General features: G+C 48.4%; 1 protein-coding gene across 3 annotated transcripts; it reads right to left on the bottom strand.

Moving 5' to 3' along the window:
• Positions 1 to 16,051: 16,051 nt before the first annotated feature.
• Positions 16,052 to 64,920, bottom strand: BCL2L1 (BCL2 like 1). 3 transcript variants are annotated; one of them, XM_047068039.1, is made up of 3 exons: positions 64,842 to 64,920; positions 62,725 to 63,418; positions 16,052 to 17,711 (listed from the first exon to the last, which is right to left on the bottom strand). In XM_047068039.1, the coding sequence occupies exons 2-3, from the start codon at positions 63,286 to 63,288 to the stop codon at positions 17,574 to 17,576; spliced, it is 702 nt and encodes a 233-aa protein (XP_046923995.1). In that variant the 5' UTR covers positions 63,289 to 63,418; positions 64,842 to 64,920; the 3' UTR covers positions 16,052 to 17,573. The 3 variants fall into 3 exon arrangements, with proteins under 3 accessions (XP_046923995.1, XP_046923996.1, XP_046923994.1); XM_047068040.1 differs by lacking the exon at positions 64,842 to 64,920 and adding an exon at positions 63,711 to 64,622 and having other exon boundaries at positions 62,914 to 63,418; XM_047068038.1 differs by lacking the exon at positions 64,842 to 64,920 and adding an exon at positions 63,711 to 64,615.
• Between the last annotated feature and the right edge of the window lie 1,431 nt (positions 64,921 to 66,351).

Here is a 66,351-nt window from a genome sequence, read left to right as displayed (position 1 = left end):
AAATGAAGAAACAAAACAGAGTAGGGTAAAGGGACAGAGTTAAAAGGAGACTGGAGGTGGTAGGTGGAGGCCTTTTAGAGGAGATGGCATCTGAGAAGAGGTCTGAATGACATGAGGGAACAAACCTTGTATCAAAGGCAGAAAAGCGGAGCGCTTGACTGGCTCAGTCAGTGGAGCGTGCGACTCTTGATCTCGGGGTTGTGAGTTCGAGCCCCACATTGGGTGTAGAGATCACTTAAAATCTTGAAAAAAATTTTTTTAATGTTTGTTTATTTCTGAGAGAGAGAGAGAGAGAGAGAGAGAGTGGGGGAGGGGCAGAGAGAGAGGGAGACGCAGAATCCGAAGCAGGCTCCAGGCTCTGAGCTGTCAGCACAGAGCCCGACACGGGGCTCGAACCCACGAACTGTGAGATCGTGACCTGAGCTGAAGCTGGACGCTTAACCAACTGAGCCGCCCAAACGCCCCCAAAATAAAATCTTAAAAAAATAAAATAAAAAGACAGAAGAGCAAGGGCAAAGACTCCGAGGTGGGATTCTGGTCCGTGTGGGGGACCTCACAGAGGCCACAGGGGCTTTAGCGGAATGACTTGGAGAATAGCAGGAAGGTGTGTGCTGGGGAACAGGGTTGGACTTGGGGCAGAGAGCAGATTATATGGGGACTCACGGGGTTTTAGTCTTATTTATTTATTTATTTATTTATTTATTTCTCCGTGCCCACCATGGGGCTTGAACTCACGACCCTGAGATCAAGTCATGTGCTCTACTGACTTACCTGGGGGAAGCCAGCCAGGCGCCTCCGTGGGGTTTTATTCTAAGTGTGAAGACCTCCGAGAAGCAAATGCCAAGAAGGAATTAAACGTGGAGAGTTAAGGGGCTGATGTCTGTGAAGGAGAGAGAAGAGAGGGAGCGGGAGCAGGTGTCGAGAACCCTCAGACAGCGGCGCAGTGGTGCAGGTCTGAGCTCTGTGGGAGGAGGGGAGGGAGGAAGGAGGGCAGGGGAGGGAGAGCCTCAGACTCTACTGTGCTGTTGTAAATGGCGCTGTTTAATAGGAAGTCGTCAGCATAAGCAAGCAAGCGACTCTACAAAGATGTAAAGAGAGCAGTGACAGCTATCCTACGGAGAGCACCCAGGGAGGGTTGAACTTGGAAGTGGAGTGCCTTCCCCAAGCTGGTGTTTAGACCTCATTGGAGCAGGTGTGGTTGAAGCCCACGGCAGTGCAAGGAACTTTGCTGGGTCACCCGGACCAGAGCTGGTCCATAGTCAGGGGGTGGGCAAGAAGCAACCCTCGGAGGCCCGAGGGAGCCGAGGCTGGTGGGCAGGTGGGATTGGGGCACCTTTGCAGATGTGAGGCTTGGAGCGTGTGGTATCTGCATTAGGAGCGTTGCAAGAAGATGGTCCTTAGGCCCGAGGGCTGCAAGGTGCTGAGAGACTGTGAACACTGAGCTCATGGCTGTGGCAGATCATCGCCGGGCATCCTCACACACTGCTGACTAATCACACGGCCGTGCACGTGCACACACACACACACACACACACACATCCCAGAACCAGAAAGAGAAGCCTTTCCTCCTGAAATGTCCCCTCCAGCACCCTCTCCTGGCAAAAAGCTTAGCGTCTCACTGTAAAGGAGGAAATGCCGAGTCCAGATCATTATGGCAGAGCAAGTACTGAAGGGTGAATTTGGAGCCGAGAAGCGAGAGGTCGATAGCCGCGCAGCATCTTTGTGACAGTCTCGGCCAGGCCAGTGGGGAGCCCCAGAGCAAAAAATATCCATTAGGGGAGTCCTGTGTTGGCCGAAAGGGACTCCTCCCTAATAACACCCCTGTGCTCCGTCCTCAGCAGGGAGCAGCCCTGGGGGACAGTAGCCTCAGCGTGCGAGCACTGCAGCACTTCTGAAAGAGCAGTGGCAGGAAGTGGTCATACCACCCACCTTACAGCAGGTTCTCTCAAAGAGAGACCCGAACAGCACATCTCCATGGACACCCTCGATGCCATTGGAGGCATTTAACAGGGCAGTCAGGACAACAATATTTATTCAATCACCAAATAGTTATTTGCGTCCACTGTGTGCCAGGGGGGTACAGAGCGAATGAGACCTCATTCAAGTGTCATGAATTCCGGGTCCTTACGAATCTGACATGCTGCAATGGGGAGACAGACATTAGCCAGACGGCCACTTTAATAAGTTATAGTGCGAATGAATGCTAAGAAGAGGCGGTACCTGGTTGAACTGACCAACAGAGGGAAACTGCACTCATCTAGAGAAGTCGGAGGCGGCTTCCCTGAGGAAGTGTCCTCAGACTTGAGATATGGAAGGTGACTCACAACTAGGTAACAGGGGTGGTAGAACAGCATTCTAGGCAGAGAAAAGCATGTGCAAAGGCCCTGTGGTAGTGAGGACCACGGCATGATAGAGGAAATAAAGGAAGCCCGTTGGGCTATCACACAGAAGAGAAGGAAGATCTGGACTAGGACGGGTGGGGGAGTAGGAGACTCACACAGGGCTTTGTGGGCCCTGCTGCCCCTACCGAAGAGACACATGTGGGGGAAAGCAGGGAAAGATGGAGCTGGGGGAGTGTGTTGGGGCCAGAGTATGGGGAGTCTTGCACATCGATTTGGTTTTTATCTGAAAGGCAACTGCCTGGTCCTGGGCTCTGTGTGGTATGAGAGACCCATTGTATTAGCCACTGCCTTAGCATGAGCGATGCTAGGGATCCAGAGACGGAGCCGACAGGAGCCCTGCCCTCCAGATCCCCCAGCCAGCTGGGCAGGACTGATACGGACACAGCCAGCCGGAGGCTCATGGGGTGTTAGCTACAGAAATGGTCAGCAGTACATTTTGACCTCATTGTTCTGACCCAGCCCCTCGGCCAAGGCAAACAAATCAGATGTTAAACCCGTCAGTTTTTTCGCCTGCAGTAATGCTGTGTAACAACCCCCAAAACTTGGTGACTCACAACGTTGAGCATTTATTTCTACTTTCATGGGCTTGTGGGTTGGCTGAGGCTCTGCCGGGATCAGCTAGGTTTAGTTCCGGACTGCGGGTTAGTACTTTGGTTTTCTGGGGCGTCTTTTAGGTTCCTGGACCCACTAAACAATTCCCTGGACGCCAGGTGGCTGTATGAAAATTCAACTCAATTCGGACACTGTGTATTTGGAAATAGCGTCAGCTTCCACAGGTTAAGGGTTCGGTTCTGCGAGACTGCCCCGCCCCCTACTTTAAGACCCCCCCCCCCCCACAAGGCCAAGCCCAGGTTGTTACCTGCACTTTTGACGGACTGGCTGTAAGTCGGAGGATCCCACGACCCCCTCCTTGAGTTTGATTAATTTACCAGCACATCTCACGGAACTCGGGAAACCCACTTACTCACTGGATTACCAGTTTCTTATAAAAGGACATAACTCAGGAAGAGCCAGATGGAAGAGAGCATGGGGAAAGGCACAGAGCTGCCATGTCCTGTCTGGGTATTGCTGTCATCACATCTCCACGTGCTCACCAGTCCAGCAGCTCTCCGAACCCTGTCCTTCTGGGGGTTTATGGAGGCTTCATTACATAGCCATGATCGATGAAATCATTGGCCATTGGGGATTGATTCAACCTCCGGGGGGGCCCCCTCTCCCTCCCCAGGAGTGGGATGGGGTTGGGGGCGGGGTGTGTGGGAACTGAAAGTCCAACCCTCTAATCCTGTGGTTTGTTCTCTGGGCAACCCATCCCAAGATGGGGTCCAAAAAAAAAAAAAAAAATCACATCATTGACATAACAAGAGACACCTTTGTGGCTCTCACCACTTCAGGAAATTCCAAGGGTTTCAGAAGCTCTGTGCCAGGAGCCAAATAGGTAGATTTCTTAGTATAGATCACAACATCACAGGCTGCCGTGACAAAATACTACAGACTGAGTGGCTTAAACAACAGAAAACTGTATTTTCTCACAGTTCCGGAGGCTCCAAGTCCAAGATGTTGGCAGGATTGGTCTCTCCTGTTGCGTCTCTCTTTGGCTTGCAAAGCCACCTTCCTGCTACGTCCTCACATGTTCTTTCCTTTCTGCATGCACGTCCCTGGTGTCTCTTTGCATGTCCAGATTTCCTCTGCTTACAGACACGCCCGTCAGCTTGGGTTAAGGCCTTTCCTAATGACCTCATTTTAACTTCATTACCTCTTTAAAATTCCTATCTCCAAATACCCTCACATTCTGAAGTTAGGGCTTCAACATAACGAATTCAGAGGAGACGTGACTCAACCCACAAGAGTTGGGTTCAAAGTGATTCCATGTGTCTCCTTGTTCTGGGAGCTGCGGGCACTGAAGGCATTTTTGTCTCTTGGCAGAAGTCAGAGACTGCCGAGGGGGCAGGGGGATGGATTGGGACACGTGATGCTCTTAAAGCCCGGGCTCCACAGAATCAGCACCACCTTCCACTGGTCCAAGCAAGTCCTCTGGTGTTCCGGTTACCGTTGCTACCTTCCAAACCACCCGAAAACGTAGTGGCACAAAGCAGCCATTTTATTCTGCTCACCAATTCTGTGGGTCAGGAATTCAGGCAGGGCACAGCGGTTACTGTTTGCCTCTGTTCTAGAATGTTTGAGGTCTCGGCTGGGAACACTCCAGAGGCAGTGGCCAGAATGTTCTGGAAGTGTGTTCACTCTGGTGGTTGACGCTGGCTGTCAGCTGGCTGAGCCGGCCTGCTCTGTCAACCGGACATCCTTCTTCTGTGGCATGCCCGGGTGGTCTCTCTGTGTGGGCTAGTTTGGGCTCCCTCAGAGCCTGGTGGGCGGGTCCCAAGAGAGCACTCCAAGAGAACAAGAAGAAAGGGTATTGCACTCTCACGATCTAGCCTCGGAAGACACATAGCATCACTTCTGCCGAACCCTGTTGGTCAAGGCACTCACAAAGCTCCACCCGCGTTCAAGAGGGAGCGGACGTAGACTTCCCTACCCGATGGTCACAGTGTAAGATGCAAGATGCACGTGAGATGGGAAATATGGTTGTGGCCACCTTTGGACAATATAGTCTGCCACCCGCAGCCAAGCCCAACATCAACGGGCAGAGAAATAGCTTCCGTCGGAGTACACGTGGCAAGCGTGGGGTGGAGGGAAACTGTGAGCAAATACCACCCCCTCTCACAGATGGGGAGAAGTAACCAACACACAGTCATGTTGATAAAAGCTAAAACTGGGGCGCCTGGGTGGCTCAGTCGGTTAAGTGGCCGACTTCGGCCCAGGTCATGATCTCGCGGTCCGTGAGTTCGAGCCCCGCGTCGGGCTCTGTGCTGACAGCTCAGAGCCTGGAGCCTGTTTCAGATTCTGTGTCTCCCTCTCTTTGGCCCTCCCCTGTTCATGCTTTGTCTCTCTCTGTCTCAAAAATAAATAAACGTTAAAAAAAAATTAAAAAAAAAAAAAGCTAAAACTGACCCACAGTAACTTGGATGTCGACAAAACTTCAAACAGTAACATTTTGACATTTAGATTGTCAAATTTAGACCTGAGAATTTGGGCGAGGGGCGCCTGCGTGGCTCAGTGGGCTGAGCGTCCAACTTCGGATCAGGTCATGATCTCACGGTTCGTGGGTTCAAGCCCTGCATCGGGCTCTGTGCTGACGGCTCAGAGCCTGGAGCCTGCTTCGGATTCTGTGTCTCCCTCTCTCTCTGCCCCTCTCCTGCTCATGCTCTGTCTTTCTCTGTCTCTCAAATAATAAAATAAAACATTAAAAAAATTTTTTTTAAATCGGACCAAATAGAAATAATGGATACTAGCAGACAATGCATAATGGCAGAAAACCCTTGAAATCAGATGTGGATGGGGCGCCTGAGTGGCTCAGTTGGTTAAGATTCTGACTTCAGCTCAGGTCATGATCTCATGGTGCATGAGTTCGAGCCCCACATCGGGCTCTGTTCTGATAGCTCAGAGCTTGGAGCCTGCTTTGGATTCTGTGTGTCTCTCTCTCTCTGCCCCAGCCCCACTTGTGCTCTCTCTTTGTCTCTCAAAAATGAACAAATGTTAAAAAAAATTAAAAAAAAAAAAAGGAATGAAATGTGGGTAAAAATGACTGAGGAGAGAATCACATCTTGTTGGCAGCATTTACTCCACAAGGTCAAGTTGATTGCAATGAAAAAATAATTTTGTAAAATTAAATTTAAAATGGCAAACATTGGAAAGAATTTGACTTTGGTCATAAAATAACTGAGGAATAAAATTGACTTCAGGCAGCTTGCTCAAGAAAGCTCTCTCTTAAAAAAAAAAAAAAGCCCTTTCTTGATGTATTAGAATTAGTGTAATTCTGATAAAAATATTTGGAGTCAAAACTCATAGTCAAAATAGTCTTGGGATAAACACAACCATGAGGTCAAAATGTCCTGTAATAGTAAAATTATCAGTAAAAACAAAGAAAGAGAGAGACTGCAAAGACAGATAAGGAACTAACAAGTATTTATCTGTATGAGAGACAGAGGGCTGATTTCCTTAATATGTTAAAAAAAAAAAAAACACCTGGGGTGTGCCTGGGGGGCTAGTCAGTTAAATGTCATACTCTTGACTTCGGCTCCGGGACATCATCTCACGGTTTGTGAGTTCAAGCCCCGAGTCGGACTCCACACTGTCAGTGCAGATTCTCTGTCTGTCTCTCTCAAAATAAATAAGTAAATGTAAAAAAAAAAAAAAAAAAACCAAACCTGGGGTGCTGGGGTGGCTAAGTTCGTTGATCTCAGCTCAGGTCTTGATCTCAGGATTGTGAGTTCAAGACCCATATTGGGTGTGGAGCCTACTTAAAAAAAAAAAGTACCTGACCTGGATGGCTCAGTCAGTTGAGCATCCGACTCTTGATTTTGGCTCAGGTCAAGATCCCAAGGGCATGGGATTGAGCCCTGCTCTGGGCTTTGCAGTGAGTGTGGATTCTGTTTAAGATTCACTCTCTCTCTCAAATTAAAAAATATTGGGGCACCTCAGTAGAGCATCTGACTTCAGCTCAGATCATGATCTTGCCATTCCCGAGTTTGGGCCCCACATCAGGCTCTGTGCTGACAGGTCAGAGCCTGGAGCCTGTTTTGGATTCTGTGTCTCCCTCTGTCTCTCTCTCTCTGTCCCTCCCCCGCTCATGCTCTCTCTCTCAAAAATAAACATTGGGGCGCCTGGGTGGCTCAGTCGGTTGAGCGTCCAACTTCGGCTCAGGTCATGATCTCACGGTTTGTGAGTTCAAGCCCCGCATCAGGCTCTGTGCTGACGGCTTGGAGCCTGGAGCCTGGAGCCTGCTTCAGATTCTGTGTCTCCCTCTCTTCTGCCCCTCCCCCACTTGCACTCTGTCTCTCTGTCTCAAAAATAAAATAAACATTCAAATAAATAAATAAAATAAACATAAAAAAATAAAATAAGTTTATTGATACTTGTTTTGTGCTTGAACACACAGCCTACCCTGAAGCACATTTTCATGTGTATGGAAGAATATGTATTCTGCTGTTGTTGGGTGGGGTGTTCTATAGATGTCTGGTAGGGCTGGTTGGTTTCTAGTGATGCTTACATTGTCGATTTCTTCTCATTTCCTTTTGTGTATATTTTAAAAATATTCTCTTCACCGTCACCATGGGGATTTCAATTAACATAGGAAATTCAGAACAATCTCGCATTGATACCCATTTAATTTGAGTAACATATAAAAACCACTTCATGCTCCCCCTTTCCGTTATTCTAATTATTCTATCATTCTAATATTTTCTATTATTTTGTCACAAATTGTATCTTTATACATTGTGTGCCCATTAACATAGAGTTCTAAGTTTTTAGGCATTTGTATGTTATTTTTTAAATATTTATTTATTTAAGCAATCTCTATACCCAGCATGGGGTTTGAACTCACAGCCCTGAGATCAAGAGTTATCTGCTCCTCCTACTGAGCCAGCCAGATGCCCCCCCTTTTTTTATCCATTTGTGTTTCTTGTTTTTAAAATACACACTTTTTATTTTTTTATTTTTATTTATTTATTTATTTAAAAAAATTTTTTTAACGTTTATTTATTTTTGAGACAGAGACAGAGCATGAACGGGGGAGGGTCAGAGAGAGAGGGAGACACAGAATCTGAAACAGGCTCCGGGCTCCGAGCAGTCAGCACAGAGCCCGACGTGGGGCTCGGACTCACGGACCGCGAGATCATGACCTGAGCCGAAGTCGGACGCTTAACCGACCGAGCCACCCAGGCGCCCCAAATACACACTTTTTAAAATAATTTTTTAAAAGTTTATTTATTTAGAGAGACAGAGAGAGGGGAGGGGAGGGGCAGAGAGAGACAATCCCAAGCAGACTCCGAACTGCCAGCACAAAGCCTGACGTGGGGTTTGAACTTGCGAACCATGAGATCATGACCTGAGCTGAAATCAAGACTTGGACGCTTTCCTGACTGAGGCACCCAGGCACCCCTATCACTTTGCATTTTAAAATTTTTTTTTTTTTCAACGTTTATTTATTTTTGGGACAGCGAGAGACAGAGCATGAACGGGGGAGGGGCAGAGAGAGAGGGAGACACAGAATCGGAAACAGGCTCCAGGCTCTGAGCCATCAGCCCAGAGCCTGACGCGGGGCTCGAACTCCCGGACCGCGAGATCGTGACCTGGCTGAAGTCGGACGCTTAACCGACTGCGCCACCCAGGCGCCCCTATCACTTTGCATTTTAAATCATGTAGGAGACAAAGAAAGTTATAACCCCAAAATATAATAATGCTTCTTTTATATCTATGTAGTTACCTTTATCAGAGTTCTTTATTTCTTTATATGTCTTCAAATTTCACTGATTTGTACCCTTTATCATTTCCTTCCTCCTTCTTGCTTTGAGTTTACTTTGCTCTTTTTCTAGTTTCTTGAGGTGGGAGCTTAGATTGTTGAACTGAGACTTTTTCTCTGTTCTTTAAAAAAATTTTTTTTTAATATTTATTTATTTTTGACAGAGAGACAGAGCATGAGCGGGCGGGGGCGGGGGGGGGGGGGTTGTGGCACAGAGAGAGAGGGAGACACAGAATGTGAAGCAGGCTCCAGGCTCTGAGCTGTCAGCACAGAGCCCGACGTGGGGCTCGAACTCATGAACCGTGAGATCATGACCCGAGCCGAAGTCGGACGCTCAACCGACTGAGCCACCCAGGCGCCCCGACTTTTTCTCTGTTCTGATGTGTGCATTTCTGGTACACACTTCCCTCTCAGCACTGCCCTTGCCGTGTCCTGCAAGTTTTGATATGTCATGCGCTCATCTCATTCAATTCAATGTATTTTTTAAATTTCCCTAGAGTCTTCTTCTTTGACTCGTGCATGATTTAGAAATGCGTTGTTTAGCTTTCTGAGTGTTTGGAGATTTCGTCTCATCTTCCTGTTGTTAATTTCCAGTTTGAGTCTCCTGAGGTCAGAGAACACATCGTGTGATTCCCATTCTTTTAAATTTGTTGGGGTTTGTTTTTTGTTTTATGTCCAGAATATGGTCTATACTGAGATATATTCAGCGGGCACTTGGAAAGAGTGAGTATTCTGCTGTTGAATGCCACGTTCTCTGAATGTCAACTGGATTCCATTGTTGATGGTGCTGTAGAGAGTTCTTCTATATTGTTGGTGACTTTCTGTCTAGTCGTTCTGTCAGTTGTTGAGAGAAGTGTATTGTTAATTGTGGATTTGTCTGTTTCTCTTTTCCATCAGTTTTTGCTGCTTGCGTGATCTTTTTTATCCTTTTTTCCTCCATCTGCCTATACATTTGAAGTGAGGTTTTTTGTTTTGTTTTGTTTTGTTTTAAGTTTATTTACTTACTTTGGAGACAGTGTGAGCAGGGGAAGAGCAGAGAGAGAGAGAGAGGGAGAGCGGAGCCTGCCAGACGCAGGGCTCGAACCCACAAACCGTGATGGTGGTTGCCGTAGGTATAACATCACGTGCACATAACACAGTCTACCGGCGCCCTCATTTTGCAATTTGAGTGAAGTGTAGAAACTTTACCCTCTTCACATCCTTTTACCCACTTTCGTTGTTGCCAGGTGGGAGTGGAATCGTGGGCTCCCAGTTTGTCTGCATCGACGTGTGGGAAGGAGGAGGCAGGCGAGGAGGCTCGTTACTGGCCAGCAGACATGAAAGTCCTGGCTCCTTACGACATCCCACACTGGTGGGAGTGTCTGGGCACCTTGACTCATGAGGTTGGACGGAGTCACCAAATCCCCACTTGGCCTTCGCTGATGTGGATAAGGCCACTGTTTTTCCCATGGTGTTTGGCTGGAGTGGAGCTCTTACTGTCTAGAAATGTTCTACCCTGCTGGCTTGTTCCTTTCCTAATCCCTTGACTAGACAAAGTAGGCTTTTGTTGGGGCTGTGTTGTCTTTTCTGTGCCCACTGGCTTTTTTTGGGTAGCCAAAAAAGCCAGCTCCAGCTTCTTTGGCTCCAAGTCTGGGATCTCTGAGGCAAAAAGAAAACCCATAGGACTTGCCACTGGGTCATTTTATATGCAATGTCCAGGGCTTTTAGCTTAATTAGGTGAAAAAGGAAAAAGCGGATCTGCTTCATTTTCCTAAAAGTGCGAGTATAGATAGAAGCAGGGTCACTTGTCCGGAGGAGTTTCTGCCAGGCTGCATTTTACCGATTGCGTTCCGTGTGGCACTTCTTGTGCCCCTGTATTTTCCATCCATGGTGGTTACATTTAGAAGCTTTGGTCACACGCAGAGCCGACTTTCGACAAGAACATTTCAGGGGCGTGCTGTGTTCTCTGACCAGGAGGCGCACGATGGCAGCGTCCTTGGGTGCCATTTGCAGCCCCTGCCGGTCATTGTGTGGATTCATTAACTAATCAGGGACACAGATGGCTTTCAAATTATTAAAAGACGCCAACCTCAATTAGAGTTTTGAAAATGAAATTTTAAAGTATAGGGTACTATTTTTTTTTCCTCAGCCAGATTGACAAAAGATCAAAGAGTGTTCACGCGGATGTTGGCAAGGGTGCAGGGGACACGCAGTTCCACGGGATGACAGCTTTGGCTGTCTCCATCAAAATAACACATGCATATATCCTTTGGCCCAGTGATTCTACTTCTATGAATATCCCGTGGGTGTACATGTGTATGTGCAAAATGACGGATACACCAGGCTGTTGATTGCAGTACTGTTTGGATTAGCAAGAGTTGAGAACTACCAAATTGTTCCTCCCTCCAGGAGAGTTTCCCAGCTGGTGTGCTACATAGTTTCGTGAGCTGTGGCAGACATGTTTTTGCCCCGGCCATGTGCCCTTAAGCCCGTCCTCAGAAGTCATGTGTAAATTTGGTGGACAGTTCTCATTCAAGGAACAGGCGCCTTGCCTTGTCCTTTTGACCATAGGTTGATGCCGGGCCCAAGCCTGGGGCAGGCAGGAAGTGCCAAATGCTGGGGAGAAATACACGGGAGCAGCCCTCAGCCAATGAGGGATGGGAGTCGTTCAATGAATACATTGAGGTTCTTGTCCCTAGAACGTTCTACAAGTTTTTCAAAGGATGCCCTGGAAAAGAGCCCCATTGTCTCAAGTGGCAATTTACGTGCCATTGTACCCTGTGTTGGCCTGCCCTGCCTCGCTGTCCCTGCTGTCCTAGGATCACCACTTAAACTGCTTTTACACCTGAATCCTTACTTTAGACTTCGCGTTTAGTGGATATCCATAAGACACAGAGCTTGGGCAGCTGGAGTCCCAAGACTAGTCCCCTCAGGGGTCCTTAGAGCAGTGGTAGGGGATGATGGAAGGGGGTGGTCTGACAGCTTAGCCTAAAAGCACGTACATTTATGGTGCCAGATGCCATTCTTAAGCACTTCACAAGCATAAAACCTGCACTAAATCTGCATAACCACCCATTATTATCATCTCCATTTTACAGGTGAAGAAACTGAGGCACAGGGAGGTTAAGGGCACCGGGCTATCCTAGGAAGTATGGTTTCAGAGCCCTGCTCCTAACTGCTACACAGCCTGTGTCTCCTCTGGCCCTCACTGCTCCACCAGGATGCGTTGAGCATGGCAAAGGTTGGGCTCTTTCTTCCTGGATGTCTACTGCAGGGATCAGCCACGGGGCACGTGGCCACCCATCCTCCACAAGGACCTTCACACAAAGTCTGCGGAGCCACCGGAGAAATTTGTTTTCCAGGTGCCCCAGCAGCTTGGCATGAAGTCCAGGTGAGACTGATGTGTCGAGAAGGGATGGTCAACCAGCTGCAGAGAGATGTCCTGCCACATAAATGGTTTGTAAATAAGGGCCTTATCATTACTTTTATTTATTGCTATTATTTTTACAAGGCAATTAGGACAGCGAACAGGTGTTTTGTTTTGTGTTGTTTTGTTTTGCAGGGGGCGGGGTGGGGGGCACTGAACAGTTGTTCTGCTTTGCAGGGGTGGGGTAGGGGGCACTGTTTTTTACATCAGTGCAATTTGAGCCGAGCCTTCCTGACAAGGCACTGGTCATTTCCCCACTCAGCAGCAAATTTACAAACTATCTTGTTGGCTAGCCACTGCATTGTTTATATTCCTTTTTATTTTATTTTCAGAACTTTTTCTTTCTTATGCTTATATTCTTGGTACCTCAGTGTTTTGTTTTTTAATATTTTATCTTTAATTTCTACACCCAATGTGGGGCTTGAACTCACAACCCCGAGATCAAGATCAAGAGCCAGCCAGACACCTTGATACTTTTAAGTATCAATGTTTTAACAATGACTTCCTCAAATTTTAAGATTGGCAAATATTATCCCGATAGATTTGTCTTATTTGATTTTTTCAAATGTTTATTTTGAGAGACAGAAAGAGCAAGTGGGGGAGGGGCAGAGAAAGGAACAGAGAGAATCCCAAGCAGGCTCTGCACTGTCAACACTGAGCCCAACACAGGGCTCAATCCCACGAACTGGACCATGAGATCGTGACCTGAGCTAAAATCAAGACTCAGACGTTTAACCAACTAAGTCACCCAGGTGTCCTTGTCTTATTTGATTTTTAATAAATATCCATGCTCTAAGGTTAGAATTCTAGTCATATGAAGTATTAATTCCCTCCTAAATTATTGAAACTGCCCCATTCCTGAGGGCTCATACATGAACACTTAGCTTGAACAATTCCGTGCAAACAGCCCATGAGTTCTTATGAAATTTAAATGGTTTTACCACAAAGTCTGTCCCTGCCTTCTTTCCTTCCTTTCTCCCTCTTTCCCTGCCTCCTTTCCTCTCTTCCTGTGTGCTGTGCAGCCTTGCCTAGTGTTAATAAGTCACAATCTTCTCAAAAAAAAAAAAAGACTGGAAAGCTTTATGTCATTTCCTGTGTTCTGGAACTCATCATTACTTTAAAATACCTGAATGAGGAGCACCTGGGTGGCTCAGTCGGTTAAGCGGCCGGCTTCGGCTCAGGTCATGATCTCACAGTCCGTGAGTTCGAGCCCCGTGTCGGGTTCTGTGCTGACAGCTCAGGGCCTGGAGTCTGTTTCAGATTCTGTGTCTCCCTCTCTCTCTGACCTTCCCCTGTTCATGCTCTTGTCTCTCCCTGTCTCAAAAATAAATAAAACGTTAAAAAATATATATTTTTAAATACCTGAAATGAAAAAGTTCATTTGGATTTGAAATCCACTTGAATTATATTTGTCAATTAAATAAAGGGAAGAGCTGTTGGAATGTTTAAATATAATTTCAATTGTAAGCTTTGGGATGGTTAAATTTTTTCTTTTAGCACCTACTTGCAGCTATGAAGTCTCTTGTTGATGTCAACTACCAAGAATTTGAAGGGATCATCATTAATAAGCCTTGATTGGAAATTGTGTGAACCATTTTGATTATAAAAGCTCATATAAAATATTTGTGTCTCTTAAGAAATAAGTTTTAAAATAGGTATATTGCTGTTTCAAAGTTCATTATGAAATATATTTCATTTTTCTCATTATAAATATAGTATATAGAAATGAATTCCGTCCCCTTCCCCGGACCCACATGGACAGTCTGAAACTCCTTCCAACTTTTCCTCAGTGTGCAATTTCAGTATTTTATGCACATGCCATAGCATGTATAAAGTTGGAAATCACTGAGTTAGATAGAGGTCTGGTTAAAATACTACACAGCTAGAATAAATCATGAAGCTGTCATGAGTATTGATAACTGTTGAACCTGTATGATGAGTACACGGAGATTCCTGTATGAGTATGTAAACGTGTATAAGACATTACTTAGGGAGAAAATGCAAGGCAGTGTAGGTCTGTTACCATTTGTGTAAAAAAAGGCAGGGAGGATAAAAGTATATTTATATCCATGTATTTGTCTGTATGTGAAAAGATGTTTCCAGAAGGATCAAAAATCTGAAGAGGGGCCTGAGTGGCTAAGGTTTGGGCAAGGGACACATTGTGGGGATAGGGGTGGGGGAAATGCTGGAGACTTTGGTGTTGAACTAAAGAGAATGATGACCCTGAGCACAGGGACAGCAGTGGCAAGCTCTGAATCTAACACCCAACGATTGGAAGTGTAGAGGTCCTTCTGGTGAGCCGGATGGAGGACGGAGGACACCGGGGAAAGCTGGCCAGGTGGGAGACAGAGGTCATGGGCGCTACGGAAGGGCAGAGGCAGTGGGCGTGGCTTCAGGTCTCACCAGCCTCGACCACCAGGGGGCAGCCAAGCCTGCTCCTGAAGGCGTGAGGGGCGGAGCGTCCGAGGCAGGTTCCCGCCTCCAGCTCCGTCCCCGGCTGGAGCGCCCGCCCATAGAGTCCCCGTTTTCCCAGACCCTTTCGGGACCTCGGCTGCTACAGGTGGAACTGTATAGGAAGCCCGCCCCATGGTGGGGTCATCGCTGCCGCACCCTCCCCACTCCCTCAACCAGCCTCCCCCAAGCTCTTTTGGGTTATTTCATTCAATCTGGACCACAGTCGTGTGAGATGGGTACTGCCATCAATCCCATTTACGGAGGTGCAAGTTGGAGCACAGAGAAGGTAGGTAGCTTGCCCAAAGTCACAAGCCCAGGAAGGGTGATACAGGAAACACACCTGACTTGCCCACCCTGAGAACCAGAACCTTAATCAAACCATGGCTCCTTCACTGGTCTCCAGGTTTCTACTCTGCTCCCCTCCAGAACCTTCTCCACACAGCTGCCAGAGGGTGTTTTGGGGCCCTACGGGGGCATATCATTCCCTGACAACTTCCCTCTGGCTCTCACTGCCCTCAGGATCAAGTGCAGCCCCCACATCCCACCGCTCTGGCATCACCTTGACCCAGGAGGCCTTCTCAACTCGACACACCCATTTTCCTTCAGCCTGAAGAAAACTTATTCACCCTGTGCACTTGCTTCTTCTTCACCAGGACCACTCTTCTTGCTTCCCCCATTCTTTTAGTTAACTCCTACATTCTTCCAGCCCTAGATCTCATTACCTCGTCTTCTAGGGAGCCTTCCCTGACTCCTGACTCCCAGACAAGCTCAGGCTCCACATTAAATACTGTTGGGGCACTCACTATGAGCCTCTTAAGTTGCACTGGCCTCAGAAATGTGCTTCACTTTTGTAATTATAATGGTGTCACCATTCCAAAAACTCCCCAATCACCCTTGATTCCTCTTTCTTGACCGATTTCTAATCCATCAGTAAATCCTGTGGGATCTACCATTAAAATGTTACCTCAAGTCTGACTCCTTCCTACCTCCTTCCCCACTAGGTCCTTCATTAGTCTTGCCATTCTTCCTCATGGTCACCCAGATTCCACCTTTGCCCTCCAGCAGCCAGATCCATCCTTGTATTTGTCTGTTTTCCCAAGAATGGGAGTTCCATAAAGGAAGGGCCTTGTTCACTGCAGAATCCCCAGGGCTCTAGGACTGTGCCTGTGCCAGGCAGGCCTCAGTAAATACTTGCCAAGTGGCTGTTTCTTCCCCTAGAATGTCAGTTCCTGGGGGCAGGGACTGTGTCCATCCTGTTCACGCACAGCCCCAGTGGCTCGGCACACAGCAGGCACTCAATAAAAACTCCATCAATGGCAGGTGGAGAGATTCAAGCCCAGAGGGAGCTCCCCTGCAGCACCCCTGCCCAGCAGCCAGCCGCACAGCCCCTCCTTCCCCAGCCCAGGGCACACAAGAGCCCAGGTCCTTTGCTCACTGAGTCAACACAGTTTATTACTGAACTGCACTTTCACCTTCACACAGACTATTTCAAAGAGCTGGAACAAGTGTGGGGTGGGGGCTGAGTTGGGGGGGGGGGGAACAGTTGCCCCTAAGGAGCCAGGACCCCCAGCTGGCTTCCCCAGACCAGGGGAGGGGAGGGAGCATCAGGCCGTTCAGTCTCCGGGCACCAGCTCTCCACGTGCACACGCACAGCAAGCCAGCAGCTCCTCACACATAAATACAGACACGCTTAACAAAAATAGTATATCATCTTCACAAGGAATAAAAACTAGTCTTGAATATGTACAGCAGAGAGCCCGGGATGGCTAGGGGTAGGCCGGGACCCCCGGGGATGAGACAGGCCATGGGTGGAGTAGAGGGAGGCCTGAAGGACTCCTGGCCAGGCCACTCTGACCTTGGCAGCCTGGTGACCCAGGCTGAATGGGGGTGGGGCACACACCTGTTTGACCAGGTAGGACTGGCCCTTCCAGCCACCCCCACCTACACCTCGTGCATCAGGGTCTCCTTCCTGCCCTTCCTGCCTGAGGTAGGGAAGACTCTAGGGCTCCCACAGCTGCTCCCTGTAGCTCCCCTTCACGTCTGGGCCGAGGCCCCCGAACCCCTGAACTCTGTGGGCAGCAGCCCAAGGCAAAGATGCCACAGGCTGATCTCGCAGGAAGTGAGGCAGCTGAGGCCATAAACAGCTCTGGGGCACCTGCCTCGGGCCCAGTTGGTCCCTTAGTAATGGTCATGGGAGCCAAGGGAAAGGAAGGGGAAAGGAACTAGGGTGGTGCTAAACTGCAAGGGCCACCCTAGCTTTGGCATGGGGTGCTTCCTGCAGCTACAGCCCCCCACCCTGGGTGGGGCTGGCCTCTAGCCAGAGGCCTCTGGAGGACACTGGGATTGGGGTCAGGGACTTTGGCCAGGCCAGAGGTGGAGAGGGGGTCCTGGTCCTTGTTTCTTTATCCCAAGCAGCTTGAATCCCTAATTAGTCAAAAGTGGCCCCTAAGTGGCTCTTGGGAAGGTGGGGATGATAGGAAGGGGACCTAGATCCTGGAAGGGATAGGGAATGATCAATTCTGAGGCCACAAACATCAAAACGAAGGCAATCTAGTCTCTCCTGGGGAAAAGGGTCAGAAAACTTTCCAGCTCCCTGGCAAGAAAGCATTCTCAGGGAGGCTAAGGGGTTGGGGGGTTCCACCAAACAGGCAGGGCCCTCCAGCCCCCAACCACATACACCCCCACACCTGCCAGCTTCCATGGGGCAGATTTTGGGGAAACTCTGTGGGTTCTGAGGCCAGGAGAACAGAGGTGTGGGGAAGGCGGCTTTCACAGAAGCATGGTAGATTTCTAGAAAACTAATTGCAGGGGACCAGGTCTAGGCCCAACCCTGTGATGGGTAGGTGGCCACAGGCTGCATGTAGTGGTTCTCCTGGTGGCAATGGTTGCTGGATAAAGGGATGTGGTGGGGGCAGGGTAGGGCAGGGAGGGTAAGTGGGTGGTCAGTGTCTGGTCATTTCCGACTGAAGAGTGAGCCCAGCAGAACCACGCCAGCCACAGTCATGCCTGTCAGGAACCAGCGGTTGAAGCGCTCCTGGCCCTTCCGGCTCTCGGCCGCTGCATTGTTCCCGTAGAGTTCCACAAAAGTGTCCTGCAGGGAGAAGAAGAGAAGGTGCTATTTGAGTCCTTTGACAGTAACATGGAGGGTAGGAGAAGGGGACCATCTGCTGCAATGGTGATTTGAAAAACTATAGCCATCCGTGCCTCCTCTGGGCCAGATACAGGGTTAAAGGCAGCCCTTCTGGGGCGCGTCCGACTTCAGCCAGGTCACGATCTTGCGGTGCGTGAGTTCGAGCCCCGCGTCAGGCTCTGGGCTGATGGCTCAGAGCCTGGAGCCTGTTTCCGATTCTGTGTCTCCCTCTCTCTCTGCCCCTCCCCCGTTCATGCTCTGTCTCTCTCTGTCCCACAAATAAATAAACGTTGAAAAAAATTTAAAAAAAAAAAATAAAGGCAGCCCTTCTTCCTGATGCCCAGCTGGGGATGACCAACACACATTATTGTTGAGATAACAGGTGCAAAGCTGGGAAGGAGCTTTGTCCAAGGTGAGCTGGCTAAAAAGTGGTACTGGAGAAGCTGCGGGAAAGAGATAGGCAGGGGCAGGGAGGTGACAGGAGGCTAGGTGGCTGGAGCAGAGGGCAGGAAAGAAGGGGACAGGGGAGAAGAGGGTAAAGTGGTGATCGAGAGCTGGCCCATGTGTGGTCTGGAAGCAGAGGAGGAGCATGGAGTTGAGTCTGTGAGTAGCCTTCCCACTGCTGTGACACAGGGAGGGGACAGGGAGAGAGAGGAGATGGGGCTAAATTCCCAGTGATTCAGGGGCAGGTCAAGTCTGGGGATTATGAGCCAAAGGCTCCTTCTCCCTCTGGAGGGAGCCTCTGGCCAGGATGAGTGATGGGTAGACAGAACGGGGCAGAGTAGAGGGGCAGCAATGATGATGCAGGACTGGGACAGGATCTAGGAGGCCCTGTCCATGTCTTTCGGCCTGCCTCCAGGGGGCGTGACTCTGGGCCCAGGAGGAGGTGAGCAACAGCCTTCAGCCCTGAGGCCAGTCAGGAGGGAAGCACATGATATGGGGAAGGTAGGGCTGTGGGTTAAATTACCCAGCCCAGGGCGGAGCCAGCCTGTGGGGCAGGGAGAGGGGGTTTGCAGTACCCTTTAGTGAGTCAGCTTTGCTCCCTATTTGTCCTCTAATCCTCCCAACAATGCTGCAGTACAGACCCTCTCTTCCCATTTACAGACCAGAAGCCTCTGGGCCTAGGGAGGTGTGTATCTAGAGTGTGAATGGATCACCTGCTGGTCCCAGGGCCCATGTTCCTCCTCTCCACCAAGAAGGTGGGCCCTCATTTCCACCTGGTCCCAACTGGCTGAGTGGTGGCTGCTCCCTCAGACCAGTTGGTTCCAAGTTCCACCAGGCCAGTTTGCTCACTGTGATGTGTGCCTGGCCTTCCTTCTGGTCTTGACAAGCCCCCTCAGTCCATGCTCCACACAGAGGATTTTTAAAAACACAGATCAGATCACGGCACGCCTGGGTTTAAAGTCCTCCAACAGCTTTCCCTTGCACTTAGAAAGCCAGTGTCATTTTTGCTCACATCCTGGTACCTAGCAGAGTGCCCTGTGCACCAAACTGCCCAGATGACTCAAAGACTCCTGAGTGTTTATTAAGCCATCAGGGAAACAGCAGAGACACCGAAGCTGCAGCCCCTACCAGATAGTTTACGATGTATGGGGGGAAAACCACTAGAAAAAGTCCCTCCATTCAGGCCATGTCACTCCTTCCCATCTCATCCCAAGCTCTCAGCCTTCACAAGGCTTCCTATCACACCTGGAATAAAGCCCTCACTCCTCACCACGGCCAGCGAGGTCTCGCGGAACCTGCTCCTCCCTCCCGGCTGCACACTCACCACACGGGTCTCCTTGCTTTTCCTCCAACATCTGCTTGGGAGCTTGCTGTTCTCACTGCCTGGAGCACTTGACCCCAGATCACCACCCACCTCACTGCCGACTCTGCTCAAATGTCATCTCCTCAGAGAGGCCTGCCTTGGCCACCTCGTCTAAAATGGTACCCATCCTCCTCTCTACCTGTCCTCTTACCCTGTTTTATTTTTCTCCCCAGCACTTCATAACGGTGCATAATGAACAGATTCAACACTTTGTTTCGTCTCTTGCACTAGGTGTGGCTTGACGAGGGCAGAGCTCCTGTCTTGTCTCTATATACCCAGTGCCTGGAACAGTGTCTGGCACGTGTTGGTGCTCAATAAACACATGAGTAGAATGAAGGTACTACAAGTCTACTAAGTGCCACGTAGTTACCCATTTCACCTTCATCAGCTAGATTTGAGCCCCATTTCACACTGGAGAGGGAAGACCTTGCCTGGGGTCAGCCGGCTAACAGGTGGCAGAGCCAGGATCAGGACGCAGGGACACTCAGCTCCAAAGGAAGCATGGCTATAGCAGGACACTTCCCTATGTGGGGGGCTGGGATGACGTGTCCTGTCAGTAGCGCTAAAATGGGATTCTAGAAAGAGGGGGTGGAGTTGAGGAGGAGCCCTGGGTCTGGAGAGAGAAGGGCAGTGGTGTGGCAGCAGCCAGCCTCCTAATTCTCTGGCCTTGTCGCTGCCCAGGCATCGCCGTGTGGATATGCTTCCGTCTCTCCCCCCTCATCCCGGCTAGCCTCATGGGTTGTTGGCGGACAAAGAAATTCTTACAGGAGTTGTAATTTTTCTGGTCCTAAGTGTCCTAAGTGAAGTAGGCCCAAGTGGAGTCACAAAAAAAGATGGATCTGTGATGGGGGAAGACTACTGGGCTATCGGGGGCATGGGAGAAGTGAGGCCAAGGCCAGAAGGAACTGGCTCTCCCAAGGGGCCCAATGTCTCTTAAGAAACCAGGGACACTGGGGTTGCAGCCAAAGTGGGAGAGGCCTGGCTCTCTCGATGGGAACTTTCCTAAAGTAGAGGGCTGGCAGCCACGGGAAACTTTCCTCTCTGGGGCTGGGTTGGAGTAAACAGGCCCTGTCCCTGCAAGGGCACAAAGCACTCACTGTCCAGGAACAGTCATTCCAGGGTGGAGGGAACATTCTCGTTTCGGTGCCATAGAGAACAAGACTCTGACCTGCCCAACCCCCCAACTCATGCATTCCTGGCCAGGACAACCTTCATTAGGAGCTCCTTCTCCTGGGGAGGGGGAGTAGGATTTCCAGGGGTCACGGATTCTGGGGACTGCTTTTGCAGACAGAGCATGAGCAAAATGGGGTGTGCCATTGCAGGGCGGGTGCTGGGGAGACAGTGGTGTGGGTATATTTAGCTCAAGGTTCACACGACACACTTGGAAACAAACACAGCCATTTTCTCAGTGGGCGGTTGCCCTGGATAAACAAGCAGCATTGCAGAGCAGCCTGGTTCTGGAAAAGCAGAGATAAGCCCTGGTGCTCCTCAATGGCTCCCACTAGTTTCAGCCAGAGCTGGCATGGTGGGCAGGAGGGTGAGATGCAAGGGTGAGTGGCAGGGAAGTCTCTGATGTCACACAGGCTTTCAAGAGACCCGGGCATGAGGCTGTCTGCATTCTCAGCTGAGGTGACAGCAACGTGGGGGAAGTTTTCTCTTTGTAGCTGTGACCGCTGCCATGGGATTCGTAAAGGAGTTTTCAGGGCCACCGGGGATAGGCAATGGCTAATGACTTCCATGGGAGGATCATGGACTCCCCCGCCAGCCAGATCCCCCACAAGTTAGTAAGACCAATGCACCTGCCCATTCTATAGTTTCACACGGCTAGTTTGTGGTAGAGCCTGGACTAGGAACTGGTGTCTCCCGACTTGGCATCAGGGCCCTTTAGAGCAGTGAGCCAAGAACCAGGGTCCCCAGGAGAAGCCAAAGCTGGGACCACTTTCAAGATCCTGCCTCCAACAGTCCTGGCCACATACATGGAAGGGCTCCACCCAACATACTCCAGGGTGCTTTTCACCCCTGTGTGTCCTCTTAACTGGTCACCCTCCCCGTATCATCTTCCTCAGTTAGCCAACCGCTACTCAGCTTACGAGACTCCATGACAAAGGTCTCCTTTGTGCTTCCAGGGTTTTTGGACTTTCATTTACACCATAAATATGTCTTTCTTTTTTTTTTTTAATTTTTTTTAACGTTTATTTATTTTTTGAGACAGAGAGAGACAGAGCATGAGTGGGGGAGGGTCAGAGAGAGAGGGAGACACAGAATCCGAAGCAGGCTCCAGGCTCCGAGCTGTCAGCACAGAGCCCGACGCGGGGCTCAAACTCACGGACCGCGAGATCATGACCTGAGCCGAAGTCGGACGCTTAACCGACTGAGCCACCCAGGCGCCCCTTTCTTTTTTTTTTTTTAAAGTAAGCTCTACACTCAATGTGGGTCTTGAACTCCCGATCCTGAGATCAAGAGTGCATGCTCTCTCTACCCACTGAGCCAGCCAGGCGCCCCACACCGTAACTATTTCTTGTGTGCTAACCATGCTCCAAGCCCAGTACTGGAGACACAGCAGTGAACAAGACAAAGAAGATCTCTGCTTTTATGGAGCTTCTGTTCTAGTCTGTGTGTTCTCAACGGGAGGGCTATCACTCCCAGTGGAGCAAAGCAAAAAATTCTTGGATATTACAGTGGTTTGTGGCTTTCCACGGGGCCACAGCACATAAAGAGATACGGAGTACAGCTGTGGTATTCAAATGTCACGGGAAGGCAACAAGGACAAGAATGTTGAAAAAGATGCCTGAGGTGGATGGCAATAGGAAAAAAGGTTGAGAAACACTGTCCTGGTGGAAAGCAGACAGGGTAAGAAGCAAGACAATTTCAGAGACAATGGGGTTTTGAAGATAGTAAGTCATGGGGTGGTGACAGAGAATAGCTGGGGGACTGATATAGGTGGAGTGGTCAGAGAAGGTCTCCCTGGGGAAGTGAGGTTTGAGCTGAGAGCCGAATGGCAAGGTGGAAGTAGCCAAGAGAGGATAGAAAACCTGGGGTAAAAAAAGAGCCTGTTTCAGCAGAAGCAACAAGTGCAAAGGCCCTGAGGCAAGAATGAGAGGCAAGGTGTCCCTAGGCTGAGCCCCATTTGTGTGTCAGTTCCCCCCTCAGTCAGCGGGCTCAAGTCTGACATATGTCTGAAGCCAGGCCCATCCAGACAGGCACAGACGGACTAAAGCTAGATCTCTGCCCAGAGGCCAACTGAACAATGCAGGTTACCCTGCAGCCATCTGCAACCCTGGTGAAGTGAGGAAAAAGGCTGGCACAATGCCCCTCAGGCAGTGGCCCATCCACCCTGCCAGGGGCTGAAGTGCAGCACCCACCTGAGACTGATCAATCCTCTGATGCCCACCCTTCTCTCTCACCTCCCACGTTTCCATCCTTCTTCACAGCGGTGTGACTTTGAGCAGCCCAGTCCTCACTTGTTAAATAACAATAAAATAATAACAACTGCTAATATGGCAGCTGACCTTTATTACACATTTGAATGTTAGCTGTACCAGGCACTGAGCTAAAGCACTTCACCCAGACTGGGGCATACTCCCTGATTACACGCACAATCACATACAGTTGAGTGACTATGTTTTCTCCTGTCTCTTCCACTAGATTGTGTGTGGTTTTATCCCTTGTACCTCTAGAACCTGATGCTGTACCTGGAACACAGCAGGTGCCATTCTAAATGAATCTATTATATATATACACATAGATTATATATATATACACACATACATATACACATGATGTACACATCATTAGATGAACAAATGATTACTTTTGTTTAATCCTCGTACTATTTATCAATAGCCACATCTACGGATGTGAAAATGGAGGCTTCAGAGTTCACCTGGGACTTGTCAGAGTTCTGGCCTCTTGCTCATTCTGATATCTGATTCTGCCTTCTTCAGTCCCTGCTGCCCCTGCCCACAGAGAACCTGACCTACACAGTGGCAGTGGTGGGAGATGATTCCTGAGCACTTACCCTGCAAGAAGGCACTCCTCCTGGTCCTTTTTGTGGATCAGTTCACTGAATTGTCCCCACACTGTCAGGCAGTGGGTACTGTTGTTAATTCATCATACAGCTGATGGCCCTGTGGCCCTCACATGATCTGTGACTTGCCCAAGGTCACACAGTGGCTGGGTTGCCTGCACTAGCAGTCTGGCTCCAGTATCTTTGCTCCCAACCTCCATACAAGACTATGCTTACTTTCAAAAGGACAATACTTTTCAAGTCCCATCATGGTCCAGGTGCATGCACTTGTATTACTGAAGGAGGACGTCAATCTACAGCCAGGTAAACCGAGGCTTAGAGACACCGAGAGACCTGCCCAAAGTGGGTATGTGGGGAAGTTGGTTGCAAGTTCCAGCATGTGCAGCAGCAACCCCATTTCTGGGCCAGGGCTATAGTCCTGAGTCCCTCTCGGAGGGGGAAGGTTGCCCGAGGCCACCAGCTGAATGAATGAGCTCTGGCCCCCAGCCAGCTGAGGGGAACTGGGTGCCACAGGAAAAGGATGTGACGAAGACCAGGAGGGAAAGTGAAACCCTTCCGTCCTGGCTTCAGTGGGGAACAAGTGCTTGTGCCAGACGGGCCCTTCCTTCCTCTAGGGTGACTCTGGAAGGCCCAGGCCCACCACTTCCTTCCTGCTTGGTTATTTTGGGAAAGAGGTAGGTGGAGAAGAGGAAGGGGCTCCTAGCAGCCCAGAGAAAGTGCCAGAGACATCAGCACTGTACCTTCCCTTGGCCTCATCACGGCCCAGCATGGGCAGGCCAGGGATCCCTTGCAGAGTCACTTTCTGCTGCTAGCCTCAGTTTCCCTGAAGGAGAGGCTGATACATGCCTGCTGAATAGATAAATGAGGCCTTGTTAGGAGATCCCAGGGAGATGGCAGGAAGGGGGGATGGGGCAAAAGGAGAGGCCTTATCACTCTCTTGGCAGGGAGTTGCAGGCGGAGACTCGGAAGAAGTGAGGTTTGTGGTTGGAATCCACTTCCCTTGGCTTTCCCGGGGGAGCCGTTGGGGTCAGCAATGTGAAAGAAACACGGCCTTTCTCCTCTACTGGGAGTGGGCAATTCAGAGAGGCAGCTCAGGGCAGAGGCAGAGACGGGTGACCAGATTATGCTAGGGTGACCCCAGTCTAGCCAGCCCAGTTGTGGGCACCATAGCAAACCTCTGTACTTCAGAGCCTCAGTTTCTCCTGTTTTGACCTCCCAAGACAGTGGTGGTGAGATAAGGGGATGAAAGCACTTAGCACTTACTAAAAAGCAAGGTGACCTCGGTGTTACTGGCACAACAGTGTGTCATGGGGGGGGGGAGGAGAGGGGGCTCAAGCCATCTGGGCTTCAGGGAATATCCGGAGGCATCCTTGCAGCAAACTTCACGTTAATCTTTCTCCAGTTCTGCCCCTGTCAGCTGCCAGCCTCTCCTCCCCCGCCTCCTCCCTCACCATTAGTTCTCAGAAGCTAAGCCTGACAGATGTGCTCATTTCTCAGAAAAGGAAGTGGTTGTGCCGGGAGGAGATAACACCTCCGCTGGGGAATTGAGAAAGCTATCGGGCCTAGCAGTGCAAGCGTGGGCTCTCCACCTCCTCAGCTCAGAACCAGGATGCTAGTCTTAGAGGCAGAGACGTTTACTGGGGGCACAGATGCTCATTTAGAGGCTTACAACCTCCTTCCCTGGGATGACTGATATTTAACTGAGAACTTACTGTGTACCAGGCATGGTGCTAAGAGCTTCATCATGTATATGAATTCACTTAATCCTAGCAATAACCCCATGAAGTGCTATTGTTACTTTCCATGTTACAGATGAGGAAATGGGCTCAGAGGTCAAGGGACCCTGCCAAGGACGTACGGCTCATATGGCAGAGTTAGGGCTTGTATGCGGCAGTCTGGCTCTAGAGCCCAAGCACTGAATGGCTCCTGGGAGGCTGCTGCATGTTCATATGCATTCGTTCCCTGGAAATCCAAGACCTCCCTCACTTTGCTGTCTCTCATCCCACCCCTGCTAACCCCCTACTGTCTCATGAGTGGATGGCTATAGCTTTTCATTCTTCTTCCAGTGTTCTGGGAGATAAGGTTCACCCTTGAAAAAGAGTTGGAGACTCAAAAGTGACCTCATAACATACCTACCCAACCTCTCATGTGATGCTGAAGCTCATCCCTAACATCCTGATTTCCCAGACAGGTTCAGAAAGGTGGAACATCAAGGTCATGTGGTAGGTGTGTTTCACTCCCGATGGCCCATCCTCGTGGGAGTTCGCAGTCATCTCTAGGGCATCTCTGCTTATATACTCATGGAGCACTTCACTTTTGGAAAGCTCTCTTTGCCTCTTTTCCTCTATCTCCCCCCACTGGCTGGCATCAGATATGGTCCTCTCTCCTCTAGCTCTGTCCCGAGGGCTGCCCAAGAAACCACCAGGGGCTGGCAGAGGAAGCTTTGCTGGCCTTGTTCTGGGTCCTGGACCAGGTTGTGCTCCTCTCTGAGTAGAATTTCCTCATTGGTAAAGTGGCAGTGCTATCTGGATGAGGCCAAGGCTCTATTTCTATTTCTTCTATTTTTCCACCAAGTTGGGCTGCCAGCACCTTACCCACTAAGTCTTGCAACTAGACTTGAGAGGTGTTAGCTTTGGACATTGTCTATAAAATGGAGATTAAAGATGTGCTTATTTCACAAGAACACTGTGAAGATTTAACAGTAATACACATATGGCTCTTAGAATTCTGCATGGTGCAGAGCAAACTTTGAGTACATGTTGGCTATTACTACTGGTCTTATTATTAGACCAGGGCTCAGCTTGAGTGTTAGAGCCTTCTCTGTGGTCTGCAAGACCCTGCAGGATTTCCTCAGCTTTGTCCAGGGCTAGGCTGCTTCATTCTTCACATACCATGTTCTCTTCAGCCTCAGGACCTGTGCCTATGCTGGTCTCTCTGCCAAGGTCTCTCCTACCTATCTCTTAAGTCTTCACCTACAGGTTCCTTATTCAAGGAGGCCTCCTGCTTTCTGACTCTAAGTCTCCTTCAGCTCTCTTACCAATTTGTTGTGCTGTTCATTTTTTAATTTAAATTCCAGTTAGTTTACAGTGCAATATTAGTTTCAGCTATACAATTTAGTGATTCAATGCCTATATACAATACCCAGCGCTCATTACAAGTGCACTCCTTAACCCCCATCACCCAGTTCCCCCCCCCCCCAACCATCAGTGTATTCTCTATAGTTAAGAGTCTGATTCTTGGTTTGCTTCTTTTCCCCCTCTGATTGCTTGTTTCTTAAATTCCACATATGAGTGAAATCATACAGTATTTGTCTCTCTCTGACTGACTTATTTTGCTTTGAGCTGTTCATTTTTTACCATGAGTTCTTTCAGGCCTAGCCCAGCCTGGTCCCAGAGAAGGTGCTGATGAGTATAGTATGGCTGACTGGTGGACACTGAAGAGGGTAGGGAAGAAAAGGCCAGCTCCCTCTCTCTCTATCCCCATCCTCACTGCCTGGTGAAACTAGAAGGAAGCCCCGAGACACCAGGTGATTGGGCAGGGTGACCAGAACTCCCTAGATAACCAAGTTCTTCCAGGCTCAGGGAGGATGATGGAAGTTTATGGGAAGGTTCTGGAAAAGACATCATCTGAATTGTGTTGAGGCAACAGGCAGGAGGGACCAGGGTTAGCAACCTACAAAGAATAGGGGCTTGGTCTCTGGGGCCAACCCTTTCCCTAAAACTCCTTCTTCTGGGATCTATGCCTCAAAGTACTCCACGGTCCAAAGCAGCCACCCCCCTCTTATTTCCACCCAAAGCTATCCCCACTACCTTGTCTGGTGCTGATCAACGCTGTGTGCTGTGAAGAGACACCAGGCCAAGAGTCAGTAGGTGTGGGTTTTGTGTTCCAGCTCTATCTATGGTTCGCTTGGGTTGAGTCTCTTCCCCTGTCTGGGATACTGGGAAAGTCTGGGACTTTCCCCATCTGTAAAATGAAGGGGGGGTCATCCTCAAGGGCTCCTACTGGTGCTACAGCATGAAGAGGATGAAAGTAGCTCACACACGGATGGATTAGTAACTATCTGAGTTCTCTCTGACAGGTATTCAGACGACCCAATAATTAGTGTGGAAGGTGAGAGGCAACATTCTGGAGTAGAAGGACTTGTTGCCATAAATGAGTCTGATCTTCCTCCACCTCAGAGCCTGCTCAGTCTTGCCCTCTAACCTGTAGGATTCTAGGGGAAAAGGGCAATGGGCACATGTGTGACCCAGGGCAAGCTCCTCAGAGAGGCCAGATCTTGCCGGGCTTTGTCCCTGTGGCCTCAACCTCTTTCTTCACCCTAGCACTACCTCTGACTAGTCCAAACAAGTCAGGGTATTTTCAGCCACCTTTATCTGATCGGAAATGTTTGGAATTCCACAGCAGAAGGCCAACAGCTCCGGAGGATTTGAGGATGGGAGAAATCCCAGCAACACCCTTCCCTACCCCCTATACATATGAATGCTCACATATACACTGCTTGAAACCAAAAACTCAGAGCTGAAGGCTCCCGCTGAGTTGCATTTCCTACATTCTGGTTCCTTCTGGTCTTCTCCTCAGTTCATTCTCACCCCAGTCCATGGGTTGCCTCAAGGTACAGAATAGCAAGATGCCTGAAATAGTGCCAGGAGAGCCGGACTACTGCCTCTGCAGCGGGGTGACACGGGGTGGGGGCTACCAGGAGGTTTACTGTTCACAGTCAACACCCAGAGCACCCATAAACTGCAGAAGAGCACCACCACCAGGAGGCCCCAAAGCAACTTGCTGTCCCACCTGATGTGACATGTGGATCACTCAAGAATTCATGTGTCATGATCTGTGGCTTACAGAGCTGTATACTTCAACTCCCTCCCTAAACAGATGGACGACCGAGACCCAGAGGAGGTAAAGGGACTCCCCTGCAAGGCCTCCTGACCCTTGGAGTTGGACAGTGTGGGTTTTGGCTTCAGCTCTCTGACTGCCTACTTGCGGGACCTAAGGCAAGACCCATTACCTTCCCAAACCAGGGTTCCTCCCTGAGAGCACTGTACTTAACATCACAGGCTTGGCAGCAAGAAGTAAATGGTCCATAGAACTCAATGAAAGTTAGCTGTTTCAAAAGAGGGGCCTCATTTGTGTTTCTCATGGTCCATCTCATTATTTTTTTTCAACTTTTTTTTTTTTTTTTTTGGGACAGAAAGAGACAGAGCATGAATGGGGGAGGGGCAGAGAGAGAGGGAGACACAGAATCGGAAGCAGGCTCCAGGCTCCGAGCCATCAGCCCAGAGCCTGACGCGGGGCTTGAACTCACGGACCGCGAGATCGTGACCTGGCTGAAGTCGGACGCTTAACCGACGCGCCACCCAGGCGCCCCCATCTCATTATTTACGGCTACAAACAAATACACAAAAACAGCAAATATTTACCGAGTTCCTGCCTGAATTCTCAAAATCTTGCAAAGTAGGTGTTGTCCTTATTTTACTAACGAAGCAGCTAAGACTCGGAGAGGTGACAAGGCTTTGTCTGAGATCACCAGCTGCTGAACGAGGGGGTCTGACTCCAGGGCATATTAAATTTGCAAGTGCAATGGGGCAGATGCACAGGGATGTTACTAAGCTCTTCCTTCCTTCCCCCTTTAACCCCACATAGCTGCCTGCTATTTAGTGAAGATCTGCTACTCTTAGGCCATATGAATCAGAAATTATTTTGAGGACACGGAAGAGAAGTGGCATGCTCCCTGGTGCCTCGTGGATGGGAAAGGGAGAGGTGTGCTGTGGCTGCTTAGAGCCCCCGCCCCCCCCAACCATCAACCCATCCCCTGCAAGGCCAGTCCCTCCCTTTATCTGGCCACTATCTTGGAAACAAAAGTGATGCCAAGTATCTCTGGCAGCACTCTTATATGAGTTTTCTTTTCTTTTTTAACGTTTATTTATTTTTTTTGAGAGAAAGACAGAGAGAGAGAGAGAGAGAGGGAGGGAGAGTGCGCGAGCACGACCACGAACAGGGGAGGGGTAGAGAGCGGGAGACAGAGGATCTGAAGCAGACTCCACACTCTGAGTGCAGAGCCCACAGAGCCCGATGCAGGGCTTGAGATCCTAACCTGAGTCGAAATCAAGAATCGGCCTCTTAACCAACTAAGCCATCCAGGCGCCCCTTATCTGAGTTTTCTAAGACAGATCATGACCCCTTTGTGGGTTGAGCTGTGAGGTTGCAGGAAGGACCAGACAAGCTGTCCTGCTGGCTCTGGACATTCATTCACTCCATAAATCTTTATTAAGTGCCCACTAAATGCCAGGCACTATGCTAAGTACTGGGGATAAAGCAGTGACTAAACCAGATGAAAATTCCTACCTGCGTGAGTTTACAATTTAATGGGAAGAGACAGGCAATAAATAAATGTGTCAGATGGTAGCAAGTGCTAAAAAGAAAAATAAATGAGAAAAAAGGGTTAGACAGAAACATGGAAGACAGGAGAATTAGAACCCATAGTCAGGGAAAGCTTCTTGAGGAGGTAACAGTTGATCAGAGCCCTGAATGAAGTGAGGGTACAGGCATCACAAGGATGTGAGTAAAGCAATGGGAACAGCAAACGCAAAGGCCCTGAGGCAGGAACATACCTGGGCACTCTTGAAACAGGAGACACCAGTATGGCTAAAGGAAAATGAATGAGGGAGAATGGTAACAATGGTGTCTGGCAGTAGGCAAGGGTCAGACTGTGCAGGGCCTTGAATGCAATTCAAGAACGTGGTCTTGTCCTTTGAGTGACAAGGGAACACTGCAGGGACACAACCTAACTTTGGTTTTAATGGAGTCCCTCTGGCTGCTGGGTAAAGACCTCCAGGGGCAAGGGTGGAAGCAAGAGGTCTGGTGAGAAGGTGATGTAGTCATCCAAGAGAAATATGATAGTGGTTTGGCCAGCATGATGCCAGGGAAGCCGGTGAGAAGCAGTCAGATTCAGAGTTTATTTTTAAAAGTAGATAGAACTGATGGGCACTTGGCTGGCTTAGTTGGTAGAGCATGCGACTCTTGATCTCAAGGTCATGAGTTCAAGCCCCAACTGGATGTAGAGCTTACTTAAAAAACAACAACAGGGGCGCCTGGGTGGCGCAGTCGGTTAAGCGTCCGACTTCAGCCAGGTCACGATCTCGCGGTCCGTGAGTTCGAGCCCCGCGTCAGGCTCTGGGCTGATGGCTCGGAGCCTGGAGCCTGTTTCCGATTCTGTGTCTCCCTCTCTCTCTGCCCCTCCCCCGTTCATGCTCTGTCTCTCTCTGTCCCAAAAATAAATAAACGTTGAAAAAAAAAATTAAAAAAAAAAAAAAAAAAAAACAACAAACTAAAAAAAAAAAAAAAAAACAAAAAAAACAAAGCAGAGCTGAAAGGATTTGCTGATGGATTTTGTGGGCTAGGGGAGTTGCTAGTCTCTCTGGCCTTGTTTCTCACCTACAACAGGCAGGGAAAGAGGCCTTTGAGGATGTTTTTCCAGTTTGATAACTCTGGGAACCCTACGGGATGAAGAAAGAGACAAAATCATTTCTGCTCTCATGGAGGCAAAGCAGTTTGCTCTCCAGGCCCTGAGGGCTGGATGGCAATGACAGGAGGAAGGCAGGGGCTGGACAGAGACAAAGGAAGGACAGGGTCTGCCTACACTGTGGCTGCCCACTTTCAGCAGACACATCAATCACCCAGCTACTACGGACCTGCAGGGCCATGGAGTAGCCAGGCCCAGGCTGGGGTGGAGGTAAAGGGAGCTCGCTTTACATTAGGAGAGCAGGGGCAGCAGACCTGTGCTGGGTCCAGGGCGTACTAGACAGAAGGTGCTCAGTAGGTGAGTGAGTGAATGGGCAGTGCCTCGGGCCAGGATGTGTGTGAGAACTTCCCAAGTCGTTCCAAGGGGTGAGCCTGACCCAAGGGATTCATCTCCTGTCATTCCTTCTGCATTGATGACATTCTAGACGGAGTCTCAAGTTCCCATTCTTCATGAATGGCAGACCGTGAGGTCTGAAATCACCAAAGCAGCATTTTAGAGCTGAAAGGGCAGACACATCTGGTCCAGTCTACCCACAATTTCGCCATCACTGTTTTGGCCTTCTCCGTGTATCATTGTTATTATTGACATTCCTATCAATTGACTCACTTTTAAAAACTTTAAATAAATGTATTGAAAACTCTCAATCCCTACTCTTCCCCCTCAAAAAGCCGTCCTTTCTGTAATCTTTTCCCTTTTTATTTATTTACTTATTACTTATTTTTTAAAAAGATTTTTTTTAAGTCATCTCTACACCCAACGTCCCCCCCAAACTCACAGTCCTGAGATCAAGAGCTGCATGCTCCACCGACTGAGCCAGCCAGGCGCCCCTGCAATCTTTCTCCTTTTTAGTAAACGGTAGCTGTTTCACTCTTCCAGGTGCTGAAGCGTGGGACACCTTGGAGTCATTCCTAAATATCCTCCCTAGTACTGATCTGTCAGCAAATTCCTTTGAAACTATATTCAGAATTTATCCAGAATCCTACCATTTCTCATTAACTCCACCACTGTCATTTGGTCCAGACCAACACCATTTTCTGCCTGTACTGTTGTAACAACCTCCTTACTGGTCTCCCAGCTTCTTACCCCCTGGCTATGGTCCTTTACCAGAGCGTCCACAGTCTGTCTGGTCAAAACACTCCACTGCCTTCCCATGTCACCTAGAGGAAGAGCCAGAGTGTCCCGTGGTGGCTCGCACAAACCGTTACCTTCTACCTCTGCTCACTCCGTTCTAGCCACACTTACCTCCTCTGCTCTTCCTCAAACACGCCAAGCACACCCTTCTCAACTTGGGGCCTCTGTACTTGTTCCCTCTGTCTGGAATGTTCTTACCACAGACTGAAAGCAATTCAATGTATCACAGATTGATACATGGTTTATTCCCTCAAATCATGTAGATCTCTGTCCATGTGTCTCCTCCTCAGAAAAGTCCTTCCCAATCACTCTTTATTTAAAAGAAACAGAAACCAAAAGAAAAAAAACAAACAAACCAAACAACCCCCCAAACTCCAAATGCTGCCTCGCCACCCTCCATTCCCTACCACCACTCTATCTTTTTAGAATATAAACTCCATGAAGGCAGATATTCCCAGTAGCTAGAATGGTGCTTGGCACAGAATAGACACTCAGTAAATATTTGCTAAGTGAATAAATGAAAAGGCAACTTAAGTTATTACTACTATAACTAGAACACCAATATCATTTGCCGCACTGGAGATCAACATAAAATAAAAACATTGAAAGAATGTCCATCTGCTTATCACCTATAAGTTACCTTGAAGGTCAATGATACATGTATCTATCCATCTTGGGCTCACACCTTTACAAAAGAGACACAGGAGGTCCAGAGCAGGAGAAAGCTCAGGACAGAAGCAGCCAGCCAGTTGGAGATCAGTCCAGAAGAACCACACAGGTAAACCCCTTAGTGCCTTAAAACCACAGCCCCACCCCCCGAGAATGTACACAAAGCAACTGAGTCTTGGGAAAGGTACAGCTAGGTTGAAGCAACAGAGCCTGTGTGAGGGGCCGGAAAAGTTCTCCTCTGGACCAGGCACAGAACTGGAGGCTCTGCTGGAGAGAACAAAGACCAAGGAGAAGTGTGCCAGGCTACAGCAATCTCATGGGGCTGCATTGTGGGGGACGGGCACGCACAAACCTGTAGGTGAGGTCCATGGAGACCAGACAGCTGAGAGCAAGAAATGAAAACAGGCTGGGTCCCAAAGGGTGGCAGCTTCAATCCTGTAAACACCAGACAGGCGTGGGGGTTCAGGTGCAGGCCTGGGGCCCAGCTGAGCTCAGGGAGTTGGATGGGACCTTCCCAGCCTCCTCTATCCCTGATGATAAGCTGAGCGGAGAAGAGGCACTGCCAATCCTGCCACTAGGCACACACAGCAGACGTTCAGGGGGAAAGAGACAGAGAGCTACCCTCCTAGTCCCCACATTCCAGATGGTCTTCTCCAGCACCCTCCTAAGTCCCAGCCGGCTCCACCCACACAGGCCCTTGAGGATTCACTATCTGTGTGGAGGGGAATATCCTTTTCCCATCCTCATGGGGCTTAGCAAACATGGCTGCAGCTGCAGGGAGCAAAGCTATTGCTGTTGTAACTGCCAGGCCAGCAATGCTTGACCTACATCTCCATGGTTGGTTGCATGCAAAGAAAAATACCAGGGATTTCCGTTGGTGTTCACCAGATGCAGCTGCCAAGGGAAGGCTGGGCCTTCTGAAGGCCTGTTGTGAGGAGGGCAGGGCAAGTGGTAAGCTGGCTGGGGAAGATGATGGGGCTGGCCTCTAAATTATTTCCTGGCTTTGAGGACCTCCCTAGATTTCGGAGACTCTATCAAATGTTCATCTTTTTTCTACCAAATCTTCCACTGAAGCTTTTTTTCCCTCCTATTCTAGTATATTACCCTAAGAATTGAGAGAAAGAGAGACACAGATAGAGAGAGGGAATGAGATTCTATTTGGAAAAGAACTCCCCAAACTAAACAGTTGTTCCAACTGTCAATTATTGGCATTGGAGGGAGGCTTTTCGATCTGCACAGAAAAGAAGCAATTTGGAAGTTTTGCATGGTAATGTAAAACGGGTCTGGGACTTTAAAGTCAGGACACATGGGTTTACTCCTGCTCTGCGGTGGTTCCATCTGGCTGCAGACATGTCAACTGAGCACCCTGGGCCTCACTTCTGTCATCTATCAAGTGTAGACAATGGACCAGATGATCTCTCTGGCTCTAGTAGTTTCAAGGCCGTGATTCTATTCCTAGGCCTTCCCTGTGGGCCCCCTCAGAGGTTGGGTGGCACATAAGGGAAAAGCTCTCTTAGGAGACAAGAGACCTGAGTTCTAATCCCCAGGTTGCCTTTCATTAACTCACTGTGATCTTGGGCAAGTCACTTCACTTTCTTCATATGTAAACCAAATACTTGCAAGTGCACTGAGAAAAAGCACTACAAGAACTTTAGCATTATTGTGTCTCCCTTGTGTCATTCATCCCTTAGCCATCTGCCTGCCTCCCTCGGGGCTTGTTCTTTACTTGGAATTGCCCCAATTTGCAAACCTTAGGATCCTAGAGACAGAATGGAGGAGGTAGGGATTCAAACCCAGGTGTGTCTGATTGCTGAGGCTATGTTCTCTCACTATAGAAATGTGGAGGTGGCATGGATGGTGGAAAGGACTTGGGATTTAAAGTCAGAAGACCCCAGTTCTCTCCATGGTAAGACCTTCTCTGCTTCCTAGCATAGTCAGAGAGAGGCTCAATGAGATAATGTATGGACACAAAGAAACACTAGACAAACCTTAGTTAATGATCCTGCTCCGTTACTTTATGACCCAAGCCTGGGTTTCCCCACATTCAAAAGGAGAGCTTAAAGTGCAAGCCATAATATCTTAGGAATATAACAGACCTATTTCTCAGCCTTCATCCTCCATCTTGACCTCCCTTCTCATCCACATCAGGCCCATCCTTCCAGACTTCCATTACCTGGCCACCCAGCACAGAGCCCACAATGCCCTCCCCTCAGAGGCCGTGGAGGGTTCAGAGTCCTAGCTCTGACACTTATTTGCTGTGCGACTCTGGGCTTATCACTCAAACTCTGAGTGTTTATAAAATGGGCAGAAGCCCTACCCCCGATAGTCTTCCGTGACTGTTTGCTATTATTATAATTATGTTATGCTTCCTCTTTCCTGTGAACCCTTCTGATCCTTTTAGTCTGTTCCATTTACTTTGGTATTTGCAGTCTTATGATTTAAGTTATTGAGAACTAGGCCTGTACTTTATACTTCTCTCCCACTGGAGCAGTACATGACAGGTGTTCAAAGAACACCTGCTACACAATTGGGAGATGGGTCCTTTCTAAGCAAGTATCGGGGCGGGGGGGGGGCATCATCAAACCTCAGGCATCACGTGGCAGCCTGCTCTTTGGCTACCCTATGCTAAGTACCCTATACTGGGGTAGGAGTTGGGTGGGGGGGAGAGGGTGAATGGAAGCTAAAGGGCCCTCTTCTCTAAAGCATTCAGTGTGAGCCAGACTCACCCTCCCGAGAGAGCACCAAATGATATGGACAAGTGGAAGAGGAAGAGAGAGCCAAGGGAAGACCATGGACATGAGTGATTGTGAGTCTAACGGATTGGATCTGCATTCTGTTCTTATTAGCATTTGACCTTGGGATTATTACTTAACTTGTCTTATTCTCAGTTTTCCAATCTGGACAATGGGGACAATAATGTTTCCCAAGCAAGATTATTGTGAGAGTTAAAAATACAACACAGGGTACCTTATATATAGCATATTACACACAATAGGTACTCAATAAACAGCAGCAACTATATTGTCATTAGTATATTAATCATAGATGGGTTTTGTCTATAGGTACCTCTAATGGTCAACACATGCACATAGAGAACTGGTGATTTATGGCTCTCTATAGCAACTGGATGGAGAACGTTCTCTTCATGGAATCCTAATGAGACTGGACATTCTTTCCATGGAAGGAAGGGAGGCAGCTCAGTACAGACAGACCATAGGCCTCAAATGGACATATGGGGGTTCCCCCTTGGGGACTCCATAGTTTCCTGGCTGTGTGTTCTTTTGGCCAGTTATTCTCTCTGAGCCCAATTTCTCACCTGTGTTAGACTCTAAGACCGTATGTTATTCCTCCTGAGAGGCAGTCAAGGGTGTTCTTTAAGAGCATAGGTGTTAGAGGATTTAAACCTGGGGTTAAACTCTGCTCTCCTACTTACTAGCTTGGGCCAGTGACCATGGCACATTATTTAACCTTTCTGAGCTTTATTTAGTTTTCTCATTTAAAAACCTTCCTTGTTGGCTTCCTTGTGGCTGTATTTGCCTGTGCTTGACACATAGTAACCATTTTACTTGATACATGAAAGTGTTATCTTTGTATCCAGGACCCAGCACTGTAAGGCACTCAATAAACGTGCTGAATCAAACCCAGCCTCAGTGGAAGGGGTGCATAGAGAAAAGATGCTCCTGTAAACTGGCACCACTGCCATATTCCCACGTTGGCAATATCTATCAAATCATAGGTGCACCTATCCTTTGACCTTGCAATTCCACTTCTTAGGAATTTATCCCCCACAGATAACCCCATATTCATACATGGATGGGCCAAATGACAAATATGACAGGACTATTCACTGAGTATCGCTATTATAACTGCAAGAGACTGCAAAAAAGTGCCCACTAATGGGAACTAGTTAAATAGAGTAAGAGGGGCACCTGTGTGGCTCAGTCGAGCCACTGACTTTGGCTCAGGTCATCATCTCTAAGGTTCGTGAGTTCGACCCCCTCATTGTGCTTGCTGCTGTCAGTGAGGATCTGCTGCCCACCCCCCTCCGAACCTCCCGTGCTCAAGTGCATGGATTTGCTGTCTCAAAAATAAATAAACATTAAATAAATAAAGTTGAAGATAGTATCATGTACAGAATACTATGCAGCTATTAAAAAGAATGAGAAAGCTCTCGATAGACTGATATGGAATGACCTCTGAGACACTGCTAAGTGAGAAAATCAAGGCACTGTGTGCATAGCACACGACTATCTGTGTAAAAACTGGGTGAAACATATGGGCATTTGCTTGTGTCTACTGAGTCTATTCTCCTAGCAAGGGAACTGGGCAGCTAGGAGACAGGGGTGGGAGGGAGGCATTTGTTCCTTTTGAATTTTGAAACACTTGAATATATTACCCATTCCAAGAAAATACATCAAAATTAAAGAGTGGGAGAGAAAAAATTTGATTCTCCCACGACATGCATTTGGGGCTCCCCAGAGAATGACGCTTTGGCCAGTTATTACACTATGAGAAGAAAAATGACAACTCAGGTATTTGCATCCTAGGATGCCAAAACAGCATTGCTACTATGTGATTAGCTGCACTAGGGTTGCCACCATCTCTGACCCTTTGTCTCAGGGTCCTGTTAAGATGGGGGAGGACCAGCATCTGTGAGGATGCTCCTTTATCCCCCAGGGTTAAGGCTATCCAGGTAGAATAACAGGGAAAGAAGGCTCTGGTTAAAATAAAAATTATCCCTAATAGCTCTGGAAGAAAAAAAGGAAGGGAGGGAAACTAGTCCTGGAGGGAGTGGGGGTGGTCAGGCTCTTGGTGCATCCCACCTTTATTCCCAGTCCCTCCTGTTTTTCTTAACAACTAATCTCCTGCTTTCCTGCTGAGAACACTACTGGGGACTCCTGGTAGTATATGGGAGACCCAACTGGCTCTGGAAGAAATACAAATGGCTGATAAAGTATAAGAAAAGATGCTTTACTCCATAAGTAACTCTGAAAATAGTCCTTGGATATTTCATTATGAGAATATTCATACACGTACAAAAGTAGACAGAATGATAAAACGAACCACCATGTACCCAACATGCTTCAACAATGATCAACTCAGCTTCAACACTCAATACCAATGTGATTTCATCTGCTCCCAAACACTCTCTTTCACCCTGGTATTATTTTGTAGCAAAGTCCAGACATAGGTCAGTATGTATTTCTAAAAAAGAAGGAATATTAAAAAGAAAAAAAAACCGCAATACCATTATATCTAAGATCTGAAAAATCAAAAAAATCTTGGAAGGGCTTTAAATGTGATCAAAACTCTTTTCCAAAGAGGGCACCTTTGTTCAATATGAAATTTTAATGCAGTGTACATAATAAGCTCCAGGTACAACTCAAGTTATAAATAATTCAGACCTGTAGACGTTTAAAACCCACAGAAATAAAGGTATCCCGCCAGCAAAAACTTTAAGGTGACAAAAGAGTCAATTCTAGATCTATTAAGGACTTAAATGTGAAAAGCAAAACTTTACAACTTTTAGAAGAAAATATAAGCACATGTCTTTAGGACCACAGGTTAAGGGAAGATTTCTTCAACCAAACATAAAAGTATAAATCATAGAAGACTAAGCTGCATTAAATTAAGAAAGTCTAACAATCAAAAGACACATATAGAAACTGAAAAGACAAACTATAAACTGAGAGCCTACACATGTAGGCAAAAGATTAGTATTTAGAATATATAGAGAGTTCCTACAAATCCCTAAAAAAGCCAATCACAAGAAACAGAGCAAAGACTTAAGCAGGTTTTATACAAAAAAAGGAAACATGAATGGTCAGTAGAAGTAAGGAAAGCTTCTCCACCCCACTTGTAATCTGAGAAATGCAAATTAAAACCACAAGATACCATCTCATACCCACCAGCTCTACAAAAATTTTAAAGTCTGACCATATCAAGTATTAACAAAGATGTAAAGCAATGGAAACTCACATGCTGCTGGTGGCACCGTAAACTCTCACCAACACAGAGCTAGGAAAGCAATCCAGGCATGACCTTCCATCAAGCAATTCCACTGCTGGGTGCATTCCCTACAGCAATGATTCTCAAAGTGTGGTCCAGGATCCCAACCCAGACACACGGAACCAAACACTGGGGCGGGGGAGGGGGGTGGGGCCCAGCAACTTGTGTTTTAACAAGGCCTCCAGGTGATTCTGATGGGAAGTCTAGTCTCTGAACCACCGCACTGGAGAACATGTGCATGTGGAGGAGACATACACAGGGCATTCAAAACCGCATTTGAAATAGCGAAAACAAGGGAACAGCCCAAATAACCACTGACGGTAGAATGGATACACAGACACATAATCATTCAAGGGGATATGAAAGCGAACCAACTGCAGCTGTACACTTAACACTGATGGATCTCACAACGTTGAATAAAAAAAAGCGAACTACAGATGAATACACACATAGTATGTTTAAATGAAACTTAATAGCATGCAAAATACTCTCTATATAGTAAAACTTTTTTTTTTTTTTTAAACGCAAGGGAATGGTAAATACAACTCTCAGGAGAATGGGAGGAGATGGCTGTGACTAGAGACAGCAACACAAGGGAGCTCCAAGGTGTTCATGAATGTTTGAGTTCTTTTTTTCCATTATTTAAAAATATTTAAAAATTTTTTAAGTTTATTTTTTGAGAGAGAGACAGCACGTGCATGTGACGGGGGGAGGGGCAGAGAGAGAGAGAATCCCAAGCAGACTCTGCACTGTGAGTGCAGAGTCCGACACAGGGCTCGAACTCAAGAACCATGAGATCATGACCTGAGCCACAATCAGGAGATGCTTAACCGACAGAGCCACACAGGTGCCCCAACGTTTGAGTTCTGAAACTGGGTGATGAGTTTACAGGTGATCATTTTTCCTATTCTTGAAACCTTATATACACATTACATACACTGTTGTGTTTACAATAACTTTCTTAAACAAACAAAAATGGTGTGCTGGAAAATAATGCAATTCTCAATCAGAACTGCAACCACTAATTCTCACTACATGTGTGGTGTCCAAAGGGTTAAGCTTATTTCTTGGCCTGTTGGTAGGAGGGCAGGCAGCAGCTGGGGCACAATGGGAGTCCCCGGCTCCAGCTGGCTCCAGGCTGAATCCGCCTGGATCAAGCACCACGCCCAGGAACTGGCACCTGGGGAGGGAGGCGGATGGGGCTCTGGACAGGTGGCACCTGAAGCCCTTGGTGACCTGATACATGTCAGGGACTCGGTTCAGTCAGATAGATGGCAGTTTCCTCCTACTGGAGCCTCTCCATCTGGTAAGGAAGTGTGTTGGTGGCAGTTGGGGCTGGTGAGAAGGGGAAGAGGGTCTGGGACTCACGGTGGGGGTGGAAAAGGAACTGGGTGGGCTGGGCTCAGATACCAAGGGAGGCTGCTGGGATTAGCACCTGCTGAGAATGAGATTAAGTTTCTTGGGAAGGGCTCATCTATCTAATGCCCCCTGAAAAGCTGTCTCCCTGTGGCTTTTCTCTGCTGGACAGATGGTGTCTGAGCTGCCTCTTGGAGGGTGGGCTCCTCGAGGGGGTGGCAGAGGTGGGGTGGGACCTGCTGCCTGCTCGGTCACGGGATTCCCTGCCCTGCACAATAATAATAATCAGAGCTAAATCTTACTGAGGACTTAGTGTATGCCAGCACTGTCCTAAACCCTTTAGAAACATGAAGTTTTCGCAGCATCCAACTGCCTAAAGCCGAAACAGGTTTACATTTGAGGAAACTGAGGCTTGGTGAAGTCAAACACTTGCCAAAAGTCAAACAGCAAGCAACCTAGGACTTGAATGCAGGCAGTCTAACTCCACTGGCCATGACATCTTCCCCTTCTCATTAAATGGCAGCAAGCTCCTTCCAGTTGCTCAGGCCAAAAACCTGGGACTCCTCTCTCACACCTCTTATCCAATCATCAACAAACCCAGTTGGCCCGACCTTCAAATTATACTGAAGCTCTGACTTCCCTACTCACTACTTTTGCCACACCTCCATCCTGATACAAACTCCCACTGTCACCCAGCCAGCTTCTTACTGGTCTCTTGCTGCTGTCCATGCTCACCTGCCCAATTTCTTATTAGTCTCTTGCTTCTGCCGTTGCTTGTACAGTGAAAACAGAGGCTTTGGTTTGTTCACTCTGTGTACTGAACCTATAGCTCAGTGCCTAATGCATGGCAGGCATTCACTAAATACTTGTTAATGAACAAATGAATGAATGACCAACATCTCTCAGGAAATGACTCAGATTCAGAGGGGAGGAGTGCCCTTAGCTTTCTCAGCCCTGATGACCTTCAAGAGCCCCAAGGCAGTGGTCAATGTCCTGCCCTATTATGAAATGTCCTGGGTGCATAGCATCATCACTGTGTCATTCACTTGTGCCTGCACACACGCACACACACAGGGACACAGGGGCAGGGCTGCTTCAGAGAAGGAATAAGCCTAGGCTACTTATTTCTGGGGGACTGTCCTCCATCTGTCCCTGCACTGTATACACTTCAGTTTTTACTCTCACGAATGATGAGTCATTGGAGGGTCTTGAAGTGAAGAACGACAGGACCTGATTTCTATTTTAGAAAGATCACTGGTTGTGGGGAGCTTGGGTGGCTCGGTCGGTTGAGCGTCTGACTTCGGCTCAGGTCATGATCTTATGGTTCGTGAGTTCAAGCCCCACATCTGGCTCTGTGCTGACAGCTCAGAGCCTAAATAAAGCTTGCTTTGGATTCTGCGTCTCCCTCTCTCTCTGCCCCTTCCCCACTTGCGTGTGCGCATTCTCTCTCTCTCTCTGAAATAAACATTAAAAAAAAAAAGATCACTGGTTGCTATATAGATATCAGATGGGGGGGGCAGGCAAGGGCAGAAGCAGAGAGACAGCTGATCCAGTTACCCAGGTGAGAGAGGGAATGAGCAATAGCTGGGCCTTCCCACATCCATTTCTAGTCTTTACCCAGGCTAGTTCCCCTGCCAAATTAAGAAACAGCAATAGCACATACTGGAGAGGGACTCTAGTCAGTGGTTTCCACTATTAATATAGCACTTAAAAAAAAATTTTTTTTTTACATTTATTTATTTTTGAGAGACAGAGAGAGACAGAGCACAAGCGGGGGATGGGCAGAGAGAGAAGGAGATACAGAATCCGAAGCGGGCTCCAGGCTCTGAGCTGTCAGCACAGAGCCTAACGCGGGGATGGAACTCACAAACTGCAAGATCATGATCTGAGCCGAAGTCAGACGCTCAACCGACTGAGCCACCCAGGTGCCCCATTAATATAGCACTTTAATAGCCCCTTCAATAGCCCTGTGAAGTGAGTTCTAACAGGACCCATGTTTTACAGAGAAAACAGAGGCTCCGAGAGGTAAAAAGTCAACTGTCAAAGACTACACAGCAGATGATCAGCATCCATCCACACGTGTATCCAAAGTCCAGTTCTAAGCCCACCTTTTCCCTGACCTTAACCCAATGGGCTGGCTCTCTTTTGAGAACCTATCTAAAGGGCTACCATTTAATGAATACTCCCTGGGTGCCGGGTGCCCTGCTGAATGCTTTCCATGTGTTACGTAATATTCTAATGACCCAAGGAGCCAAAACCCTGGTGAAATCCATTTTACATGTGAAAACAGTGAGGCTGAGAGAGGCAAAGTCACAGCACAAAGAAGCCATCTGTTGTCCTACTTACCTGGCACTGAGCCATCTTTTTATTACTTTCTTTTGATTGTTTTCCTTTCTTAAATGTATTTCACTTATTTTTCTCCTTTATGACCACTGGGTCAAGAGGCGAAGGCAGGTATTTCAACAGATCTTAGTGTGGCGGCTGCCTTGCTCTGAAATCTAAGGTTTTTGTCCCCTTGACCAGACTCTAAATGCCAGAAGGCTGAAGTCCACAAATAACATTTTGTTTGCCCATCCTACAGTGCTGGGCCTGGACCTTGGACTTAGGTGAAAGAGATCAGAAGGGTCCGGAGTTCTTGCCGAGGTCACAGGGCTCAGGGAAGGTGGAAGAGGGGCACCTGGGTGGCTCAGTGGTTAAGCATCTTTTTTTTTTTTTTTTTCCAACGTTTATTTATTATTGAGAGACAGACAATGAGCATGGGAGAGGCAGAGAGAGAGGGAGACATAGAATCTGTAGCAGGCTCCAGGCTCTGAGCTGTCAGCCCAGAGCCCGACGCAGGGCTCGAACTCACGAACTGTGAGATCATGACCTGAGCTGAAGTCAGACGCTTAACCAACTGAGCCACCCAGGCACCCCAGCATCCGACTCTTAATTCTGGCTCAGGTCATGATCTCAGAGTTGCAAGACTGAGCCCTGTTTGGGCTCCACACTGGGTGTGGAGCCTGCTTAAGATTCTCACTCTCTCCCTCTGCCCCTCCCGTTCCCACACATGCTTTCTCTTGCTCTCAAAAAAAAAAAAGAAAAAAAAAAAAAGAATTAAAATTAGAAAAAAATTCCACACTGACACAGAAATAAATAAATAAATAAATAAATAAATAAATAAATAAATAATAGAGGTACTACAAACATTCACCCTCCTGTGAATCCTATTTCCCAAGAACACTGATCCTTTAGCTTGGGAAGCCTTGAGGACAGCTTTCTCCAAGAAGATGAACCTTCCAGCTCTCTAAAAGTGGGAGCACTGTTCCACCCAACCCCCTGCAGACAGGTGGAATACCTGTACCCCAGCCTCATTCTGAAGAGACTTGCAGAGCAGAAAGGAAGGAGCAATGACTTTCAGTTCCTGTTAAAGTGTCTAGAAGCAGCAGCTGATTCAGCTAGATGATGTCACCTTCCCAAACCTCCTGACCAGCAGCTGAGATGGTAAAAGCAGGAAACTGGGGGATACTCAGCTGGTTAAGTCCGAACATGCCTCTGGCAAAGGCCAACAGTAACCCCAGGCTCCAGAGGCATCCTCCTCAAGATGAGCAAAAAAAGTCCTCTCAGTTGGCAAGGATAGTAGGTATCATTCAAGACCCTTATCCCAAGCTTCTTCCTCTACCCTGTTTTTGCTAAGTGGCTTTCTGCACATCCGGAACTAACAATGCTTCATTCATTCCAAAGGTGGGGCAACGGAAAGAATTCTGGTTTTAGAGCCACACCAATCTGGATCTGAATCCAGGTTCTACTGTGTACAAGCTGCAGGATCCTAGGCGTGGAACGTTACCATTCCAGACCTCAGTTTCCTCACTGGAAGAGAAACTGGGGCCAACAGACCATGTACCACACAGGCTGAGTGGCAGAATTAAATGAGAAAATGCACAGAGTACCCGACACGGCTATCGACAGGTACTCGATAAATGGCAGTCACCCTTATTCCCCTTGGATGTCTGTGAGGGAGGTGTGAAGAACATCTTCATCTACAACATTTCAAAAGGAAACAAAGGCCCAGACTGGGCACACCGCTGTCAGAGCTGAGTATCTGCACTGGCCCAAAGCTTGGATGAGCCAAGTGCACCCCTGCCTTGCTTTTCTGTTTGCAAAATCTTTGCTTCAAATCTTCCCAGGCTGGCTCTTTCCCCTTACTTAGGTTAACTCGGGTCAACTGTCACCTCCTTAAAGAGGCTTTCCTTGATCTCCCTGCATAAAGTTGCTTCCCTAGATACTCCATTACTCAGTTTCATTTTCTTTACATTGTTTAACCTTCTATTTGAAATCATTTTATTTGTTTTACAGGCTAGCTGTCTTCCCCACTAATATAAGAGTTCTGTGACAGCAGCGTCCTTGACTGTCTTGGTCATCACAGCACCCCCAGCACTTAGCACAAAGCTTGGCATGTAAATGGTGCCCAATGAACATTTGCTGAATCACCAAAATGAAGGAATGCACCCAGGACGGTCAGAGTCTCACCTGACAAATGCCCCACACTTACTCTTCTGTTCACTGTCTGTTCAAGGTCCTGGCTCCCATTTCAGATGCTGGCACTGCTACCTGGGCATCAGTGGACTGACAGGCAGCCAGGATGGGCATCTATGCCTGGCAATGACTCATCTATTGGGATACCAGGGCTGCCGAGGAGGGCCTCAGAATCTTTTCTTGGCACTTGAGGCTTCCACAAATTTGGCTCCAACTGACCTTTCTGGCTTTATCAACTAGTAAGAGAGAGGCCAGTCCACACATACTCCCAACTGGACTACTGCTGCTCATGGGTCTCTTCTCAAGAGTCCATCCCAGTTGGCACATCTTAGCTCACATGACCCCCTGCTGGGAGCACCAGTTCTTCTCCCTCTCTATGGTAAGCTCCAGCTTTAATGGCCCCTCTGCTGTGATGTGCTTCTTTTACTTGGCATTTAGCATTTACTGGTGGCTTTCACAACGTCTCTTTTCATGTGATGTCTTCCCTCTTTAATTTGGTTCAAAGTGTCTTAAGAACTGGGTCTTCAATTGGGTGATATCTCAATTAATCTTTTAGGGAAAAGGCTCTCTTTGAGACAAAGTTGGGGTTGAGGCAAGGGCCAGGCTCCTCCCTGCTGGACTGGCTCTTTTGGTAAATGAGAAGGAAGAGATCATGCTGCCTTAGTCCAGGAGTCCAGCTGATGAGGTGGTGAGGAAGCCAACAAATCCTGGACTATTGTATGCAGTCGGGACAATCTCAAGGTCAAGTGTGTGAGAGGATTTTATTTTATTTATAATTTTTTTTTAAATGTTTATTTATTTCTGAGACAGAGACAGATCATGAGTGTGGGAGGGGCAAAGAGACAGGGACACAGAATCTGAAGCAGGCTCCAGGCTCTGAGCTGTCAGCACAGAGCCTGACGTGGGGCTTGAACTCACAGACTGCGAGATCATGACCTCAGCCAAAGCCGGACTCTCAACCGACTGAGCCACCCAGGCGCCCCTGGGATTTTATTTTTAAAGTAGGCTCCATGCCCAATGTGGGGATCAGACTCGTAACCCCAAGATCAAGAGTTGCATGCTCCACCGACTGAGCCAGCTAAGTGCCTGGTGATTGGATTAAAAAATAAAAAAACCATTTTCAAGAATCTGGGCATAATTTAGTAATCAATCATAACAACAGTAGAAAAACTGCTCAGTTCAAAGAGACTCAAGTATCCATTTCTGTGGACCCTATTTTAGTTCTGGCTCTTGTTTTCTTACCCATACTTTTCTTTCACCTGACATCTCTAGCTAAATCCTTCTAGTTACATGAATTTTCCTAAGTTGCCTCCAGCTCTTTGTAAAACAGAATGGGGTTCCAATAAAAAAAATAAGAGTCTAGGGTTTTTTTCCCTTTTTTTTTTTGAGAGAGAGAGAGAGAAAGAAAGAAAAAGAGCAGTAGTAGGAGAGAGGGGCAGGAGAGAGAGAGAGAAAGAGAACCTTTTTTTTTTTATTAAAAAAAATTTTTTTTAATGTTTATTTTTGAAAGAGAGAGACACAGAGCATTAGCAGGGGAAGAGCAGGGAGAGAGAGGGAGACACAGAATCCAAAGCAGACTCCAGGCTCTGAGCTATCAGCACAGAGCTCAACACAGGGCTCAAACTCACAAACTGAGATGATGACCTGAGCCGAAGTTGGAAGCTTAACTGACTGAACCACCCAGATGCCCTGAGAGAGACTCTTAAGCAGGCTCCACACTCAGTGAGGAGCCCAACATGGAGCTTGATCCCACAACCCTGGGATCATGACCTGAGCTGAAATCAAGAGTCAAATGCTCAATCGACCAAGCCGCTCCTCTAGTTTTCTTGTAAATGCTATAATGGTGTACAAAAAATGATGTTCCAAACAACTCATTATAACAATTAAAGAGAAGCAACAAAGATAATGCAAGTAAATCACTAAACACAGTGCTTGGCACTTAGCATTCAAAAGATGAGCTGAAACAACACTCTCAATTCTTATTGGCTTCACTTCTCTGGGCCTCAGTTTTCTCATGTGTAAAATGAAAACAACATCTCAAATTTGTTCATTTGCTCAGTCATTAGTCATTTGTTCCAAAATCATTCACTGAATGTTTACTACCTGCAAGGAACAGTTTTAGAGTTTTAGGAACTACAGATAAAATAATGAACAAACCAAAGTCCTTATAATCATGACACTTGTATTCCAGTGGAAGAAACAAAAACCAAGTAAACACACAAAAGGAAAATGTCAGAGATCAGTGCTATGACAAAAAATACAAGCAGGTAAAAGACTAGATAATGTAGCAGGTAAAAGACTAAACAAAGTAGCTCAGCTACTTTAGACAAAAGGTCAAAGAGAACCTCTTGGAGGAGGTGACCTGGGAGCTGAGTCAATGGAAAGAACCAGCAAGGCACACACCAGGGCAGAGCACTCTAGGTAGCGGAAACAGCAACTACAAAGGCCCGAAGGCAGGGACAAGTGTGACAGGAACAAGGAACAGAAGAAACCTCTGTGGTCAGGGTACAGAGAGGGAGTGGAGGAATGGATGGAGGATAGGAGAGGCAGCCAGGACCAGATCATGCAAGTCTTAGCAAACTTGGTAAGGACTCTGGGTTTTATTCTAAGTGGGTAGAGGTTGACAAGCAAGAATGTGGTAAGATCTGGACCTGGTTTTTAAAATTTTTTTTCAGTTTATTTATTTATTTTGAAAGGGAAAGAGTGTGGACACGTATGTGCACACACACGCACACACACAAACACACACCAGTGGGGGAGGAGCAGAGAAAGAGAGAGAATCCCAAGCAGGCTCCTCGCGGTCAGTGCAGAGGCAGATTCCACTCGAACTCACAAACTGTGAGATCAGACCTGAGCTGAAACCAAGAGTCAGACACTTAATCAACTGAGCCACCCTGCCCTCCTCCCTCCCTGCCCCCCCCCCCCAACCTGGTTTGGCAGTAGTGTTTTTTTTAAGGTCCCTTCCCAGCTCCAAACTTCTGATTCTTTCCCTGTCATTCTAGGCTCCCATGAACTAGCTGCATGAGCAAGAAAGATGCACCCTCCTCACTGGAGAGGGTGCAAAGAGAAGGAGCGGTTTCTGCCTAGGGCAGTAGTAGGGAATCTGTGCCACCTTGTTCTGCAGAAGATGGAGGGAGTGGCCCAGTCAGGGAGGGGTGGGAATCCCAGCTTGCAAAACATCCCCAAGCCACCTGTATTGTTTTTGCCTCCTGTGTGGAAGTTTCTGCCAATGACACAGTGCTCTGGAATGCTTCCCCCTCTCCCCCCTCAACCATACACACACCCAATCTTCCGTTTACAGAGACACAGTTGTACTTTGCATTCCTCCCAGGATTTAGTTCAAATCTAGCCTACAGGAAATGGTCGATAAAGAGCTACTGATTGATTAATGAAGATGGGGAATATTCTCAGCCATTAAGCACATATTAATGAGTACTATGAGTACTATGTTGGTCTTTGGGGATGGAAGGTGATTAAGATGGGTTTCTTGCCTTCACTGAGCTCAGAATTCAGCAGATAGGCCAAAACCACAGACAGCTACAATGTAGGATACAAGAGTAACAGCAGCAACATTTACTGGGCCCTCCTTATCCAGAGGTAGAACACGTGGGCTTTGGAGCCAGCAGGCTTGGGTTCAACTCATGACTCCACCACTTAGTAGCTGTGTCTTTGGGCAAATTCCTTAAACTTCCCTATGCCTCACTTTTCTCCTCTGTAAAATGAGAATAGTAAGAGTACCTACCTCAGTGCTACTGTTTTGAGAATTCAGAGAATTAATACATATGAACACTTAAGTGGAACTGCACAAAAAATACTGTTGTTAAAATTACTCTAACATCTGTGTTGAGCTTGACATGTATGATCTCATTTCATCCTTATGAAAAACTGAGACAGGTATTATTTTATTTCCACTTTTCAGAGGCTCAGAGAAGGGGAGGAATGTGCCCAAGGACAAGCAGCTGGTACGTGATGGAGCCTGGATTCAAATTCAGCTGTGTCGGACTCTATAGCCCAGACTGGGTGCCAACTGCAGGCTTTGCCCTGGAGCTCCACGGGCTTCCCTCACTGAGGTTTGGAGTACTGATTTCGAAAGCCAACTTCCACCACTAACTCAAACCAGAAACTGCCCCCAGGTGCCCACACACCTGCATGGACAGGCAGGCAGTTTCCTCTAGGTTGGCTTCTTGTCTGGCCCTATACATCTCTCAGTTTCGTCACTCAGCCACCAGCCTGGGGCCTCATGCCTGCACCTGCTGCTTGACCCAGTCCCAGGAGACCCTGAACTTAGACTTGGGCTCCCTCACTAGACCCTGCCCCAAAGGGCTGTTTCTGAGGACTCCCTGAAGATTTCCTTGATACGGTAACCCCTAGGGTTTCATATGAATGTGGGTGCTGTGAACAAAGGGAAATTTTTCTGGCTGAGTAGCAGACGGAGAAGTGGGTAGAACAAGGGGTGGGATGTTCTTGTTCTGAATCAGAGGTGAGCGTGGGGTGAGGCCCACTGTGCCTCATGGTTTTATGTTTAAGCAGTACTGATCCTGGCTGGGTCAGATCTCCCACTCAGCAGTCCAGCCTAGGCAGGCGAGGACATCCTGGGGTTAGGAGGGAACACTCATTTCTACTTCCCATTTGAGTCACACTCAAGAGTTCTGGCCTTGTCTGGTAATTTGACTACAGAAGGCAGTAATGGCTTAATGTCACTAAACCCTCAGCCACCAAGTGCTAGGCCTCATCATAGTTGATGACAGCGAGAGAGACACTTTTCAGCCTCGATAAGTTCAGGGTGCCTTGCTTTCGGCTTCCTCCCAACAATCCTGTGAAAAGAGTATTGTTTCCATTTTATGGACGTTCAGACTTAAAGAAGTAAAGTAACTTGTCCAAATTCGTGAAGCCAGGTAAGTGAGCCAGCTATTGCTTCTACTCAAAACATGCTTGTTGGTTGAATGAATGAACGAATGAATGAATGAATGACACAGCTATGGCTGTGACCTCGTCAAGGAACAGCAACAAGACCAAATATTTATAGTTCTCAAAGTGCTTTTTCATCTATCATCTCCCTGGGCCTCACAGCTAGCCCACGAGGGAGGCAAGGCGGGTGTTATCTTTCTGCAACAGATGAGGCAACAGGCAGAGCTTGGGCAAGAGGCTTATGGCCACACAGCAAACGAGGAGTGGAGCCATCCTGGAAAAACTCAGAGGCCTCACAACACTTTGTTTAATCGTTCAAACACATGCCACACACCTACTATGCGCTAGGTGTGCTTCTCTGTACTTCTATTTTTATTTTATTTAAAATATTTTATTTTTAAGTACCATCTACACCCAACGTGGGGCTCAAACTTATAACCTCAAGATCAAGAGTCACACGCTCCAGATGGAGCCAGCCAGGCGCCCCAACTTCTATATACTTTAAATATTCAACTCACTAAGCCTTCCACTCAGTCAACAAATAATGATTGAGTGCTTTCTATGTTCCAGGTTCTGTGGCAGGTTCTAGGGACACAGCGGTAAATAAAGCAGAGGAGGAGGGCCCTGCCTTCCTGGAGGTACTCAGCAAAGATCAAATACGCCCTATTGCCAAATGCCAGGTCAGCCACGATTACTGTGAACAGAGCATGACTTGGGGCACTTGTGGAGGAGGTGGAGGACAAGGTTATAGACCACTGTCCTCAGCTTCAGGATCTTAAAATCTCCAAGCTCTTGGTTCAAAGGATATCCACATACTCTCTCAACCTAAAAGTTTTCTCTTGGAGAGTAGTGCCAATAGTGACCACAGCAACTTGACCACCTGTGAAGACACTCTGATAATAATAGCAGTAATAGTAGCTGTCATACTTAGTATATTTACTATATGCCAGCCCCCATGCTAAGTGTTCCATGTATCTTACCAGTTATTTTCATGCTCCCAAGAGTCTTTCAAGAAAAGCACTATATATTATTACCTCCTTCTTATAAATGAGGAAACTAAGGCTAGGGGAGATAAGTAATTTGTCCAAGGGTAACTATAGGGCAAGTAGGCTCCAGTACTGGTTTGCCAAATTTTGTGCCTCTTAACAGTGATGAAATTTGTCTGAAGGAGGCCATGGAGAGGCAGACACCAGGAGCAGCTACTGCCTGGCAGGGCTGGAGCCTCCAGAGCCCCCAAAAGATTCTTCTTCACCCCCTTCCATCCAGCCTTAACATCACACAGATGAGAAGGTAAGGAGGAAATGGTTAGGTGTGCTCAAGCTATCTCTAGGGGAATAGGAGTCTCCCTCTCTACAGAACCTCCAGGTAAGAAGTTTGTGTCCTTTGTTTGCCACCCATCAACCCCCCAGAGAGAGAAAGAAGTGGGCATGGGTGGGGGCAGGAGAGTCTTTTCTCCCTTGGGTGGGTGGAGGGCACATCAAGGAAGAAGGGAGAAACCTGACTGGTTCTTTCCTTTCTTGGACAAGAAGCCCGTACATGTGATACAATGCATATCCTTCACATGGAACCCCCTTGGGGGAATGCCAGGGCACCTTTTGGACCTAAGAAGCCTCAGAAAGGAGAGACTGGTACAGCCCTAAATTGCAAGCTAAGCTAACAATTTCTAAGCATTGTAACTAGGTCATCAGGTTCCTAGAGAAGCCAGCTGTGGCTGGGGGATGGGGAGGGCAATTTTGTAGTCTACCAAGATCCCTACTTCCCTTCAGGCCCCGCCCTCCCTGAAATCTGCACCTGCTCCCAAACTGATCCCTTCCCCCAGCTGGGCCCAGCTGTCAACGGCTCCCAAAGCCCTGCCCCTGCCTTCCATGGGCCAGAACCATGGAGGCCTCTTGGGCAGGAGGTATCTTATTGCCACCTGAGACCTTCAGAAAGGGGGTTGTACGACAGGGAAGGAGTGGCCTGTCATGGTGGGTATTTCTTGCTCCATGAGGGCAGCAAAAAAGTTGGGCCCCTTTGGGCCTTCCTAGGGTACCTTCCTGGCATTGTTGTCACAGGTGGCAGGAGACAGGTGATGTTTACCCTACTGAGACAAGAGTTGCCAAAAGGCTTCAATCAAGCCTTTGAATCTGCACCTGCCCCAGAGCCCCAAAATAACAACCCGGGCAGCCTACCTGATCCACAGGTCACAGGTGCCTCTGGCTTTTATCTCCCTGCAGTTTTCCCTGCTGTGTCCCAGCTGGCAAGAGATTCTCTTTCCCAGGCGTCACTGGAGACCTGGCTGCATCCCTCTGGTATTGGGCCTCTCCCCACTGGGCCCACCTGTACTGTCAACCATCCCTATCCCTCTGCCCAGAGACTTCTGCCATCAGTCACTGCTCCCTTTTCCCTGACCAGCTTTACTCACAACCCAGACCCTCTTCAGCCAGTCTGCCCTCTCGCTACCTCCCAAACGCATCACTTTCTAACCTCCAGATCTGCCCGAGTGGTTCTTACCTACCAAGGCTGCCCTTGCACATTCCTTCCAACTACTGAAAGCCTTCATGGTCCACATCTTCCTAATAGGTAATAATGATGCCTAACATTGACTGAGTATACTGCGTCAGGCACTGTGCTAGGTGGGCTACAGGGTCACTCACTCATTTAACAAATATTTGCTGAGTGTCTCCTACATGCCAAGCACTCTGCTAGACACTGGGGATGAAGGAAAAAATGAGACAAAACTCCTACACTCTAGGGGACTTAGATTTTACTGGAGGAGACAGACGGTAAACATGTAAACATGGGTGGCTTCTCCAGAGGTGATAATTTCAGTCGAGACTTAAATGGTAAGATGACAGCCCTGATCAGATCTAGAAGAGTGATCCAGGCTGAAGAAAAAGCAATTCCATGAGAAAGACATTACTACTATTATCTTCATTAAGGGATGACTCTTATCTTCACTTTACAGATGGGGAAACTGAAGATTCAGTGTGCATTGCATTGCACAAAGCCACACTGCTGAGAAGGCTATTATTCAAGCCTTTGGTGATCTTTCCCCTCCTGACACTTTCCACTACTGGCGCAGGAGAGGGTCTGGGTTGGCAGTGCAGTTGGCAAGGGAGAAGGCGCATATTGATGATGCAGCCTGGGAGTGGAGGCCTCTGGACCGAGTCATCAATTGAATAGCTGATGGTGGAAGTGGCCTGGTTTGGCAGAGTTCCAGGGCATCTGTGGGATGCAGCCAGTGGGTCTGTCCTCTTCTGCTTCTGGAAACGACACCACAGATTTGGCACAGTTTGCCTGGAGCCATTCACCAAGTGTTTCGGGTCTATTCCTCCTGCTGCAAATGAGTTTGCTTCCTTAGGGACACAGACATTTTTGTCACCTAACCTGCATCTAATAATAACCTCATGTTCATTGAGCAGATGCTGGCCAAGCCCTTACCCAACCTCAGGCCCTGTGCCAGGAACTCAGGGTAAAATAAGCCAGTCCAGACCTGCAAAGAAGCAATGACGCAGTGGCTTGAGGGTAGGCTTTGGCACCAGATACATCTGAGTGCGAGACCCAGATCTGCCTCCTGTAAGGTATGTTAGTGTGGACATATTATAGAGCCTCTTTTTTTTTTTTAATTATTATTATTTTTCAACATTTTTATTTTCTTTTTTGAGAGACAGAGACAGAGTGCTAGCTGGGGAGGGGCAGAGAGAGGGGGAGACACAGAATCTGAAGCGGGCTCTAGGCTCTGAGCTGTCAGCAGAGCCCGACGCGGGGCTCGAACCCAAGAACTGTGAGATCGTGACCTAAGCTGAAGTCAGACACTTAACTGACTGAGCCACCCAGGCGCCCCTATAGAGCCTCTTGAAGCTCTGGATTCTCTGTCTTGACACAGTTGTGAGGACCAAACAAGATGATTAACATCAAGGGCATAAATGTAGCACTTGGCACAGAGCAAACACTCAACACACAGTATCTGTTATTATTATTAAAAAGCACTTTTAAATTTCACTTTCTTGCTTAAGCCTCCCTTACTCTGATGAGTTGGTATTCTCTCAGATTTAAGGGTGAGAACTTGAAACTGATATGCCTAGTACTTATGTAGTAGAGCAAGAAATCAAGCTAAGCTTCAAGTCTGAGTCCAGAGTTTTATCTATGGGTGTGTGGAAGGTGATCAGTACACACTAACTATAATGAACCTTGCCTGGTGTGTCTGGCAATAGAGGGGGTAGACGGGTGATACATATAACCTGACTCAGATGGCAGAAGGATACTAGCAAGGCCCCAGGTGTGGGGCACGGAAACAGACCACTGAGGGACAGGACCTAGGTCTACTCACCCCAGTACCCACAGTATCCCCAGCACTTAGCACATGTAAAACATTCATCAATACTTGCTGCTTTAACAAATGAAATAAAACTCTAAGGACAGCTCCAAGCAATGAACAGCCTTAGGGAAGGCAGACATTATATATAACATTCAGGCCTTAAAAGCCAGAAAAAGACTTGTAAGACTGACTCTGCCATTTACTGTGGGACAAGAGTCCTTGCCTTAGTTTCCTTCCTGAAATGGGTCTAAACATACCCACCTCACCTACCTCGCTGTGAAATGACGTATACAAAGGAGGCTGGTAAATTACACAGCGTTCACACGCACATAAAAGCTACTATCATCACGCTACAGACTACTAAGGCAGTAAAGTGTTAAAAGTGTCACCTCGAGTTTGAAGCCCAGGTCGCCCTGGTATTAGCTTATGAGGCCCAGAGCATGTCACTTTTCTCCGAGCCTCAGTTTTTCTCAACCATAGAATGAAGATAACCTTGTAGGGCTTTTAAGAAGGGTAGAGAAAAAGAACACAGGGTTTGGAGTAAGATGGTCTTGGTTTCAAATCCTGACTCTGCCTCCTGCTAAGTAAACCCTCCAAATCTCAGTGTCCTATAATGGTAAAGTTGTCGGGACAGTAACAAAGAGATGATGTTGGTAAAAAGCCTGTCACGTAAGTGGCACTGGATAAATACCCACCATCATCTAAACACTGGTACAATGCGGGGCAGGGGCCGAGTACTTAAAAGTGGGAGCTTGGAAACTACTCTCCCAGGCTTTGCCACTTACTACCTCTACCTATGCTACCTTGCGTAAGTTGCTTAACTTCTCTGTACCTCAGTTTCCTCACTTGTAAAATGGGGTTAATAACAGTACCAACTTCAAAGTGCAGCTAGACGAATGGAATAAATAAATACATATAAAGCACCCTGAACAATGCCTGGCATAGAGTAAGCACTTGATAAATGTTAGGTGCTATTAATAGTAATGTTAACAATAATATTAATCACCAAGTGGAATAAGAGGGAGGGACTGTTTAATCCTGGGATGTGGGCATCCCATGGAATAATTCCAGGGAAGTCCCTGGACAGCTCTGTAGTCAAGTTTTCAGCTGCTGAGAGAAAGACTCTTCCATGGAAAGGACAGGAGGCTGGGGGGGGGGGGGTTCCCTGAGCAAAAATCTCAATCCTGCTGACCAGGAAGCCAGCCTCTGGGGAGACAAGTCAGGCTCCTTGGAAGGGACACTGTGTTCCTGGCTCCGCCTGGCCTGACCGGGGGGAACAAAGGCACGTGTGTGTGGCCAGGGAGGAGGGAGGGGAATGTTTCCCTTTCAAGAGCGGAACAAAGGATCTGAGGCATAGTTGAGTGCGTTCCAATCCCCTCCCAAGCTAGCTCCCATTCCTCAGATGATTGTCCAACAAGGTTTTCAACCTTCTAGCTTCCTCTTGAAAGGTGAAGGGGGGAGGGGCTGACTCCACTTCACTCCATCCTCCGTCATCAGTCTCCAAGAGGCAGGATTTATATGTGCCAAACCTCTAAGATCTCTCTTAGGAGTCTCCATCCTGTGCAGGGGGATGGAGTGGGTGGGGGGGGGAGGGTAGGGACCTCAGGGGAAACTCAGGGTTAATGGATGACACAAGGCACTGCAAGTGACAGGCTTAATGTCCCTCTAGGGGGAGTCCCAGACTGAAACTGCTACTGAGTGATGGAGCCTGGGAGAGAGATGGAGTTCTGGCCGGCCCCCAGAACAGAACTGTTCTGAAAGAACTAACTGGAAATGCACTTTCGAATCTTAAAGGGTTGACCAAGGGCTGGGGAGAGAAGCTAGGTGAAGGGTGAAGGGGGAGGGAGCAAAGAAAGTAACTGACAAGAGGAAAGGGAGGGACACGTCCAAAAAAAGTAGTTTGTGGGGAGGGGGGAGTCTTTAGGGACATTACTTTCCAGTTTCTACACTCTCACCAGCAGGAATCGGCTGCAGGGCTGGGACAGGAAGCAGTCCATGGAAGTCATTGCAATGGCATTTCCTGAAGAGCGAGAGAAAAACCTCTAGTTCCGAGGGGAGCTCTGGAGTCTGCCCAAAAAGCCTTGTAGCTTGGAGCTAGCTGTAAGGCTCCAGCTTGGCCTGAGAGTCTCACCAGGGATGAAACCAAGTACCAGAAGGTCCCAGAGGCAGTTTCTTTCTGCAAAAACACTATTTGCAAAAATCAATATGTAATAAACGGGAAGCCAGAAGGAGCCCTAGGATGTGGCTGCTGTTTGCTGCTGATACTGATAGTCACTACTCTGAGAACATTAAGAAGTAGATTAACTCACTGAGTCTTCAGAACAAGGCACTATTACTGCGGCTATTTACAAGTTAAAAGACTTGTCCACGGTCACACAGCAAGTAAGTGGTCAAATGATCCACAAATCCAAACCCTGCCTCTTCCTCCCGATGTGTAACCTTGGGCAAGCCATTTCACCTCTCTCAGCCTGATTTCCCTCCAGCTCACCCCGCTGCGTGGCTATATGCATCAAAAAGGCAAGGTGGATATGAAAGCACTTTGGAAGTTGCAAAGTGCTACATAAATGTAGAATATTATGACTGTGGGGTCAGTGAGAAAGTACCCTGTATTGACACTGGAATTACTTAATTTTTATAGCTCAAGTGCTGTAGCTGTTGATAGGAAAGAGCCATCCTCAAATGTAATTAATATGCCTTAATGGTGGAACTGGCCACAAGGCTTAAGGCCAGTGACAACCAGATTCCTACCTAGACTGTCCACTTCAACCCTCTGTCCTACAGATTTGGGGGAAACTGGAGCCTGGGGGTGAAGTGAGTTGGCCAAGGTAAGACAGTGAGTCAGAGCAGAATGACAGAACAAGGATCCTGACTCTATGACCAGTGCTTGTACCACCACAGTACAGAAACACCATGAACTCCTGCCATGACAAAAACACTGCTAGGACCCTGCCCTGAGGATGTGCTGGAGGGGCATGGAGCCCAAAAAAGGAGAATGCATGCTGAATGGGTTTCTGACTTGAGTTCTGGGGTAAAAATGATAGGAATTATGCTAACAACATGTGCCAGGCTCTACACATCTTGGGCACGCCTCATAAGGTCTTTGTCATGACCTGATGAAGCAGATATCATCTGCCCCAAGGTTCAGAGAATTCAAGAAGCTTGCCCAAGGTCACACAGCTAGATGTGGGTGAGCTAGGACCTAGGCCCAGACAACATTTCAAACAGAAATATTGCTAGAATGGAGGACAACCATTCAGGATACCACATTTGGACAGAACTATCGCTGAAGAACATCTAGCTTATTTAGCCTCGATTTCATGACCTCCTAGTGGTTAAAAAATGTGGCCTCCATCAACATGCCATGTGCAAGCTTGGCCATATGCTCTTAGTCCCTTCTTACAACTCCCACTTCCGTCTCCTGATCCAAACCACTATTCTTTCTAACCTGGCAGTTGCACCAACCTCATCACAGGGTTCCTGGCTGCAGCCCTTGCAGAATTCAGATCACTTTACCCATGCTCCAAACTTTTTTCTGGTCTCTCACTCATTCAACCACAGCCAAGTCCTCATCGTGGCCTGTAATGCCCTGTGCAATCTGGCTTTTGGCCACCTCTCCCCCTTCAATCCCAACCACTCTCCCTCTTGCTAGTTCTTCTCCTGCCACATTCTTCAGGTTTGGGCTCAAATATTACTTTTTGGTGAGGCCTTCCCTAACCACTCTGAAAACTGCAGCCCCACCTCCCTTGCTAGGCATGCCCTATACTTCAACCTGCTTTATTTTCTTCACAGCGCTTACTCTCACTTGATATGTTATATACGCATAACTGTATGTTTGTTGTCCGTCTCTCCCCACTAGAATGTGAGCATCACAAGGGCAAAACTTCATTTTACTTAAGGCAGTACCCCTAGTACCTAGGACAGCCTGTGCATAGAAGCTCAATAAACACTGTTTGAATCAATGACTGAGCCATCAGGTAAAGGAGTTTCCATTACTATTATTCTGGTTTCTGGCTTGATAGCTGTGTTTCTTCAGAAATTTAGTGGGCATCTCTTTCATTAGGTGCCTGCTATGCCCAAGACCTCTGGGCAAGATGCAGACTTGACCTTCAGGAAAACCCCTAAATCTGGCAGAGATATGATCGTGTTAGAAATGTCTTCTTTACACTCATTTAATACTACCACTGTTTTTTTCTCTCATTTATTCGAGTTCTGCTGGGTATTTTACCAATAAAAAAAGGCTTAGGCCCTCTTCCCAGATATTTGAAACTGGTGATCATATTCTCCTGAGTCTTCTCTTCCCCAGGCTAAACAAAAAGACCCAGTGGGATTGTCTGACTCAGGTCTGCCAACTGGGAACGGGGAAGACAGACTGTCGGCTATAGGGACAGAAGAGAAGTGGCTCCAGGAGCAGAGTGACTCCTTCAAAGAAAAAAGAGGGAGTCCCGAGGGAGGACTCTGTGGAATTAGGTTGGAAGTTGGGGGTGGGGACAGGGCCCTGCTAATTAAGGTAGTAGGAGATTATGCTTCTGTCGAAGAGCAGCTCACTGGGAATTACCCCTAAATCTATCCAGGCTAAACCCAGACAAGACCATGGTTGCTGAAAGAAAGCCCCATGATGGAAGGCTGTGGGTACTCAAAATTGCTGAAGTCCATCGGTCTCAGGACAGATACCTGCTGGGGAAAGGATAGCTGACAACCGCTGCTTCCTGCAGCCCAAACAAATGTGGTGATTGTCCACACAAAAGAAAAGAAAATCTTCTGGGTTCTGTCAAGACCCCCTGAAAAAACACCTGGGTAATTTTCTAGCAGAGGCTGAAGGGCTCCATGGGGCCACTGGGGAAATTAGTCCCAGGAAGTCTGGAAAATTCTGTGATGGTGACAGAATTTTAAAAGCAATGTCAAATGTACATCCAGGAGAACTGGGTGTTTTGAGGTGGAGTCCCTGAGACATTTCTACCTCACTTTGGGACCTGAATGAGATTACTAAAAATTTCCACGTTTGGGGTTTCTAATGGGGTTTCCCCAAGAAAACCGCAGAACTGCCAACAGCTGCTGAGATCTGCAAAGGTCACTGAGGTGCTTCAGCTAAGCATATACCCATGCCAAAGAAGCCAGAATAGGCAAGAAGAAACCTATAGAAACTAGAAGACCACAGAGCCATGCAACCTGGGAAAGGCCAAATTACGCTTCTTCTCCCCACACACTGTTCATTGCTCTCAGCAATGGTATTTCCATCAGGCTTAGGGGTTTCCCAGGCACAGCGATCCCAAAATGGCCAAGTCTACCTGGGTCCTCACCCTAAAGCTGTCCACATTCCCATTGAAAGCCCCAGAAACACTCTGTCCTACAGAGAAGGTCACATTATATTCCAATCTAGATGATTATCTCAGGAGCTGGCTTTGTTTCTTGAGAAACTCTGAGGCCAAAGTTCAGTTTTCTGAGGAAGAGAGCCCACTCATTAAAGAGGTGCTTCTTCCACCCTACAATTAAAGCCCAGGAAGGGCTTTTGTTCTAGATCCTTTACTAGAGTCAAGCTATGGCAGGTGGCTATCATTATTCTATTCTACAGGTGAGAGAGATGGATGGACAACAGAGACAAACAGGTTCAGCATCTTGCCATGTGACTCCAGTAAGGCCGTGGTGTGGCTGTGACCGAAATTCCAGTCCTTGGAACCCACCCACAATTAAGTAGACAGATCTGAAGCAGGCCACCTTCTCCCCACATGCACATGATTCTTATCTAAGCCTGAGAGGGTTTAACAATGAAAAAACTAACAAGAAGGTCACTCTGGCTAGGCAAAACCTTTAATGCCCACTTGAGTTTTACCAGTGCCAGAATCAGACTACCTGGGACCTGCTATGGCCAACAAAGGCACTGTTCTACCTGCACAATGCCAGCATCACAGACCAGAGTGAGTACCTCCACACGCATGTTTTGTTTGGCCTTACTGCATCTCTGGCTTTCTGTGCCAGCATGTCTGGGTCACTTTGTTACTCCCAGGACAACCTGATATGGGATGGAAAAGACTTCAAGCTTTGGAGTCAAGCTGACCTAGGTATAAACTCTCACTCAGTCACTTAACTGGTTGAGGGATACCTGGAGCCAGTCATTTAGCTATCAGGAGTTTCACATGTCAACTGGGAATAAACCCCCCTACCTTGGAAAGTTATTGTGTGGGTTCTATGAAACAGCATGTCATTTCCACGAGGGAAGATACCACGTGCCGCTTATGGCCAGCACAGTGCCTGCCTCATGGTAGATGCTCAATAAATTTTGGTTGCGTAAATAAAAGACCCAACACAATGCCTCACACATAAGATGTACTCCATAAAGGTTCATTTCCTTCCCCTTTCCGGTAGGGATGCTAAATTTAGAGCATACCCCAAGGTGGTAATGGCCCAGAAGTCCTACACTCGTGGATCCACCACAGCCTCCAGGAAGGTTTTGAGATGCCACTGCAGCAGCCAGTCTGTGCAGCTCAAACAGGATGGGTGGGTAGCTTCTATCCAAAGGATCCCCAGCCAAATGTTCTTTATGTCCTGGCCTCAGGGAGCATGTGTGCCGAGAAATGGTGCTGACATAACTTGCTCTTCTGCACACAACCCCTCTGTTCACCAAGAGGAAGTAACATATGGTATGTTGTCTAACGGGCTCTGAAAATCCTTGAGCAAAGAGACAGAAGATGGAATTTCAATCCAGGGGCGGCGATCTGATGAACTCACCCTATGCTGCTGTGTCTAAAACCTCTTTCTACGTACAATACTGGGCAACTGGCAATTCTCTGATCCACGTAGCCCTCTGCAGAGGCTGGCCGACGGAACAGGCTCCTCTCCCAGACTGTCTTTTGTTAATAGCTGGCAACAACCCACCTGGTATTAGCACCACTGGCCAAAGACAATAGTTGGGCAAGGTGGGCATAAGGCCCAAGTCTACTAGGAGATGCCTCAGAGGGTGTGTCTAAAGCGCTGGAATCCCATCCCTCCTGGAATCAGCTGAACAAATATTTGCCCCCAAAGAGAATCAAAGCAGGAGGGAACGGCGAGGTCATCACACAAACCAACAGGAACTATTTAATCATTTATCCCCCCAGGGAGTTCATTTACAGAATGGCTTTCAAGTCTGGTCGGCCTTAGCTGGAGAGCTCTCCACCTTTACCTCCCCAACCCCACCCCAGTCATCTGACCTCTACTGACTTGACCCCTTTGTATTTTACAAGAACTAGCAGCAGGAAGAGTTAATGAAGTTGCAAAGAAATGGGAAATAAGACGGGGGAAGGGTTCCAGGGCAAACTAGGAGGTCCCTTGCTCAGAGGTAAACTGAAGTGCCACGCCCTAGGCCCAGCCTATGGATAATTTGCATTCTTGACATTCCAGAGTCCCCGGTGCAAGGCCCCTTCCACCTCAGCTCCTTCAATAGATGACTTATTTCCCAAAGCCTGCTCAATTTTCTGGGTATTCTGAGGGGACCAAATACCTCTCATAAGCCCTGCACCTCCCCTACGCAGGGACAGAAGCAAGGAAATTAGGACCCATCTCACTGTGGAAGAGCAAAAACTGCCTATAATGACCATTGGTAAAGAACCTCTCACCACTGTCTCCTCCTAATTTGGTGATGGGCAAGAGAATTCTTCCTCCCTAAGAAAGGAATGAGGCATGACTCCTGGGCCTAGAAAGTGCGTCTGGAACCAGTAACAACTACTACTATGGAAACTTGCTGGTGCCAGTCACTGCGCACATTAGCTCCGAGATTTACAATATCCTACAAGGCGAAGAGGGCTTGCCACGTTTTTTTAGTGGAAGAAACCGAGGCTCAAGGTAAACTGGCCTGTCCAAGGTCACACAGCTGGTTAAGTGACCGGGCTGGCACTGAAGCCTAGGTCAGTCTGTTCCCGAAGTCTGTCACTGAATCTCAATGTCCCAAAGACCGGGTTCTCGCTTTGCCAGCACACAGTGATCCATGAAGAGGCCCCAGGGCCCTGGCCGGAAAGCAACAGGCATAACAGCTGGAGCTCCCCAACCGACCCCAGGCAGCGAGGTGCAAAGTCCCCGGGCTTAATGCGTGACACAGCAAGAGCTCGGCAAACAGGCCAGCTATGCAGAAAGTTACACACTTGGGAGCAAAGGAACATAGGGGAGCAGCGCAAACAGGGCCAGCCCACTGGCACAGCTTACATTGCCCTAGAATCTGACCATCCTCAGCCATCCAAGCCAGTGGGAACTTCTGCCTGGCTGTGCCCTGTTCTGAGAGGAGAGGAACATGTATGCAAACTCTGAAATAAAGGGGAACTTGAGTTGTGGGAGGGAAGCCCAGGACAGGACTGACATCCCGGGGGGAGTAAGAATGGAGGGGCTCACAGGCATTACACTCAGCAGCCCTTTCTGTGGTGAGGGGAGCACTGACTGTACTCACTTCCCACTCGCAAAGATTTGGGGCCAAATAAACACACAGGCTGTTTTCTTCCGCTGGGAAACTGGAACACAAGTATGAAAGAGCGGGGCCGTGAGGGTGACCGGAATGAAAGCTGCCTGGTCCTTCAAGATCTAGGTCATCTGTATTTGAGAACAGCTAACCTCTTGTGGTGCAAGGAGGCCGGTCACATCTCCTTAACAAACAATACCTCCAATAATCACCCGGCACAACAGCATGGAGAAGCAGGGGAGAAGCTGTTAGGGATCTCTCTGACCAGAAGCCAAGAGAAAGGGACACACAAGGGGCGTGGTCCTTACCCAGCCGCCGTTCTCCTGGATCCAAGGCTCTAGGTGGTCGTTCAGGTAAGTGGCCATCCAAGTTGCGATCCGACTCACCAATACCTGCATCTCCTTGTCTACGCTTTCCACGCACAGTGCCCCACCGAAGGAGAAAAAGGCCACAATGCGACCCCAGTTCACCCCATCCCGGAAGAGTTCATTCACTACCTGCTCAAAGCTCTGATATGCTGTCCCTGGGGTGATGTGAAGCTGGGATGTCAGGTCGCTGAATGCCCGCCGGTACCTCAGTTCAAACTCATCCCCGGCCTCCCTCAGCGCCTGCTTCACCGCTGCCATGGGGATCACCTCCCGGGCATCCAAGCTGCTGCTGTGGCCAGTGGCTCCATTCACCGCAGGGCTGTCCGCCAAGTGCCAGGATGGGTTGCCATTGATGGCACTGGGGGTCTCCATCTCTGATTCAGTCCCTTCTGGGGCCTCAGTTCTGTTCTCTTCCACATCACTAAACTGACTCCAGCTGTATCCTTTCTGGGAAAGCTTGTAGGAGAGAAAGTCAACCACCAGCTCCCGGTTGCTCTGAGACATTTTTATAATAGGGATGGGCTCGACCAGTCCATTGTCCAAAACACCTGCTCACTCACTGAGTCTGGTCTCTGCTTGGTGGTTCTCTTCTGAGATCCAAAGCCAAGATAAGGTTCTGATGGAAGAGAAAGAGCTTCAGGAAAAAAAAAAAAAAATTAATATGCATGCCATTTACCCTACAATATCCCATTCCCCCTGGAGGTACCAGAACTGGTTTCTTTGTGGCTCTTAGGAAGGTCTGGGTCTAGCTTCCAGGAGACTTCAATGAAGTCAAATTGAAAGCACCAGTGGGCTCTTTCTGAATCATCACACAGGCTTTTTTTTTTTTTTTTTACTCCAGCCACCCCTTTTTCTCCGAAATGCCTTCCTCAGAAAGTCACCCGCACGGGCAGTCTGCCCCCCATCCCCACCCCCGCACCACCTACATTCAAATCCGTCTCAGGCGACCGCAGGCAGGTGCAACCCCCGGAAGATCTTTTGTAACATAGGTCGGGAGAAGAGGTGGCAGCAGGGATGCCGGCAACTCAGCCGGCCTCACGGCGGCTGGCAAAAAAAGGAGCACTGGCCGGAGGGATCATGCGACCCGGCAGGCTGGGAGCCCAGAAGGCGATACAGGAATTACGAAGCTCAGGAACCGGCCCCCTCGCTTGCTTCCTCCTCCATCGCCCGGATCGAGGGCGGCCACTCGGCAGCGGCCTCCTGCCACCCGAGAGCCCAGCCCCCTCGCTCTTGCACGCCCCTTGGCTCTCCGCCTCCTACTGGGAGCCAGGAGAACTCTCCCGGAGGTGGCTGGTGTGGGGTTTAGGTTTTTTGTTGTTGTTGTCGTTTCTATTTAAGTACCAGCCCGGGGTAAGGCTTCCGAAACCCTGAAGGTACTTCTCAATGGGGTTCAAGGTTTCGAGAAGGGACAGAAGGAGGGGGAAACTGCCTCGGATCTGCGGTCTGACTTCGGAAAGGCCATCCCCGGGCCTTTCCGGGAGGCTGACGGCCGGGGACCCCCCAGAAACACCGCCGATTTTCTTTGAATTCCCCAAAGGCCCTGGACGTAGCGGCGGTGGTGGGGGATTGCCGGGTCCTCCATTCCCCGCACGGACACAATGGCCGCCGGCGCCCTGCACAAAGAGGGGGTGAGGGTGAGGCTCCGGGCCTCTCCTCAGGTCAGGGAGAGGGCCTGAGGCCTGCTCGAACGTCTCCCCCCCACCCCCCGCCCAGCTGAGACCACGTTTTCCTGAGGACAGGCCCAAGGTGGCTTCCTGGCGCCCCCGGGAGGCCTTGGGGGCCGGGGGCTGCACGTCTCCGGAGCCCGGGGCGGGTGGGCTGCGGCCTGGTGGCTTCTCCCGCGCGCTAGGCCGGGTACCCGCCGGGCCACCGCCCCGTTGCCAGGCAACCCCTCTCCCTCAGGGGCGCCCCCTAGCCCTTTCAAGAAGGAGGGGTCTCGCCCCCGGCGGTCCGCCCCGGCGTAGCCAATCAGTAAGTCCAGTCGGCACGGAAGCGGGACGGCGAGGGCTCCCATTGGGCGCAGCGCCTGCCACGCACAGGGGAGGCGGTGCTCTCACCTGCGAGCCCCGCGAGCCGTGGGGGGCCACGTCCCCCCTTCATCGGCCAGGTAGCTTCCAGACGCGAGGGCTCTTCGTAGCCAAGTTCCGCGCTGCGGACCCGGGCCGGCCTACCTGGCTGACGGCTCGTGCTGTCTCTTCCGAACGAGCCGGCCTCAGTTTCCCCTGAAGAGACCGGGGGAACTTGCAAGCTCAGTCACTTCCGGTGCCGCGGCAGCGCGCGCGAGCCCGAGACGCAAAGGGAGTGCGCGCCTTGAGGACTGGCGTCAAGACCTGGGAGGGAGCGCCCCCTTGCGGCAGATCTGGGGAATATGAAGACGCAAAAAAAAACCAAAAAACAAAAAAGTCAACGTTTATATTCACATTTCGGTGCGTTCATTTAGTCAGTGTCCTCTATCTGTGTTTATATATCTAAAAAGCGTCGCGTTATAACTAAGAACGTTGTGTCTGGGATTCCAACTCTGTCAGCTGGGGAAGTTATTCAACTGCTCTGTGCCTCAATTTCCTTAACTGTAAAATAGGTGAAAACACAACCTCCCTCACTGAGTTATTGTGAGGATTGAAAGAGTTGTTGTTTGTAAAATCTGTAGCATAGTGTGTGGTCCATAGTATATGCTGCATAAATGTATTCAACAAATGTTTATCATTTGGGTTGCTGAAGATAGAAACAAGACAAGACATGATCCCCGCTTTCATGAAGACTTAAACCCTTGAGCTGGAGACAGTAAACAACTAAGAAAATACACAAACAAGGAAATTTCAAATAGTGACTAGTGCTATGAAAGAAGTAAATCAGGTTATTGTCATAGAGTGAAGGGAGTGTGCTGCTTTAGACTGGGTACCCAGGGATGTAAACCCTGCCGTGCCAGACCAGTGAGAGAGGCATTTGTTCAACAATTGCTTATGTGGGATGGCCAGGGGTGGCCTCTTGGAAAAGAGACCTAGAACCCAAGACTTAAAATATAAGAAAATGCTGACCCATGGTGAGAAACTAGAGAACAGCAACCTCGGTAGAGGGAACAGCTTAATGCAGAATGTTCTTCAGAACCGGAAGATGTTGACATGTTTCAGAAACTGGAGAAGCAAGTTGAGGGAGGGGAAATGTGGCATGGCAGGAGGTTGGAAAGTTGACCATAGAAGTGAGTTAGACTTGAGTCTAAACATTGAGAGGTGTTTTATGTTAAATTAATTAATTAAAAATAGGTATACGGGAACACTGAACATTAGAAATATACAAAGGGCTCCTGGGTGGCTGAGTTGGTTAAGCAACCAACTCTTCATTTCGGCTCAGGTCATGACCTCATGGTTTGTGGGATCAAGCCCCACATCAGGCTCGGCGCTGACAGTGCAGAGCCTGCTTGGGATTCTCTCTCTCTCCCTCTGTCTCTCTCTCTCTCTCACTGCCCCTCCCTCTCTCTCTCTCACTGCCCCTCCCTCTCTCTCTCTCAAAATAAATAAATAAACTAAAAAAACTCCTTTTAAAAAATAAAAATATCCAGAGAGCATAGAA

The sequence above is a fragment of the Lynx rufus genome, unplaced genomic scaffold (genome assembly GCF_022079265.1).
Source record: "Lynx rufus isolate CCGP_SWC_20201006 ecotype Redwood Valley unplaced genomic scaffold, mLynRuf1.p SCAF_8, whole genome shotgun sequence".
NCBI lineage: Eukaryota > Metazoa > Chordata > Mammalia > Carnivora > Felidae > Lynx > Lynx rufus.
The sequence above is the reverse complement of the archived record's forward strand: the minus strand, read 5'-3'. Positions and strand labels throughout refer to the sequence as shown.

Bases quoted from the DNA above. Each gene is read 5' to 3' on its own strand.
- BCL2L1 (XM_047068039.1), bottom strand. From the start codon at position 63,288: ATGTCTCAGAGCAACCGGGAGCTGGTGGTTGACTTTCTCTCCTACAAG. The intron at 17,712-62,724 runs GTAAGGACCACG...TTCTCCCTGCAG, and splicing joins TCCAGGAGAACGGCGGCTGG to GACACTTTTGTGGAACTCTA.